The 52,146-nt window shown below is 42.3% G+C and overlaps 2 protein-coding genes and 1 pseudogene across 6 annotated transcripts; 1 reads left to right on the top strand and 2 right to left on the bottom strand.

Moving 5' to 3' along the window:
* Nucleotides 1–449: 449 nt before the first annotated feature.
* DCLRE1C (DNA cross-link repair 1C) lies at nt 450–36,407 on the bottom strand. 4 transcript variants are annotated; one of them, XM_078075172.1, is made up of 14 exons: nt 36,307–36,407; nt 27,732–27,783; nt 25,293–25,377; nt 20,547–20,606; nt 18,624–18,679; nt 17,984–18,085; nt 17,311–17,383; nt 16,981–17,121; nt 12,940–13,041; nt 10,521–10,657; nt 9,582–9,636; nt 5,341–5,429; nt 4,246–4,340; nt 450–2,186 (listed from the first exon to the last, which is right to left on the bottom strand). In XM_078075172.1, the coding sequence occupies exons 1-14, from the start codon at nt 36,368–36,370 to the stop codon at nt 1,264–1,266; spliced, it is 2,034 nt and encodes a 677-aa protein (XP_077931298.1). In that variant the 5' UTR covers nt 36,371–36,407; the 3' UTR covers nt 450–1,263. The 4 variants fall into 4 exon arrangements, with proteins under 4 accessions (XP_077931298.1, XP_035952909.2, XP_077931299.1 ...); XM_036097016.2 differs by lacking the exon at nt 36,307–36,407 and adding an exon at nt 31,191–31,366; XM_078075173.1 differs by lacking the exons at nt 9,582–9,636; nt 10,521–10,657; nt 36,307–36,407 and adding an exon at nt 31,191–31,366.
* On the bottom strand, nt 21,248–25,251 carry LOC118538797 (small nuclear ribonucleoprotein G pseudogene; annotated as a pseudogene).
* A 301-nt stretch (nt 36,408–36,708) lies between the features above and the next one.
* MEIG1 (meiosis/spermiogenesis associated 1) lies at nt 36,709–48,332 on the top strand. 2 transcript variants are annotated; one of them, XM_036097028.2, is made up of 3 exons: nt 36,709–36,855; nt 44,522–44,688; nt 48,007–48,332. In XM_036097028.2, the coding sequence occupies exons 2-3, from the start codon at nt 44,551–44,553 to the stop codon at nt 48,133–48,135; spliced, it is 267 nt and encodes an 88-aa protein (XP_035952921.1). In that variant the 5' UTR covers nt 36,709–36,855; nt 44,522–44,550; the 3' UTR covers nt 48,136–48,332. The 2 variants fall into 2 exon arrangements, 1 of the variants encoding a protein (XP_035952921.1); XR_013448505.1 differs by lacking the exon at nt 44,522–44,688 and having other exon boundaries at nt 48,007–48,134.
* Nucleotides 48,333–52,146: the final 3,814 nt, after the last annotated feature.

A 52,146-nucleotide genomic window follows, 5' to 3' on the forward strand; every position in this document is an offset into this window, starting at 1 on the left:
GATATTCAACCAATGATCTGCAATCCCTACTGGTCTCTTTAGTGGTTTTATATTCACTTTGCATTTAGGTAATGGTACTCATAGGAGAGAGCGGTAAAATGGGATGAATGTATTTTTACCCCAGTCATACTGAGTCTGTGGAATGTATTTCATCAAAAGCTGGGAGTAGCTCCTGAGCTAGAAAAAAGGGATCAGTGCGGCATGGTGATAATGTATATCATTTAGTTTAATTGATCTGCAAATTGTTTTAGACTCCACTTAAACTCTTTTTTTTCCCCCCACTTAAACTCGTTTTAAGTGAAATCTCTCCTTTTGCTTCCTTAATCTGTAAAATGCCAGCATACCTCAAAGTGTTGAATATTTGTTAACAGAACTTTATTAAACACAACTATGCAAAAACATAACCCACTGACAGACTTGAAGGAAATCAAACAACTCACAGAACACACTTATGCTTTTGCCATTTAATTATTTTCTTTTAGGTCCTAATTTTTCTTTGAAATTTGTCATATTCACACCAGCATTCTTAAGTGGTGTATCTTTTGAGATCTATAAAAGTGCCTGATTTTTTGAAGTGTTTTTATGACCCTACAGAATATGGTCGTCTCTCATGGTCAATGTGCCATGGGCACTTCTGTTGTTGGGTGGAGTGTTCTGTGTCAATTAGATCCAGTTGGTCGATGGTGCTATTCAGTTCTTCTATATCCTTGCTCACTTTCTGTACGCTAATTCTATTACTGATAGAGGAATGGTAGAGTCTCCAGCGAGAATTGTGCATTAGTTTGTCTTTCTCCTTGGTTTTTGCTTTGTATATTTTGAAGATGTTTTTAGGTACATACACATTTAGCATTGTGTCTTCTTAGTGAACTGGACCTTTTATCATTAGAAATTTGTGTGATATTAATATAGTCATTCCAGCTTACTTTTAAGTAGTATTTAGGTATCTTTTCCCATCCTTTACTTTTAACCTACCTGCATCATTCACAGTGCGTTTCTTAGAGACTGCATCTAGGAGGGATGTTTTTTCACTATGTTTTCATTGGTGTGTTTTGACCATTTTCACTTAATGTAATTATTGATGTCTGGAATTAGTTCTACCATATCTTTTCTGTTTATCACTATTTTTTGTTCTCTGCTTCCTTTACTGCCCTGTTTTAGGTTACAGGACCATTTTTAAGTACTCCACTCTGATGTGTCTGTTATGATTTGGACTCTTACCTCTTTGTGTAGGGTTTTTAGTGGTTGCTCTAGAACATAAGGTTTTTAAGTTTCTAAGAGTGAGCTTTTTCTTTCTTCAATGACTATATTCTCACCGGTTGCCAGCTTCTCATATAAATATTGTAAATGCTCTCCTTTAGGTAGCTCAGCTTCTGGTGTTGAGGGAATTTCAAAATCTGAGGAGCTCTGGGAATCTGCATTGGTGCTAAGATTTAGCAGCCTTTTCTCCTGAGGTACGTGTTTGGCACTGCTTAGAGCGGTTGGTTCTCCAACACTGGGAACTATCTTTACATTTTGATCTCTGTGTTTCAAGTCAGAGTAAGTATCCTTTGGACAAAGTATATCTTGTTCCATCTGAGTGGCAGGAATATTCTCTTTAATTCTTGGTCTGTAGCTACCTTTGTTTAAGGAGGTAATATCCCCACTCTTTCTCTCTTGGGATGTTAACAAAACAGTATCAGATTGGCTGTCCCAGCCTTGACTCCCTTGTTCAGATATGTGTGTGGACTGAGAAGAATTCTGGGAAGAGATATGAGTTGATTCCCCATCAGAGTCACTAACAAGCTTCGGTGACTGAGAGCCCCCTGCCTCTGTGGAAGAAGGGGGGTTTTCCAAACCGTCATCTGTGAGTTCATCATTTCTTTTAAAGAATACTTCCCACTGTGGTACTTCTACATCAGCCTTTTGCTGGTGGTGTGTGACAGCACCCAGGTCTTCTTGCGATGAAGCCAGGGTTTGTAATTCTTCTTCACTTTCGCTGTTAGATTCTTCACAATCTATAAAGTTGGCCCAAGGAAAGGTTTGCACACTCTCTGCTCTGAGGTAGCCTGTGCTTGGCCTCTGTTGTTCAGGCTGGTTCTGTGGTGTTGCAGTCAGTACAAATACCTCAGGGTGAAGAGTTAGCTGGTATGGAGCCTTGTGCCTTAATGGTAACGGCAAAGGATCATCAAAGAGCTCATCCTCCTCCTCTGTGGGAAAACACAGGAGATAGATATATGGGAAACACGGAATGCAAAGGGAGCCGATTTGTGCTTTTAATTTAAAATCCAATTTGTAGCATTTAGCTATGTTTTCATTTTTTTGAACAATTTAACTACTGCCTGTCTACTAATGGCAGACTTTGAGTTCCCCAAATAGGCCACAATGCCTACACCAATGGTTCTCAAACCTGGCTGTTCATCAGCCTCATTTGGAAAGCTTTTTATTTTTTATTTATTTAAGTAATCTATATCCACCATGGGGCTCAGACTCACGACCCTGAGATAAAGAGTTGCATGCTCTTCTGACTGAACCAGCCAGGAGCCCCTGGAAACCCTTCTTAAAAAATACAGCTTTCTATATCTCATTCCAGACCTACTGAATCCCTGAAGGTGGGACCCAGTAATTTGCAAACATTTTGATACCTACTTTGTGCATATTATGGGCTAAAGTGGTTGTGTCCTCAAAAGTTCCTAATTTGAAGCCCTAGCCCCAGGTGTCATGGTATTTGGAGGTGGGACCCATAAGATGGGATTAGTGTCTTTGTAAGAAGAGGAAGACAGATTTCTCACTTTCCTTCTTTATGCATGGATGGCATGTGGAAAGGCCAGGTGAGCACACACTGAGGAGGAGGCTGTCAACAACCAGGAAATGGGTCCTCTCCAAGAACCAAATATGCTGGCACCTTGACCTTGGACATCCCAGCCTCCAGAACTGTGAGAAGTAAATATCTGTTGCTAAGTCATCCAGTCTCTGGTATTTAATAGTCATAGCAGCCTGAGCCAGCCACGTGCACAAGGCTGTGATAGATACTGAGGGGAACAAATGTGCCAAATGGGGCTTAATTTGAACTGAAAACCAACGAATTTACTGATTTTTTTTTTTTTAAAGCACGTTACATTAGCAATATAATGAGCCAATCCCCTTAAATTCTTAAAAGGAGGAAACCTTACTTGGAGAATGAAATTCTCATAAACGAAGTAGGCATGTAATTTGGGGGGCGGGGGGGAAACATATTTTCCTGCCTTCTAATGACACCTTACCTAAGAAGAAAATTAAATGCTCATGAGACTACTGTCCATGGCAACTTAATTGTTCTAGTATTACCTCATAACTACCTACTTAAAAAGAAAACATTTTCTCCCAGTGATAAAGGATGTAGCTAAACACTACATTTTTAAAAGCTGCCTTTAAAAAATGGACCACAGAGATCATCCTGCTCACATTTTACCAATGTGGAGACCAGCCTAGAGAAGTGGTGTGACAAGACTCTGGGTCAAAACCCGATCAGTTTGATTCCTGGCTCTGCCTAATCCTTAAGCAACGATTTATCTCCTTTCCTGAAGGACTTAAGGTTACTAAGATGTCTAGCAACTATATTTGGAATCATTCTCAGCTCCAAGATAGGGCTTTCTTTCAAAACACGGATTATAAATTTGTTTCTGCCACAGTTACGTTTTAGGCAGTATTTCTGTATCATCTCTAAGTTGAACGGTTTCCTATTCTTCTAGATTAGTGACTATACCACTATCACGGTATGTTTCAACTGTAAAAATGTGGCAAAACATTTTTCATATTAATTCATCTGTATGTATCTAAAAAACAGTTTCTATACTACCAAGTTTATTGTGATACTATGAATTCTCTTATGACAATATAAATATAAAATTTCTCTATGAAAACGGAGAGGCATATAACAGAAAATAAGTGTTAAAACCCTTAATAGCATTTACACAAGTAATAAACACACCTAAACCCAATTTTAAAAAGGACATATTACAATTCTTAAATACTTTCCACCGTCATGTCTCTATAACCATACTGGACAACAACTGGACAACAAATCTACAATTTAACCCAATAATGAGAGGTATAAAACACACTTGAAGTTAAATGTACAAAGATGAAATACACCATTATATAGCCATAATGCAAAATCTGAGAGTGGGTCCCAGGCCCACCTCTGCCCAATGCAGCTTTCACCAGACCAGAGTGGAAAAAAGTCTTGCATGGAAACCCACACCTCTGAAACCAGGGTCATTTTCTTACCTGAGTCTAGGTGAGTTTTTCTAGCTCTCTTCAATTTTCCAAGTGGTTTATACTTTGGCTCAGTACTTTGGGAAGATCGGCATAAAGGCTTTAAGCTGAAACGAATATGAAGATTTTATTTTTACCTGTGGGGAAAGCTGCTAGAACATAAGCATCATTTACAGAGATTATAAAAACTTGGCCATGGGGAGGGGGGCACCTGGGTGGCTCAGTCGTTAAGCGTCGGCCTTCGGCTCAGGTCATGATCCCAGGGTCCTGGGATCGAGCCCCGCATCAGGCTCCCTGCCTTCTTCCTCTCCCACTCCCCCTGCTTGTGTTCCCTCTCTCGCTGTGTCTCTCTAATAAATAAAATCTTTAAAAAAAAAAAAACAAAACTTGGCCATGGGGAAAATCATGTATCTACTTTTAAAAACTGAAAAGCCATGTTTAATAATTAAAAAACCACTTCACTGTAATAAAGTGGTAACTATAAGCACTTAAATACAGCCTGTTACACAGCTATCTAATTGTAGGATTGAAGGAAGGCAAAACTCCTGTATTTGCTCTTGCACTGCAGAAAAGCAGGTCCCTATTCTACAAAACTTTTTTTTTTTTTTAATATTTTATTTATTTGACAGGGAGAAAGAGCGAGAGAGGTTCGAGAAGCAGACTTCCCGCTGAGCAGCAAAACGATTAAGTAATACAGCAACACCTGGCATTTAGGAAATACAGTATAGCCCGCTGCTTACTCTTCCCTGTTTAATGGGGTTTACTTCTGTCTCATAAAAATCTCACAAATCTGATCTCCTCATTCTAGAGGCTGAAAGCTAAGGCACGGTGATGATAAAATACAAAAGGGCATGGAAATAAGACCTGAGGATGGCCTGCCCTTTCTGAGGGCCTCACTGCCAACAGCTTCCCCGTGTCAGATTCCCAGAAGCCTTCAGGATTATATGTAACACATCCACTTGAAGACAGCCGTCAGGCTCCCAATCAGAATCGTATTTACAGCCATGCTCATCTCATTTACATCCTCGCCCCCGTTCTTAGGCCCAAAACTAGTCTCAGCATCCATCCTGTTCAACAACATAAGTTCCACAAGGAGCAACTACTCACATTTCTACAACCTTATCCATAGTCGTGCCTATTGGGATGACATTTGGATATACGTTCTCAGGACAGATGTAGCTCAAGAAATCTTTAATCTAGAGGAAGGAAAATAAAATGGGTCAATTATCTCTGCTGGAAAAATCTGGATGTTAGAGAAGCAACAAAAGGGAGGCAGGACAAAGAGCAGGAATTTCTTATGGTGTTGTTCTCAATACTAGCTGCACATGGGGATCACCTGGGGGACCTCTTAGGAAAAAGAAATACCCAACACTCAGGCCCACCCCCAAATCCCTTTGATACTGAGCTACAGTGGGGCCTGGGAATCAGGATATTTAAATGTTCTTCAGGTGATTCTGTTCCACAGCAAGGACTAGGAATTACTGATTAGTGGAATTCAAAGATTTCTTTTTTTTTAAGATTTTATTTATTTACTTGACAGCAAGAGCGCACAAGTAGGGGGGAGGGGCACAGGGAGAGGGAGAAACAAGCCCCCTGCTGAGTAGGGAACCCACCGCTGGGCTTAATCCCAGAGCCCTGGGATCATGACCTGAGCCAAAGGCAGACACTTAACTGATTGAGCCACCCAGGCACCCCTTTGTTTCTTTAAATGACATTAGTTTCCTTGTCTAAGAAAGTCACCCATAATTAACTAATTCCCCTCAAGTAAATTAGAATTAAGCTGAATATTTAATACACACAAGAAAACAAGGTCTTAGAATTGCATTTCTTCCTCCAACAAATAAAATAGGGAAATTGCATCTTCCACGATGCTTGATCTGTTCTAAATTTATTCTAATCTAGAGGACAATTGCATGCAAAAATTTCATGACTACCTTGATTTTCTGCAAAGTTCAGAATGCTAAATAGGAACTCTGTCACTATTCCTCAAAACATCTCTACAATATAGACAAGTTTCGGCTTTGTCACTTAATAGATCTTGGTGAGCATGTGACCTTGGTCAAGTTACCTGAAGTCTCTAAGTTATTAGATTCTTCATCTAAAAGTGTAAATGAGATAATGCATGTGAAGTGTTCAGCACCTGGCATATGTTTAACATTCAATGAAATTATTCATCACAAAGATGATAATGACAACACAAAGGATTTTATTCCCTTCTGCAAATGGGGAAACTGAGTTCTGAGTAATTATTAGAACCCAACTTTACCAAATCAAAAGAGGTAGGAACCCAGGAATTATCAGTAACTCCATATTAAAATAAAGTGGCTACCTTACTTAAAACAGGAGAAAAAAGAAGACCCATTCATTCTTCAGGTATTTTTCATAAATTCTTTTGTATTTTCAGAGCAGGCATGCAAACAGAAACTATTATTTACCTGCCCACAACCTATATGATTTGCATAATTAATTCAAAGTTGAGGCTGGTAGAAATCTGAGGCTACTTCTACTTAGAAACGAAGTGGCCACAGGAGACAAGAGACACCTACTACAGGGGCACCCTCTGTCCCTTGTACAAGCTGATCTCCTTACATCAGATGACTGCTTTAAAACAATTCATGAACACTGTCTATTCTCATCATCCGTAGGGGTTATGTTCCTTGAGATCACTGGGAATGGTGAATTAGCAAACAGTGAACCACTGCTCCTAAGGGGAAGATAAGGTTCCTGTGAACCTCTGGTCACTGCATTCTTGTCAACCTATCATGCATCACCTTGTTTTACATGTGTTTGTGTTTAAAGACACCAATTCGGGGAGGCCTGGGTGGCTCAGTCGGTTAAGCCTCTGGCTTCGGCTCAGGTTATGATCCCAGGGTCCTGGGATCGAGTCCCACATCTGGCTCTTTGCTCAGTGCGGAACCTGTTTCTTCCTCTGCCCCTCCCCCCCACCCTGGGCTTGTGCGTGCGCGCGGCTGACAAACAAAATCTTAAAAAAAAAAAAAGACACCTATTCAGTATGTACTATTGATTCATTACTACTGAACTCACAGTCATCAGCACCATAACTCATCCCTGAACCAAGCTTATCAAACATGGATTTTCTCCATAAGGCACATCCCACCCTCTGTGCTTAGGAACATACACAGCACCTCAGCACTGCACCTGGGGGCCATTTTAAACAGTGAAACCCCTCCAGAAAAGCACAGAAATGTGTACAACACAGCACTAAACTGACTGCAAAAGGACCCCTGTTTACCCTATGAGCTCAGCGGAGAGGGCGGAGCACCCCCTTGATCAGCCTAAATTGGGAATATGCATGGCCGGTGACTCCCATTTCTCACCACTCTGCTGGGCATGTCCGCAAACAACCATGCAGCACTGCAACTATATTAATTTGGGGGTCACAAACAAATTTTAGTGAGCAAGCAAACTTGTAAATAAGGAATCCACAAATAGAGGATCAGCTGTATTTAGGAAAAAAACTGACAGGAAATGATACTTAAATCTATTTACGGGGGGCACCTGGGTGGCTCAGTTGGTAAAGCGGCCAACTCTTGGTTTCAGTGCAAGTCATGATCTTAGGGTCATGACATCGAGCCCCACGTGGGGCTCTGCAGGGAGTGTGCTCAAGATTCTCTCTTCTCTCTCTCTGCCCCTCCCCCTGCTCGAGTGCATGCTCTAAAATAATTTTTTTAGATCTACTGTTTATGTTTTTAAATATATTTCAACATGATCTATACTTAGGATAGGCCTATTAATTAGAGCACTTTTCAGGAAAGCCTGTCTCCTTCTCACCACCCTGAGAGAAGATGACCAAGCACAGCTCATGGTGACCCTCCATGTGGGTGACCACTAGGGCTAATCCAGGGGGCGTGTGGAGGGCCGACGGCAGGGCAGGGGGGGTCATCTGCTTCATCTCTGCTCAAGCACCAGGGAATATCTCCTTCCTGGGGGGTAACTGCATAAAATCCCAGGATGGCTTATGGGCCAGAAGTAGTCCTAAGTGAAAAAGTAAGGCCTACCCTCTTCCCTGATTAGATGCCTTCCCCGTGGCTGAGACAGAAAGGATACTCAGCCACTAAGAGATCAAAAGGAAGGGACCCTGATGCTGAGCCAGATGCCAAACCAAAGACAAATCCCCAGGAGGAGACTCTGACAACAATCTGAGATTTCAAGATAAAATGAGGAAAACACAGTAAATTATACCATCACAATGAACTCCTTCCAAGCTGCTGTCGGATAACCTATTTGTACCTGAAAGTTAAGGTCAGTTATTTAATAGAGAGGTCACTGGTATTTTGATAATATGATAAAGAATCATTTACAATACTATGGCTGACTTGATAAGAATGCCACTACCTGGAGCTCTGGAAGAATCCACCTGTTCAAATTATTAACACGGCCACGGCTCACTGCTGCAGTGCTGTATCCATGTATCCCAAATACAAAAATAATAGTTATCAGGGAAATCAAGTTTTAAGTGCCGAAATGGTCAAACTAAAATTATATGTGACTTAAAGTGTCATACAAAGTCTGATTTTATATACCTTTTTCTCCTGATACGTACACGAAATTACTAAAACTCAGCACTTCTAAGATGCTAGCATTTACTTTAGAAATGCATGAGGAGTTTGCAAATACATTACACATATCAAGTTCCCACTCCAGTGAGTAGGTCAATTTCCTATATAAAAAGGATCCTAACAATGCAACTGAATTACTGAACTCTACATCTGAAACTAATGATGTTCTATATGTTGGCTAATTAAAAAAAGAGAAAAAAAAAGGATCCTAATGAAACCATTTAATAAGCCTTCTTAAACTGAGTAATTCCAATATAGTATGTCCTTCCCAAGAACAAGGTCTTTATCTCAATCACCTTTGTTTTTCCCTACTGCCAAATATTCAGGACTATTTTTTAAATAGTTTTTCAGCACAATCAAATTTTGGAAGAGGACAAAAATCTGGACAGCACCTTAAGGCTGCCCATGAGATTTTATCTGTGGTACTCCTTCACGTAAGATCTATGATCCTCTTATGACAAGTGAACAGAGCAACCGAAGTGGGGAAGTTAAAATACATGCAGGAAGCAAGACTCGAAGAAAGCCTTAATCATCAATATTCTTCAATGTTTAGGCTGAAAACAAGTGATAATAGCCAATTTCCTCTGTACTCAGTAAACACAGCTCATCTACCGACATGTTCCCTAAATGTCTTTAGAAAAGCCACAACAAATCTTAAGCAGTAGGAAAAGAGATGCCTCTGGTAGTCAAGGGGACTACTGCTGCCAACCATCAAGGGGCTGCCAAAGCAGTTGGCAACAGGGTTCTGAGTTCATGGGATCCTCTTACCTCACTGTAGGAAGAATGAAAAGAAAAACAAGCTCTGTATGAACTCTCTCCAGTCCTGAAGGGAAATGAAAACACAAAATTAAAAGGTCACGTATCAAAACTAAGCTAAGTTCTAAATTTCATGCCTTCCCACTTAGTCTATTCCAATATGAAATCACCCTACAATCAAGGGTTTCTCCCTGGGACAAGAGGGAACTCTTTCCAGAAATATTTGTAGACATTCTGAATACCCAATATTAAGGAAGTACTGCCAAAATATGATGATCGTTATGATACTCCTCTACTCCACCAAGGGCTTCTATCCCCCACGACGTCAGTTCCCCACTCCCTGACAAGCAAGGCGCAGTCACTCTCCAGCCATCTGACTGGAGTAGACCTCAGGAAACCCTGGCTAATGGTATTGGCCGTTAGGCAGGTTTGGAAATAGCACCTCTTTAAATAGCATTTAAATTTTGGAAGGTATTCTCCACAATTATAGTATATCCTCCCCTTTGGGTTAGGCTAGATTGCATTTAAACTAAAATAAATCAGGGCGACTGGGAGACTGAGTCGGTTAAGCATCTGCCTTCAGCTCAGATCAGGATCTCCAGGTCCTGTGATCGGCCTGCATCGGGCTCCCTGCTCAGCTGAGAGTTGGCTTCTCTCTCCCTCTGCCCCTCCCCTTGCTCCTTCTATAGAGAGTGCGCAAGCACAAGCAGGGGGAGCGGCAGGCAGAGGGAGAGGAAGAAGCAGACCCCCTGCCGAGCAGGGAGCCCGATGCGGGACAACCCCAGGATCCCGGGATCATGACCTGAGCCAAAGGCAGACGCTTAACCGAATAAGCCACCCAGGCGCCCCAATAAATAAAATCTTTAAAAAGAAACAAACAAAAAGCTAAAATAAATCAGGTAAGTTACCTCAAAAGCAAGGTTTCTCTCAAAAGAGAGGTTGCTTTCTTACCTCACAATTACATTTGTTTTTCTGGTTCTTTCTCCAAACCATATAGTGGATGGCTTAATGCTGATTGTGCGGAGTGGAATTCTATTTTTGGAAATAATTCCACAAGGTAATTTATTCCAATGAAAATATTCCTCTGCCTAAAAGATTTCAGAAACAGAAAAGCAGTTCAACACTTTCAACAAATTTGTTTGTAGGCACGGTCTCAAAAACAAATGTTTACAAGTTTAGGACATCAAATAAGAAAGTAGATGTAAGGAGACAATCAGATAATTCCAAATTTAGGACCACTCTGCAAAATGACTGACCTGGTCTCTTCAAAAATATCAATGTCCTGAAGAAAAGCAAAAGGCTGGAGACTTGATCTACATCAAGAGATGCAAGAGGCCACAGTGACTGCAACACACACCTGACCTTTGCTCAGGATGCCCTGCTCCCCCTCCACAGGCTAAAAAGGACACTACTACCCAACCAGGGAAGAATGAATATGGGCTACATAACCAATTTTTTGCAAAATAAAGTTGGAGGAAAAAGTAACAAAAGTGTTTTTAAAAGGCTGAAAAACAGTGGGACTATTTTCCTGAAGACGTCATGTTTAGATCGGGCTTCCTACGAAACTGTTAGCACTCCGTTCCAATCAAAGGCCATCGGGGGCCTTTTCGTGTGGATCCTGACGACGAGGGGGCCGCCGAGGAGTGCGCCGGGGCGCTGCGAGCTGTGAGCGGTATTCCTGAGGCCATGGGACCGGAGAACAAAGCCATTCGAAGGAGTGTTCCAAGGCAAGTAGCCATGTGGGAAGCGACAGGAGTGATAGTTACAAATGCAGCTACTTTGTGGGATGTAAGAAAACCCAGGGCAGGGCGCCTGGGTGGCTCAGTTCATTAAGCGACTGCCTTCGGCTCAGGTCATGATCCTGGAGTCCCTGGATCGAGTCCCGCATCGGGCTCCCTGCTCGGCGGGGAGTCTGCTTCTCCCTCTGACCCTAACCCCTCTCATGTGCTCTCTCTCATTCTCTCTCTCTCAAATAAATAAATAAAATCTTTAAAAAAAAAAAAAAGAAAACTCAGGGCAAAGAGAAATCTGCCAATTAAAAGATTTACGGGACTTGTGAGGATGAAGGGCTACAAGTCCAACAAAAAGGGGACAAAACAGTTGCTATTCTGTATCTACGTGATTTTATCCATCCGTGAATTCAGTGAGGATGTGTGTGTCTGTGTAGACACACAAAAGGATGAAAGTTCATGACTCAGGTTATGATATGCAGCTTACCAATCACCAAAATAATTTCTTACCTTATAGTTATCCTACAGTGGTCTGAAGTAGTATATTCCATGCTATAGGTAAGAATTTTTTTTTTTTAATTTATGCTTTACTTTAGGGCTGAGCAAGTCTACTTTAGGTTTTTTTGGCGATGGAGCCAATATTACTACCACAATGAGTATCTAAATATATAAATGCAGGGTGCCTGGGCGGCTCAGATGGTTAAGTGTCTGCCTTCGGCTCGGGTCATGATCCCAGGGTCCTGGGATCGAGTCCCGCATCGGGCTCCCTGCTCAGTAGGGAGCCTGCTTCTCCCTCTGCCTCTCTGTCTCTTATGAATAAATAAATAAAATCTTAAAGATAAATAAATATATATATATATATATAAAAATGCAGTGTTTACTAAAATAAAAATTACTCTGCATTTGAATGCTCAGATATTTTAAAATTTAGAGGAAAATCATGATCATGCAAAGCCCCACTTCTGAAGATCATGATTTAGTATTAGTGATGCTGAATGACTATATAAATTGAGAGGGAAAAAAATGTTAAGGGCAAATGCAAAATTTAATACCTGACCTTTAGTAAGAGAAGGGCATTTAATAAGTGAAGGGAGTTCTACAGTGGCATTCGAAAATGAATTGCAAATGAGTTGCAAAAACACTAAAAACGCTCATTTGAAACTGGACCAGCAATACATAAAACCATTTCAAAGCCTGAAGCAAAGTTATATCTAAGTATTTATCTCAAATGAGTAGAAAAAAAATAGTTTATAAACGTGCACATAGGTCATGAGTCTCAAATATAAGTAACAATGGATCATAAATGTTTTCTTAAGTTATAAGCTCTAACATATTACTAATTTCATTATAAATACATTACTCACGTAATTCATTACAAATACACATGTATCAAATACGTATGGATTTATTTCACAAAAAAACGAAGCGGGTCCATGTGTTTCCTGCCACACCGTCTACGGCAACGGAACACCGTGACGGCCAGCTGCATGGCCTGGGGTAATACTGCAGGATCTCAGCCTCGATGGTCACATTTGTAAATTGAAGGGCCTAGAAAATGGGATTTCAGAGCTTCCTTCTGGACCTAAAATTCCATTTTCCATGCATCACACCCACAATAAGAAAAACAATTTACTCCGTACCTTCGGATGGCGACAGGCATGGATCTGAGTGCTACGGTCCGTTGTGAGATGATGAAGAATGTCCGGCATGTTTCTAAACATGTCCAGTTTGTCCACATGAATCTGAGTAAAATAACACATATAGGCGTATTATTTGAATTGTATTTCCTATAAAGAAATTGTTCAAGGGTAATGATGCAGGGAAAATCATCCAGTTAGTGAACTTTCTTCTTTCTTAAAACTTAGTTTTTGGCGGGGCGCCTGGGACCCAGCCCCATGTTGGGCTCCCCGCTCAGCACCGAGTCTGCCTGCCCCCACCCCGAAATAAATAAAACCTTTATAACAAAACAAAATAAAACCCTAGTTATTGGCTATTTCAGTGCACACTGGAATTCTGCCAGGATGTCAACAGGCAAAGGACAAAGACCATATTCCCACCAGTCAGCATTAGTGCCTACTGGTGGTGGTAATAAAACATTCTGGAGACTCAGTTGGTGGATTTTATTGAATCATGCTAATACAACTGACCCTGAACAACACAGCGGTTGGGACTACCAACAAAGGGACTCAGTCAAAAATCCCCATAACTTTCTACTCCCCAAGAACTTAACTACTAATAGCCTACTGTTGACCGGAAGCCTTACCAAAACACGTATTTTGTACATGTATCACATACTGTATTCTATAATAAAGCAAGCTAAAGAAAAGCTTATTCAGAAAATCATAAGAGAAAATACACTTAGAGTACTGCACTGTATTTTTTTTTATCGAAGCACAGTTGACCCAAATTGTTACATTACTTTCAGGTGTACCACACAGTGATTAGACAACACTGTAATTCTATAGGTTCTATAGGTTATGCTGTGCTCACAAGTGTAGCCACCATCTGTCACCACACAGTACTGTGAATGATAGAATACCACATTTACGGAAGAAAATCCACGTATAAATGGACCCATGTAGTTCAAACCCATGTTCAAGGGTCAACTCTACTGTCCTTCAATCCGTCAAGAGTCATTCAACTCATATTTATTGTGCACCTACTATATGTCAAGTTTTATTCTAAATACTGGGTATCCTGCAGTGAACAATCAAGAATCACTGACTTGTAAAGACACAGCCCCAACATGCCATGTAAGTAAGGGCAGTTTTAGGGGGAACACAGCTGGAGTAGGAAGCAGACCCAGAATTCCCCCCTTACCACACGCCCCTTTACAGGATTGAAAGGGGGGCAGGCAGATGCAGAAAAACGAAACAAAAAAACCTTAGCCACCTTTAGAATTTTAAGGTTAATACATTTAAATTGTTAAACTAATGTGTCGGTTTTAAAAGATTCTCTCCTTTAAAGTAACATGTACCTAAATTAATATTAGGACTATGAAATGGCACAAAGAAGTATTCTCTCGGGACCCCTGGGTGGCTCAGTCCGTTAAGCGTCTGCCTTCAGCTCGGGTCATGATCCCAGGGTCCTGGGATCGAGTCCCTGCATCGGGCTCCCTGCTTGGCGAGGAACCTCCTTCCCCCTCTGCCACTCCCCCTGCTTGTGCTCTCTCTGACAAATAAATAAATAAAATCTTAAAAAAAAAAAAAGTATTCTCTCTCATTTTGAAATCTGATTAACAATAGATTAGAATGATGTCAAATCACCGTGGTAATTAATACCAAGACAAGCATAAAAAGAATCCAACGTAACTGCTTACTTATCCTGTGGCCTATTCCACTCACTCCCTGTTTACTAACGACTAATAGGAAGTAACAATAAATTTGCTTTTCTGGACTCTCTAAGGAGATAAAAAGGGGTAAATTTTGAGGTGTACAGAGATACAGAAACTTTTATCCTCAACGAAAATAAAGAAGCCTGAAAAAGTTGCCAGAGATCATCTCTGAGGTCCTTAGTCAAAAACCTCCCTGTTGTCCCTTTTTAAATTCCTGATCAATTTCAATTGTTTCTATCCCCTACAAAGGGACTCAGGGGCCTGAGAGAGGACTCACACCAGAGGGGCTCTGAGGTCACTGGGTTACCACCCAAGGCTGCTCTCTCCCATCCCCACCCCCTCCTCGGCCCATGGTCCCGTCCTGTAAGGCCTTCCCGGATTTCACACACGCGAACATTTTTTTTTTTTTAAGATTTTATTTATTTATCTGACAGAGACACAGCAAGAGAGGGAACACAAGCAGGGGGAGTGGGAGAGGGAGAAGCAGGCTTCCCGCTGAGCAGGGAGCCCAACACGGGGCTCGATCCCAGGACCCTGGGATCATGACCTGAGCCGAAGGCAGACGCTTAACGACTGAGCCACCCAGGCGCCCCAACGAACATTTACAGTAAACACCAATTTGGGACTGATAAGTGGCTGCTACCTTTGTATTTCATCAAGAGAGGGCAGGAGGTTAAAAAAAAAAAAAAAAAAGCGGATAATAGAGATCAGTGTACGTGTGTGCGCGCGCACATCCACGACCTGTTATCACTGTGATTTTAACACATGAAAAAGTGCTCAACATCACTCGGCATCAGGGAAATCCAAATCAAAACCTCAATGAGATACCACCTCACACCAGTCAGAATGGCTAAAATTAACAAGTCAGGAAACAAAAGATGTTGGTGGGGATGCAGAGAAAGGGGAACCCTCCTACACTGTTGGTGGGAATGCAAGCTGGCGCAGCCACTCTGGAAAACAGTATGGAGGTTCCTCAAAATTTGAAAATAGAGCTACCATATGACCCAGCAAATTGCACTACTGGGTATTTACCCCAAAGATACAAATGTAGGGAGCCAAAGGGGTACGTGCACCCCGATGTTTATAGCAGCAATGTCCACAATAGCCAAACTGTGGAAAGAGCCAAGATGTCCATCGACAGATGAGTGGATAAAGAAGAGGTGGTATATATATATATACACACACACACATACATACACAAGGGAATATTATGCAGCCATCAAAAGGAATGAACTCTTGCCATTTGCAACGACGTGTATGGAACTAGAGGGTGTTATGCTGAGCAAAATAAGTCAATCAGAGAAAGACATGTATCATATGATCTCACTGATATGAGGAACTCTTAATCTTAGGAACTGAGGGTTGCTGGAGTGGTGGGGGGTGGGAGGGATGGGGTGGCTGGGTGATGGACATTGGGGAGGGTATGTGCTATGGTGAGTGCTGTGGGGGGGAAAAAAAAGCAATTTTAACACGAAAAAACAGGAATGACAATCTCAGAATGAAAGCAAATCCTTCTCAAAATGGAGAATTCACAACTTTATACCAATGTATTTTGACAGAGGGACATACGGAAGAAAAACATTAAGAAGGACCAAGGCAGTCAAGACTTATGAAGGGAGGGAGGGAGGCATTTTTAAAATTTCATATGCAGAAAAGCTAGATCTTTTTTATTTTACTGAATGACACTATGTAGAACTAAGTTCTTGGCACAAGTTGTTGGCTGGGGGACCTATGTTAAAAGGTACAAAACAGAATGGAACTTAAATGTCCAGCTCGCTCCAGCACTTTGTTTTATTCAGGGTCATTACCAGAACCCCATCTTATCTCAGGGGTCAAGAGCAGAAGCCACAGGCTCGGCGGCCACACTCATGCCCTGGGCTCCGTGGCTCCGCCTGAGAGCCCAGCACCGAGCCACGAGGGAGGGACAGGTGAAATAAAACTCCTTCCCAGCCTGATCTGAAGCTTCCGTACTCTAGGACAGTGCTTTTCACACACCTGGACCAGGACCCACAGTAAGAAATAGGTTTCCCAGGGCAACTCAGGACACACACGCATACATGTACGTAAACATATGTGTTTGATTCTCTACCACAAGCAGGGGGAGAGGTGAAGGCACAGGGAGAAGCAGACTCCCCACTGAGCAGGGAGCAGACGTGGGGCTCGATCCCAGGAACCTGGCACCATGACCTGAGCCAAAGGCAGACGGTTAACGATTGAGCCACCCAGGCCCCCAACACATGCCCTTTCATAGGCTGCTTCCTTATTGCAGTCGGTTTTTGGGGGGTGGGAAGGGGGAGGAAAGGAGAGGATGGAAGGAGCAATAGAAAAGAAGGAGCCATCACCATACCTGGACTCCAAATTCTTCACTAAGATTGGTGAATAGGTACTCATACCCGTAAGCTGCTTTGCAGTTCAGCCACACAACATGGTATGGACTCCGAGTGATCCAGCTTCGAACCAGCTCTACTACTCCACTCAGACACTCCTCCTGGTCAGGAGTTTTAAAAGGCATTTAACACTTTTAAGAACGTCACTCACCCTTTCCACTCCCAACAGTCACAGGTACTAATGCCAATTAATTATGGGACGATTATGAACTGACATGTTATTCTAGAAACTTCCTACTAGAAATACAACCACACCCCGGTTACCACCCTGCTTCTACGGGGAGACTTACTCGACTAGGAATTTGATAAAATTTTGGATCACAGAAAGTAGTATCTAAGTATACACTTCGGATGTCTTTCACTCTAGAAAAAAAACAACAATTGGTGTTAACCATCTAATGTGAAATAAAATATATGTGAAGTTTAAATTCTCATTAATATTAGAGGGTGTTCCATTGAATTTGGAATTTTTTTGTGAAATCAATTTTGTTGGGAAATGATTTCCACACAATAAATTACACAGATTTGTAAATATGGTTCAGTGAATTTTGACAAGTTCACATAACTACTGCCCCAATCAACATACAGAAAGTTACCATCACCCCATTTCAAGAAGAAAATTTTGCTTTACTGTCACAAATATAATAAACTTCGACTTCTACCTGAAACAAAGGCTTGTATTTGGGGGGAAAGGAGCAGTAAAACTCTTTAGATGATTCAGTCCTCCAAGAATTACATGAAGTCTGGGGCGCCTGGGTGGCTCAGTCAGTTAAGCATCTGACTTCTGATTTCCTCTCAGGTCACGATCTCAGGGTCATGAGATGGAGCCCCGCGTCGGGCTCCGTGCTGGGCGTGGAGTCTGGCTGGGATTCTCTCTTTCTCCCCCTCTGCCCCTCCCCCTGCTCATGCACGCCCTCTCAAAAAAAAAAAAAAAAAAAGGGGGAATTACATAAAGGCCAATACCTGCCCCCAGAGTGCAGAAGCTCCATTCTGGAAGCTTCTCCCTTTGCCAACCTGAAGTCCCCCGTGTACAAGACTGTTCCATTATTGCCCTGAAATAAAAACCTGAGAAGGAAATATGTCTTGGTGACAACATCCTCATAAAGCAAATACACATTAAATCCACAGCAAATGTTTCCTGCCGAACATAGCCACCTGCAATACAGTATTAATGGGACTTTAACAGCTCTACACCCTACCAGGCACTCAGCTGCCACCTTTTCCGGGGGGGGGAGGGGGGGTGCGGATAACATAATGGAATGTACTATTGCCTTTGCAGTAGGCATCCCCCGAAATGTGTTAGCACTCTCAACTACAGATCACTCCTGCTCGTGGAGAGAAAAATCCATGGGAGAAGAAAATGCAAAGCCAACGGAGAAACGGCCATGGAAGGTTTCCATTATAAGAAAGCCACATTTCTAACTTGATCTTCACCTCAGTCCCCCAAGTTCAATTTGGAAACAAAGATTAAAGAAATTGCCATCTACATATTAAAGAAGTAATATCCCTACACATATTATTTTCTAGACCCTAAACATTTATTTCTACAAACACAATACATATCCACACATAATAAAATGGCAAAATAGATGAGCCCCCTTACATAACTGATCCTGGACAATGACCAGCTGGTAAGAGAGTCACAACCACCTCTTCCTTCTAAAAAGAAAATAAAGAAAAAATAATAATAATAGAAGTTATCAGCAGGACCCAGTTCTCCTCAATAGAACAGATTCAGGTATTTCTCCAGAATGTGGTATGTCATTTCCTCACGCGCCAAATCCTGGAGACACATGGAATCCTCACCCACAGAACGACAGTCAAACACAGCGAGAGTATAACCCAGCGACTCCACTCCGAGCTACACACACGAGAGAAATGAAAACAGGCATCCACACAAAAACCTGGGCGTGAATGTCCACAGCGGCACTGCTCCTACTACCCAACAAGTAGAAACAACCAAAATGTCGATCAGCTGATGAGCGAACGAACAGGATGTGGTCTCTCCACACAATGGAATGTTATTCGGGCCATGGCAAGACATGAAATCCTGACATCATACCACAACATGGATAAACCGTGAAACCATTATGCAAAGTGAAAGAAGCGAGTCACAAAAGACCACATCGGTACGATTTCATTGATATGAAATGTCCAGAACAGGCAAATCCTACAGACTTAGAGTAGTGGTTGCCATGGGCTGGGGGAGGGAGAAGTTGGGAATGACTGCTAATGGGTACAGGGTTTCTTTTTGGGTGATGAAAATACTTGAAAAATGATTGTGGTGGTGAACACACAACTCCGTGAATATACTAAAAGCCACTGAACCATACATTTTAAATGGGGTGAACTGTATGGTATATGAATGATATCTCAATAAAGCTATTATTAAACTAAAAAAAAAAAAAAAAGCCTGATGTCGTCTGGGCCCAGGTCACCATTCTACATGTACCGTCCTATCAGGGCAGAGCTCTGGACACACTCACTCGCTCCCGGTAATGGCGATTCCTCCCGGAAGTCTAACATCATTCATTCCGACGGCCCCCTTAGAGCAAGGGTCCTGTGGTTAGTGGAGACACAATGCACGGAGCCACAGTGCATGAGAATAAACAAAGGACCAGAGTGGGACGGCCAGACTCTGGTCGACGGGAGCTGCCTGCTCTCTGGAGCCCAGTTTTGAGAACACCTTTCACCAACATAAGGCAGCGAGGCAATCAGAGGAGTCTGGCATTCACTAACTGAGGTCAGGACAGCGGTTAGGGACCTTCGGGCTATCCTTTTTCCCTCCTTTTTAACCCGCCCTCAACTGGCCCTGCAGTCCTCCCTTGGTGAACAATTCGATGAGGACGACTTCACACACCTGATCTTCTCCAGAGAGGAGATGTGGAAAAGTCAGCCTGATCCTGGTTAAACAATGGACACCCTTCAGAGTTCAACGTGTCGACAAAGCAGGTTATAACCAGGCCATGGAACGAATATTAACTAGATTTACCATAAAATAGGAAAATACTTCCTGGCCCTAGGAAGAATTTGAGGTAAAAAAAAAAAAAAAAGGTCCATAATCTTGATTATTAAACCAATACATTCACAAAAGAAAAGTACCTGCTTCTAAATTTAAGGACAAAAAGTATATTGGATCCACTTGGACACTGTTTCTTAAGTAAGAAATAATTCAGAAAAAAAGAAAATCACAAATACATATATTTGGTACAAAAGCACTAAGCACCATATTATATCCTGAATATTATAATAAACATAATAAACGTGACAATGACATTATGTAATAATATCAATACCTGGAGTTCTCATCATTAGCAGGTAACATACTAAAAAGGAGCAATTCACACAGAAGTCTACCTTATAGACTACTATGTAGAAGGGAAATACAACACAAATTTTTTTTTTTCCCCTACAAACTCACCCAATTACTATAACTTTCATTTATGGTAAGATGAGCATTCAAAATCACAGAGAAAAACAATCATATTATTAAACAATAATTTTTAAAAATTATATTTTTACTTACCTCGCCTGACGCTTCATCGACTAAAGGTATCTGAGTAGGAGTTTCAATTTCAATGGATATCTATTAAAATAAGAGATCATATGTACATCATACCAAGTGTTTTCAGTTTTTCATGGATTTACAAACCTTTGCCATCTCAAACACAAAAAAGGGACTTAGAAGAAGTTACTAAGACTCTCTGTGTAACAATTTCTGATTTCGCGATACTGAACATTTTAGCAGCTTGAAGACATGATAGAGCTAAAGGAGTGCCTTTCCTGTGGCTGACGTGGCAACGTGGATTAAATGCCTCCTAAACTTACATATCCCTTGACACAGCAATTCTATTTCCATGAATTCAATTTTTCTCCCTTCACCTCCCCATCCCTGTCCTCCCACTGCCCTCTCCCCTCTCAACTTGAGTCTCAGTAACACACATGGCCATGTGCTCTGCATGCTTAGGCTTCGTGCTGCAAAATGCAGCCTGGATCCATCCCTGAGGTGCTGGCCTAATTCACAGATTCGGGCTGCGGCAGAGGGCTCCGAGGTGGCCTGACCCATTTTACTACGACAGCAACTCACACAAGAGGCATTCGGTAAGTAGCTGATGAATAAATTAACGTAATTGTTCATCTATTCAGTCCACTGATATCCTAAAACTTACAGTGACTGAGACTTGGGTGTTAAAAATATCCTTGCATTCTGGGGGCGCCTGGGTGGCTCGGTGTGGTTAAGCGTCTGCCTTTGGCTCAGGTCCCACGTCCAGCTCCCTGCTCATTGGGGGTCTGCTTCTCTCCCCCACTCATGCTCTAATAAATAAAATCTTAAAAAAAAAAAAAATCCTTGCATTCTGGAATAAACACATTGTATTGTATTCACAAAGCACTTATTTATTACTGTGAGATTCAGTTAGCTACCACCTTAATCAGGATGTTCACGTGGTCGTACATGAAATGGCTTTTCTCCCTGTTGCACTATCATTATCAATTCTGCCAACAAGGCTGAGCAGCTCATCTCTTTACTATATCCCACAAAAACTCATCCAGTACGGGGATTATTTGTCCTTTGAACATTTGGCAAAATGCACCTATAAAACCATGTGGACTTGGGGCTTTATTGAAGAAGAGATCTTTGTTAAGTTGTTTTAATTTCTTCAATGTTTACTTATTCAAGTTTTCCACTTTTCTTGCCTCAATTTGATATCTTCCTACTTATCCAGATACTTATCCACTTCAACTAAATTATCAAATATACGGTCATTAATTTTCCAATAAATGCACTGCTATTAATAGTTATTTTCCTTTTATCATTCTGTATTTTTATATGCATCTTCTTTTTTTTGACTATTATAAAAGTTTACTTAACAAAAAAGTTCAATATGAAAATGCACATGACCTGGTTTTTATATTGTAGTGAAACAGGTACTATGGAGAGGGGACATGTGGAAGCAGTTGATTTCGTCTGATGAACACACCCATTGTTTATACTTGGTCCAAGGCTTCTAACATGATGAGACTATTTCCTCGTATTACCACCATTCCAATATTGTTCTGTTGCCTACTATTGTTCATTGCCATCTCCACACATTCATCTATCACAAGATTCATAAACGGATCGAACACCCACAATATTCCTTGGACATGTCTGCCACCATTTAATTTCAATGATAATTTCTTGTCCATAAATTTTTTCAACTCGGGAGGGTGAGCTTTGCTCATGGTGTCTACCTGGAGAGCTCAAAGGTGCCTCCAGACGGAATTCGTGGCGTCCCTCACCCTCCCGCAGTAGGCCCGGCATCTTCTTTTTCTAATCTTGGCAGAAATCTCTCTCTATTCCTCTAAAGATGAGCTTTTACTTTTGTTAATCTTCCCTTTTATTTTCTGTGGTAGTTGTCAGCCTCTGTATTGCTACCTTGTCCTTTTACCTTTATTATTCCTTCTTCCACATAACCTTAGATTTGCTTTGTTGCTCCTTTTCCTTCTTACTAAGACTCAATCCATGTAATTCTGGTCTTTGTTTTCGAAGAAATGTACTTAATGCTGTCAATTTCCCTTCAAGTGCTAATTTAGCTGTGTCACACACATTTTGATGTGTCGTGTTCTCACTGTCCATCAGTTCTAAGTACTGCATGTTTTTCTTTACAACTTCCTCTTTAACCTAATGGTTATTACATGCATTGAGTTCCTACATATGTGGATGATTTTAGCTCTCCTTTTATTTGTGACTTCTAGCATCATTGCATTGTACTCAGAGAAAAGATCACTAGGATTTCCAACTTCTTTTGTGCCACAGTACATGGTCAATTGTTGTAAATGTTCCATGTATACCAAAGATCTTTTCCCTTTGGGTGCCTTGGATTGCTATTAGCTCACATTTATTAATCATGCCCTTCAAATCTATCTTATTTCCTGCCTCCTTCCTCTTTCAGTTTTTTTTTTTTTTTTAAGATTTTATTTGACAGAGAGAGAGAGAGAGAGAGAGAGAGAGAGAGAGCACAAGCAGGGAGAGTGGCAGAGGGAGAAGCAGACTCCCCACTGAGCAGGGAGCCCAATGCAGGGCTCGATCCCAGGACCCTGGGATCATGACCTGAGCCAAAGGCAGACGCTTAACCGACTGAGCCCCCCAGGCGGGCCCCTCTTTCAGTTTCTGAGAGTGGTTTGGAAAGTGCTCTGGCTACGACTGCTGAGCTGCCTAGTGTCCCTTAGACTGTGAGGTGGCCTTGTACCCCATCAACTTAGCTGAGCTGGAACTGTCCCACAAGTCCTTTCCACATACACCTCCAGGTGGGCGCTGGCCCCAAGAAACATCCGTGGGAGATCTGGAAGGCCAAAGTGAACCAGTAGCCATGTCGTAATGCTTGCACGGGCACCAGGAGTGCTAACAGCTCACGGACGCGCACCTGCTGGCTCAGCCGCAGACAGGGCAGGACTGCAGCAAGCCCACCTTCGGCTGTGTCTCCTCCTTCAGCTTCTCGAAGGCCTGGGCCAGGAGTGTGAAACTCAGTGGCAACGGGGGGCTGCAGCACTAGCCAGCCTGGGAGGAGTGAGACACAGACAGGGGTCCCAGGTTGTCCTTGTGGGTTCCAGCCCACCTCTACCCTTCTCCGCTTCTCTCTCAGCTCAGCTCATCTCTCTCCACTGGCCGGCAGGTCCACAGCAACTTCAGGCCTAAGAGCAGGCCAAGGTTACAGCCTCAGTGACGGCTCACTCTGGGGAGTGGGGATGGACCCCAGCCCAGGCTGACTGTGCCACACGTGCACCGACAGGGGGCGCAAGCACCGTATGCCCCACACTGGCACGTTCTGCGGCGAGAGCGGTGCCGCAGCTGGGAGGAAGTGGCTCTTCCGGCCCGACAGAGGGTGGCAGTGACTGGCCCTGGTTTTTATTGTGGTTGTGAGGTGGGGTGCCTGGGCTTGCGTGGTTCAAACTTCAGGTCAGGGCCAAGGGAGGGGTAGGCTTTTTTTTTTTTTAATAAGATTTTTTAAATTTATTTGACAGAGAAAGAGAGAGCGAGCGAGCACAAGCGGGGAGGAGGGTCAGAGGGAGAGGGAAAAGAAGGCTCCCCACTGAGCAAGGAGCCCGATGCGGGACTCAATCCCAGGACCCTGGGATCATGACCTGGGCTGAAGGCAGACGCTCAACCAGCTGAGCCACCCAGGTGCCCCAGGGCTTTTTTTTTTTTTAATCAGCTTGCTGTGGGGCAGAAGTGGAAAGAGGATGTGAGAACTGAAAGCTGGTAGCAGGCAAACATCAAACAGACTCTGACACTTCTCAGACTTCTCTGCCAGTTCCCACGATGACCTAAAGTTTAATCCACAGAGTGCACCCTAACTGCATTCCCCCCCAGTGGTTCTCTTTCTCTGATCAAGCACTGGGGGATCAGTGATGACTGTATCCCGTTTGAGGCTACTCTGTCAATTGCATGTTAAGTTCCTATCTTCTGGATCCATGGTTCCTTCTGACAGTAAATAACATCCTCTTTGAAACAAGATCTCCTTTTGCCTTCAATTCTATTTTGTATGACATAAAAACTGCCACTCTGGCATTTTTAGCTTCTAATTGTTTAGTACATCTTTTCCTTTTTTTGTTTTTTATTTCCATTTCAACCTGCATTTATCCTTTTGTTTTATCTAAGTCTCTTGTAGACTAAGACTGGTGGAACTTTTTTTTTTAACCTAAACTGAGAAAGTTATATTTTGAGCAGGAGTTGAATTAAAGCCATATTTATAGTAATTACTGTTATAATAGGACTTTTCCTGGCATCTTTACATTTTCCATATGCCATTCTTTTGTTTCTCCCCTTTACTATCTGCTTTCCATTGGACAGCTCCATTTTATTCTGTCAGATTCAAAGTTGTCCACTCTCTTTATTCCAGTTGTTATCCCTTTATCATAACCCATAAGATGTGTTCATTTTTCCTAAACTATGTCATGACCTAAATAAAAGGATTTATCAATTGGGTTAAACATTTTACACTCTGAAGTATTAAAATGCAACTTAGCAAGAGTTAATGAGATTAAACCAACAAAACCAAGACCCAAGATCAAACTGCTGAGGGAGGAGAAGAACAAATCTGCAACAATAAAATGTTGGCCTCTTCTAAACTGATGAATTACAAAGACTAAACATCAACACTGTAACTAATGTAGACAAATGTAGTGTAGGAGGAACTGGGCTTTGAATAATTCCAATGCTTTCTTTAATCGACCTCGAAAAATATTTCCCCTTGAGAAAAAGAATTAGTGTCATTCAAAAAATAAAACTTACGATTCGTTTCTCCCAAAATTTGTACTTCGGGCTAGTTAACAACAACTCTTTAGTAACAGGTGAACAGTATAAGCAAACCTTCAAGCTGAAAGGAAGAAATTTAGAAAAGCTGTGTCAGTACAATCCACAGCGAGCCACTGGGTGACCAGAAAATACATTTCATTACGTATCAGTTATCTCAAGTCATTCAGACACTGAGCTGGCTGAACAACTGGTAGAGCAGTTCCCAACATGCCACCACCTGTGACTAGGTCCCATCAAGACCGCAAAGAGGGGGGTGCCTGGCTGGCTCAGTCGGTAGAGCGTGCGACTCTGGATCTTGGGGCTGTAAGTTAGAGCCCCACATTTGGTGTAGAGATTACTTAAAAATAAAAAATGTTTTTAAAGATTTATTTATTTATTTTGAGAGAGAAGAGGGGGAGAGCGTGTGAGCAAGGAGGAGCAGAGGGAGAGGCAGAGGATCCCAGGCAGACTCCCCACTGAGCACAGAGCCCACATAGGGCTCAATCCCACAACCCTGGGATCATGACCCTGGGATCATGACCTGAGCTGAAATCAAGAGCCAGTCGCTTAACAGACTACGCCACCCAGGAGTCCCCCCTTAAAAATAAAATCTTAAAAAAAAAAAAGGGCAAAAGGACAAAGGGGAAGAAGCAGATGAGAGAAAATACTGTGCCCTCTGACCTCCTCAAAAGGGTGTCCCCCATCACTCTTAAAGATACATGTTTGCACATGATCAGGTATGTCTGGAAAGATACCACCAAATGAAGCTATCTCTCAAGAACGAAAGAAGTGGGGAACAGAAGACTTCTGGGTTTTATTTCATATAAACCTCTTCTGTTTTTTAGTGAGGAAAAATCAATTTCATAATAAACTTTAAAAATTCAAAAGCAAAGCTTAGAGGTTAAGAATATAGTCTGTGGTGGACCATATTTTCTACAGATGGCCACACTAATATATATCCCAACCACACACGCTCTGTTTACAAAACAGATATGGAAATCCCTCCATTGACATAAGGGGTCTATTTTAACCTCCCCTTCAACCCATCTTTGTAACTGCCTTAGCCAACAGAACGTGGCGAAGGAAGGTCGCAGGACTTTGGAGGCTATGTCTCCTGGGCAACATGGCTACCTGTTAGCCCTCCCTGGGGACAGACACTTTCTAAGCCTTGAGTCTCCATTTCAGAAGTTCGGCTACCTTGAAGTCACCATGCTGAAGAGTTTGTAGCAACAGAGATGCCCAAAAGCCCCAGCTGCCTGATTCTTCTCAGCCTCGGTGTCAAACACTGAATGAATGGGCCTCCAGATAATGGCAGCCCCAGAGGACACCCAGCCAGGCAGAAACCAGCACCCCCCCCCCCCACTGTGCCCTGTCAGCGTTCCCGACCCACAGAAACTGAGAAAGAGAACACACGATTAACGGATTTAAGTCACTAAGTTTGGGGGTGATTTGTTACGCAGTAACAGATAACTAATACACAGGCTCCAAAATCAGACAGACCTGGTTGAAATCCTGGTCCTGCCACTTACTGGCTGTGTGACCTTGGGCAACTAATTTAACCTCTCTGGTTCCTCAGTTTCCTCATCTGCAAAATAGAAATAATAACGGTATCTATTCAAAAACTTATCAAGAGGATCTAAAGAGGATGTTCGCTCCGAGAAGACAGGGATTTTCATCTGTGTTGTCACTATTATATCCTCACCGTCCAGGACAGTGCCTGACTCGTCACAAGCACGCAAAGAAACTGTGGAACTCATCAGTACATAGTGCCTGGCATGTACCCAAGGATTCAATGAATACCGGCTCCCATTTATCACGAACACTGACTAGTGACAGCACTTTGCAGAGAAGACTGACATCCACTGGGTCAGAAGTTAAAGAGTCAACAGGGCCCTTTCATACAAGCTTGAGATTTTGGAATGGACATTTAGGCAAAAGCGGGCTGTAGCAAAAGGATGCAGTCGTTTGGCTTAAAGATCCAAAAACATACGATTGTCTTCACAACTACACACACACACACACACACACACACAGAAATGAAAATGAACACACTACCGCTACACCCAACAGCATGATGAGTCCTGTTACAATCAGAATTTAAGTGAAAGAAAACAAATAGAAGGGTCTATTCGGTATGATTCTACTTATACAAAGTTCACAACCAGCCAAAGCTAAACCATGACGACAAAAAGTCAGGATACAGGTTGCCTCTGGGAGACAAGCGCTGACTGGGAAGGATGGGGATGGGGCTCTGTTCAGGGACACTGGTCCTATTCTATTTCTCTGTCTGGGTGGAAGCTTCATAGATGTGCTCGCCTGTAAAAGTTCATCTGTGTCCCGTTACGATGTATGTACTTTCCCGTGTGTAAGTCATAGCTCAATTAAAATGTTTACTTAAAAAACACACACACACAAATAAGTAGCAAAATAAATTACCTGCACTCCAACCTTCTTTTCAAGGTAGGGGCTCTTAATCCTTTCATATGATCTAAAAACAAAAGAACCAAAAATCATAAGCACATTTTTTTTTAAGATTTTATTTATTTATATATTTGACAGAGAGAGACACAGCGAGAGAGGGAACAAGTGGGAGTGAGAGAGGGAGAAGCAGGCTTCCCGCTGAGCAAGGAGCCTGATGTGGGGCTCGATCCCAGGACCCTGGGATCATGACCTGAGCCGAAGGCAGAAGCTTAACGACTGAGCCACCCAGGTGCCCCAGGACATTTTTTTTTTTTTTTTTGAGAGGATTCCTTAGGCCAAACAGTTAGTTATCTGTTCTTTTCAAGCTTCCTTTTAAGAGAAAATATATGAGAGGTTCACTTTTCTTTAAAGATTTATTTATTTGAGAGAGAGAGCATGCACGCTCATGTGGGAGCGGGGCGGGGGGGGGGGGGATCTTGAAGCCAACTCCCCACTGAGCAGGGAGTCCAACACGGGGCTGGATCCCATGACCCCGACATCATGACCTGAGCCGAAATCAAGAGTTGGATGCTCAACCGAGCCCCCAGGCACCCCAAGAGGTTCACTTTTATAAAAGAACTGATTCCTGTGGGCTATTGGCTCTTTCTTCTGCAGGTGACATGCATCTGAAAACAGGCCAGGAACCATGGAAAGCTGACCATCTCTGGTCATCATTTAAAAGGAGAACAATCCCCTCCATCTCAGGACAGTCTAAATAACTCTGAGTAGCCACAGAAGAATGAGCGACCAGATACTCATTTCAGAACTGCTTCCAGCACTTTCCTTATGTTCTTCTTTAATTTTAATCCAACCATCCCTCGTGCCCCCCTCTATGTGACCCATTCAGTTCCAGGCACTGGAACTCGTTCAGGCTTAGGCCAGCATAAGAAGAGTTTCATTCTCTTCTCAGCCTGCTCTGCCTGCTGGGTTGAAGGTATTTCTATCCACACTGGCCTGCTTCTCAGCCCTGCAAATTAACAGATACAGAAACACGGCCTTTAAACATATGGTGCATTCTAATTCGTTCTGAATCTCCAGCATGGGAAGAACTAGATAGCAGTGACCGCACCTTCTCAGTTTAGATGAATCAAACCAATCCTAATTATTCGAATTACCACCAACACACACACACACACACACACACACACACACACACACACACACACCCGCGTGCGCGACCTCAACTTACCTGTGGTAATCCTTCCTTAACTTCAGAGAAAACAACGCAGTCACCACACCCCCCCGCGGCGGACCTTGACCAGACATGTGCGTGCCCCCGCGGAGGGTGAATCTCCTCAGATCACTCCTGGTCCAGGCTTGTAGGGCCTATGGGGGCATCCCTGGGCAGGACTTTCAGTTGGGATTTCCAAAGAATTTGTGCCACGGCAAAAAGAGGCTGCATCAGGACTCGGCTCCATGCTCCCAAACTAAATCAGCAGGCAGCACTCTATGGCTGCTTTAATCAAGACAGCCCAGGACCCCAGCCACCCCCAAGACTGCCAGCCAAGAGAACGTGGGTCAGTTTACTTGGTGCTGCAAGGACTGCACCCAGAGTCTCCTTCCCAGGGCCTTTTTCCTTTCGCTGAACCAGATTAGGTCACTGTAAATTGTCCCCTAAAGGGGTCTCCTCCAACCCTGGGCCACTATCTCAGGCCACGGGTCTCCTCTTGTCCTCCAGGCCTCACTGATGCTTAGCAAAGGCTGCCCTGAGCATAGCCCTGGGTTCCAGATGGTCCATAAACAGGACTGAGTGGGCCGTGGGATGAGATGTTCTATCAAAGTGTGATGTAAAGGCATTTATGTGATTTTTTTTCTACCAAAAGAGTCCACAAAGATCTTGTCAGATATTCTGTATCAGTTGGTTCAGACTAACATAAAATACCACAGACAAGGTGGCTTAAACCACAAAATTTCTTACAGTTCTGGAGGCTAAATTCCAAGATCAAGGTGCCAGGGGTGGTTTCTGGTGAGACGTCTCCTCCTGGCTTGCACATGGCCCTTCTTCAGTGTGTGTGTGTGGAGAGAGAAAAATCTCTATTCCTCTTTTTATAAGGCCATCAATCCTAACGAGTTAGGACCACGCCCTTATAAGCTCATTTAAATTTTGCCTCCTAAAAACCCAATCACCAAATACAGTCACATAGAGGGTTTGAGCTTCAACATATAAATGGGGGGGGGGGCACAATTCAGTCCACAAGTCCACAGCACATCAAAGAAATATGTTTCTCACAGGTTAAAAACTACCAGTAAGCAGTGTGGGAAATTTCTGAAAGCAGAAGTTGAGTTCTTGCCCTTGATGAGTTTATATTCTGGTTGCATAAACAGACTTACATATCATGAGAGAACAGGAACAGTTATTATAAACTGCTCAATAATAGGGAGTCAGTTTCTGGCTTAACTTACAAACTAATGATCATGATTTTAGATTCCTTTAGATGGATTCCTTCTCCAAACTCACTACTTGTAAACATAAAGGGCAAGCCCCTACGCCACACTTCCGATCATGGCTAGCACATTCTGAATTCTGAAACTCCAGTGAGGCTCAAGACAAAAGGTAAAACAGAGGTATCCTCGCCCAAGAGGAGATTCACAATGAAAAACATTCTGGAGACTAAGTAGAAAGACCCTCAAAGAGGCTCACAGTGCTATTCAGCACATCGAGAGAGGAAGTCCAGATTTATCCCCATTGAGAGAAAATTCGTAGGTCACAGCAAAAAAGCAGAGGCATTTCCCAAAAGCAGGAACTTCGGCGTACTAGATGTTACGCATGGCCAACGGTTGCAAAATGAGTGCTCCTCCAGCTCTGGAGACTGGCTAGAACGTTTTAGAGACACTCCAGCCTCACCTGGAGCCTCTAGCCTCCAGGCCTTATCAGGGCCTAACCCCTAACTGTGCGCAGCTGTGAAATCTTAGTATTCTGGTTGCCTCACAAACTAAACTTTTATACTGGATATGGGCAGAACACCTAAAAGGAGGGGGAGCTTGCACTTCATAGAGCTTTCAGACAGGATGTTTGAGTGTGTGTGCATGCGCTTGCTTGATAATAAATGTTGGGGAGGTGGGGTAGGGCGGACTTTCATCTGAAACTTGCCTTCTTTATAACATGGAAGCGAAGATGTGGTGGAAGAAATAAGTAATAATCCTCGCTGACCTCTGACTATTCGCAGCTAGGCGAGCTACCAAAAGAACCTAAGTTACGCCTGGTCAAACTGGCCCGGGTGGTTGCGCCAAGTTTCGGTTCCGTCCGACGTACACAAGAAATAAAGCCTCAGAGACGCTGAAGAGTCAGGCTGGGACAAGGTGCACCTGCTAGTCTCGGCCCCGGCCTCCCGAAGCCTGCACTCAGCCGCTCGAGGCCCCCGGGCGGCTTCCCTGCGGGGCCAGAACCCGCGCAGCCCGCGTCCCTGGGGCGGGCGGCGCGCCGCGTTCACTCACCCTTGTGGCAGTGCGACAGGAAGTAGGCGCGGGCTTTCAGGTTCTCCCTGTCGAAGCGGTCTATGGAGATGGTTGGGTACTCGGCCATCTGCCCCATGAAGCAACTCATAGCGCCGGCTCAGCTCGGCGGACCGGTCCCCACGCCGCCTGCGGAAGCTGAGGTCTTCCGCCGGCGCGCCGCCACTTCCGGGAACCTCCCGCCCCCGCGCCATTGGCCCGCCGGACGCAGCCACGTCCAATCAGAGGAGCCCTGCGGCGGCGGGGCGGTGCCGAGGAGCGTCCCGGGAGAGTCCGCGGCCGGCGAACCGCGTGGTTAATTTGTCAGAACGGCGGGATGCTGGGCTGGGGCAGCCGGCTAGGATCTAGGACGTGGCGCGACGAGGGTGCCTCCTGCCGGCAACCTTGACTGAACACGGGTGGCGTTCTGGTGCAGAGTGCCCGTTGTCTGTGCAGGAACAGTATCGCGAAGGGAAACTGAACACCCGTAGCAGGTGCTCCACCCAAGGATGCAAAGAAGGGAAGGGGGACGCAAAGCTTCGCTTTGAAATCAGACTGCGTTCCACCTCCTGCTTGTCTACTGAGAGCTTGAAAGCCCAGCTCAGTTTCCCTTCTCTCCTTTTCTTCCCAGTTTCTACCTTAGGGAATAACCATAAGGATTGTATGAGAAAAAAATTGTATGTGACTCATGGTAGATTCAATAACTGTTAGTTCCCGCTTCCACTTATTTATTTATTCATTTATTTATTTTAAAAGATTTTTATTTATTTATTTGACAGCGAGCACAAGCGGGGGAACAGCAGGCAGAGGGAAAAAGCAGGCTCCCAGCCTGCTGAGCAAGAAGCCCACTGTGGGACTGGATCCCAGGACCCGGGGATCATGACCTGAGCTGAAGGGAGACGCTTAACAGACTGAGCCACCCAGGTGTCCCTCACTGGAGGGTATTTATTGGACCCCTTCCTAGCAAGTCTCCTTAAACACCACAATATTAATAATCAGAAACAAACACTCTTGAGGTGTTGCTTTGTGCATACCATTATAATAAGCCTCGTAGTTATTACATAGATGACTAAGATGTGCCTTCAGGTAGGTTTTCAATCCATTTGGAGACAACACATTTGCAGAATATGGTAAACAAATGCTTCCACAAAGACACAAAGTAATGTGGGGGAAAAATCCAAGAACAATGACTTTTAAGCGGTGGAATCAAGAATCAGAGTGCCACCCTCACAGAACATCAGCATTTTCCTGCAGCTACGGTACTCAGAATTCTATTCAAATACAGACTTCTCATAAGGTGAAGAAAAAGCAAGGGAGGAGGACGAGGGAGAATGGGAGCGGTATAGACATCATAATCATTTGAGTAGAGCATTCTGCCAGTATACGATTGCCAACAGCTTTGATTTCGTATAAGATGGTTTGTCTTAGAATAAAGGAGGGCTCAGCTGTCTATACCTAACAACAAATTCTGCAGTGAGACTGCGATCTGGAGAATCTGGTGTGTCTACCTCTGACAGGATCTGGAACTCCTGGCAAGGCAGGTCAAGATAATATTCATATGCTTATCTATCCACTTATTTATCCTCTCTTCTTTCCACAATGGATACAGTATGACAGAGTAAAGGGAAATAGGATAAGGGGGAAAAGATAGGTCAGAAAACAGTGAAGATGGGTAGGCACAGCCCACAGACGTGCACACACTGTTGAAAGACGTGAGCCAATTATTTGGCTCTTCTAGAGGAAGCCACAATCCCTTACTAGCCTTACGCATCCTCAAGACACAAATAGTACAGATTTTCAGGAGAAGTCAAATTTTCTGGATACTGAATCCCAAGAGAAATTCCTCCTGTGACCGCTAATAAAGAAAACGGAAATGTAGTCAACAACATCAGCTATGATCTGCTTCCTCATCCCGCACTCGGCAATCTTTCTGCAACTCTAAGCTCTTCGGACTTCTAAGTCCCTGATGTGTTCTGTCTCAAAGGCACTGAAAACTGCTACCAAGGGTATGTTAAATACCAAAAAATTCGTTATTGAGGTAGGTATAAGTCTGTTGGGAAATCACTACAGGATATATTTTTCTTCGCTTATAAACTGTTGTCAATCTAAATTAACTTATGTTATAAATTTACTATATTCTATGCTATTCCTTCAGAATAACGGACATAAAATGTCATACGAGGAAGTATACAAGGAGATAACATGTTTTTTAAAAAGTGTATTGTGTGCTAGAACTGCTGTAACAAGCACCACAGACTGGGAGACTTACACAACAGAAATTTAATTGTCTCAGAGTTCTGGAAGCTGGAAGTCTGAGATCATATTGTATGATTCCACTTATATAAAATTATGGAAAGTGTGAACTGATCCAAAGTCACAGAAAGCAAGTCAGTAGTTGGTTGGGGGCACAGGAAACAAGTTCATTAACTTGATTGTGGTGATGATTTCACAGGTGTATGCATTATGTCAAAACTTATCAAATTATAGGCTGTTGGGGTGCCTGCGTGGCTCAGCCATTAACTTTCTGCTGTCAGCTCAGGTCATGATCCCAGGGTTCTGGGATTGAGCCCCACATCGGGCTCCCTGCTCGGCGGGAAGCCTGCTTCTCCCTCTCACACTCTCCCTGCTTGTGTTCCTTCTCTCGCTCTCTCTCTGTCAAATAAATGAATAAAATCTTCAAAAAAAATTATAGGCTGTTAAGTATGTGCTAGTTATTGCATTTCAATTATTGCTCAATGGATTTGTTTTCAAAATGTTTGGAGAGGGTATGGGAGAATGTGGACAAAGTGAACAAGATTGGCAAGGATATCCCTTCTCTAGAGGAGTGAAGAAGACACTGCATGGCTAACTCACATAACAGAAGCTGGCTTTGAAAAATCAAAATGTATGTTTATTTTGCATTAGTTTCATATACATCTCCATCACCAATATCTCTTCTTCACACCTCCTACCCTCAACCCTCTGATGGATTAAAGTGTAATTATTCAACTAAGAAAAACTAAAGTCTACCCAAAGTCCCAGAAAATGGTAAGTGTTCAATATATATTAGCTTTTATTATTATTTACTGGGCATCCACTAAGTGCCAGACACTGTGCTTGAACCCGGATGTACATAAAGGAATCAGCCTTGGAACAAGACCTGCAGTCTGACAGAAGTAGAAACTCGTGGAAATAAATAAATGCAAGACATTTTACAGTGCTTTATGGGAAGCCTGCTCAGAACACAGTGGAGACCAAGCAGAAGAGCTCAATTCTGCAAGGAGAAAGAAAAACTTAGCAGAGAAGGTAAACTCGAGTTCAGCTTCCGGGCCCAGGAACAGCTTAAGTCCCAGGAATGAGCGTTTATTCAGTCTGCACACTGCAAATAGTTCCTTTTAACCAAAGCACTGCGATCAAAAGGAATGAAATAATAGGGACTTACCAGGGGAAGTCAAGGCTAAACCAGCTAAGGGACTAGACACCAAGCCAAATAGTTCAAACTTTAACTTGAGTGACAGCAAGAAGCCTGGGTGGTTTGAAACAAAAGAGTGACAAGTGAGATCAGAACAGTGTTTCTCAACGTGTGGGCCCTGGAAGAGCATCACTAACAGTATTTAGGAACCTGTTAGAAATGCAAAATCTCTCCCGCAACCCAGACCTACTAAATCAGAACTCTCCAGCAATCTGTTTTAACACACTCTCCAGGGGACTCTGATTGATGCTTAAGTTTGCAAGCCCCTGGATTTAAGTTTGAAAGAGCACTTAGGCAGTTCTGAGGCAGGACGTCTGGATAGGAAGCTGCCACAATATTCCAAAAAATGTGATGGTGTGGATTCATTTATTCACTCAACAAATAGTCCCTGACCATCTACTATGTGCCGCACACTGTTCTAGACATTAAAGATTCAGCAGCGAGCAAAGCAGAGAAAAACCTATGTGGCAATGGAATGTACATTCTAGTGGAAGTCATGTCTATCATTTATATAGTTCTAGGTGCTCTCCTATATGGTTTATATTTGTTATTTCATCCTCACAACTACCCCATCAGATAGGTACACTTTTTGTCTTTACAGTTAAGAAAAGTAAGGTTCAGTAACTTGCACGAAGTCATGTGACAACTAAGTAGTAGAAACCAGATCCAAATCCAAGGTCATGCTTTAGACGCGATGCTATACTGCTTCCTAGTGGCCATGGTGGTGAAAGATATTAATTCGAAATACATTGCTTTGGCACCTACTGTGCGCTAGGTACTGTTCTAGAAATTTGGTCAACAAAACCTGTCTTTATGGAAATTATGTTCTTGCAGAAGAGAAACAATAGAATTAAGAAAGAAGCTATTTAAGTAGTATAATAGATGATGGTAAGTGCTGTGGACAGAAGAAACACTAGAACATAGTAAGGGGGATAGAGAGCATGATGCAGTAGCCATAACAAAGGCCTCGATGTGGAAGCTGGGCCAGGAACAGCCAGATCAGTGTGGCTGGAGCAGAGTGATCCAGGGCACCAGAGCAAGGGAAGAAGAATTGTATGCAACCCTTGTAGGGTTTTGTTGGTTTTTACTCTGTAAGATGGGAGCCATTGCAAGACTGTGAGCAAAGAAATGATACAGTCCAAGTTATGTTTTAAACGGATTGCACAGATTGTTGTGTTGAGAATAGACTAGCGGGGAACCAGAGATACCTGTTGGGGATTATTGCAATAACCAGAGTGGGGTAAAATGATGGTGGCTTGACCTCGCTGGAACAGAAAAGCCAACAGTGACGGATAAGGAGGGCAAGACAAAGAGTGGACTCTAGGAGCCATTTACTGACGGGGGAAGATTGTGGAAGGAGCAGGCTGGGGAGGGGACGTTTGGAAGGGGGTTGTTGGGACAACTAGGTGGATGTTGAATATAGGTTGCATATACAAGTCTGGAATTCAGAGAGAGATCTGAGCTGAGGAAATAAATTTGGGCGTTATAAGTAAATCGATAGTATTTTAAATATACGGATAAAGGTAATGATAGAGAAAGGTCATTTAAGTTATGGAAGTTGTTTATTGTAAGTTCACTAATTGTCAGGCACTAAGCTCTAACCTGTGAATTGCCTGGTTCACTTAATTTCAACAAAATGAGAAATGGGGTGGGACAGATAGGAGGTACCTTCTCCCAGGAACCAAAATCGCCAACGGAATTCTGTCTGGTACTGAAGAAGCAAATTACACATTCTGCCCGATTCCTCTGCCTAATAATCAGCCCCCGCGAGCTTCCCATCCTGGCTTCAGCTTTGACGCTCCAAACTGGGCAGGCTGCCCAGCCCAGCCCTCGCACCTGCGCACAAGGGCCCGCTCGCAGGGGGCGGGGCCGGAGCTGGGCGCTCCGCCGCGCCACGCGTTGCTAGGAGACGCGAGGGTCGCCGAGGCGCGACAGTTGGCCTCTCGCTGCCCAGCCCACGGATTCCTGAGTGGAGAACTCGAGCACCGCCGCGCTCTCCTGGGAGCTCCCGGGCGGGGTGCCTCGGCCTCTCCAGATCGGCCAGCGAGGGTAACCACGGAGAGCTGGACCCAGGGGCGGGGAGGGGGGAAGGGGCGGTGGGTGGACTCGTCCCGAGGGACCTGAACAGTCCGCCCCCTCCGCTGAGCCTGCCCGGGCCCCGCCCCGGAAGCCTCGGCTCCGCCCCTTCCGCTCCGGAACGCCTTTGTGATTTCTGAGGTTTGATTTTCTTGCTTGTTTATTTTCCGGGTTAGTTACGGTCTTTATTTGCTAACCCCTGAGTTTCAGAATCTGATTTTCCAGTAGCTTCCAGGCCGAGCCGCTCCCCCTGCGGCTTGATGTATTCTGGGGTCTCCTTTCAGAGTTCTCCTGTGGACCCCCAGTTTTCAAAACTCTTTCTCCGGCTCAGCCTTCTGTGGCAGATCCACATACAGAATTGGTGATTTCTGTCAGAAGAAAGGCTTGAGGGACTGGAGAAGGCATGGAGTGGCTTTACGCTGCACAGATGCAGATTAGCATACCTAGACCATGGACTACAAAGGCATATTTGGGAAACCAGTTTTGTTTTTCAACTGACCCCCCAAAAACTTTGGGAAGGGAAGTGTGCGGACAAAAGAGACCTTATAATGAGACCTTTTCGCTGTTCGGGAAACAAGCCCAGGGATGTTAGCTGATTGGCTCCTTTGCCATATCCTGATGCGTCTAGGAACAGAATAAAATAGGTACAGAAATGGAAGGAATACTAATGCTCTTGGGGTTTTAATACGACTAAAGGTAAAAAGCACTTTTCAGAGCGAACAAGGAAGTGAAAAGGACTTTTGCATAGAAGGGAGTTTGAGATGACTGGTACATCAAAGGCTTCTACTGTCAGTTTAAAACCTTAGATTGTCAAGGGTTTGATATTGCTGGGTTTAGAATACCTATATAAACCTAATACTGTTTAATAAAATTAGATTTTCACAAAACTAGAAAGTCAGGCCATTACCATTTCCTGTTTCTGTAGCTACAACTTAGTATTATAAAAATCAGATGTGTTTTATAGTAATTATTTTTTGCCACAACTCTCAGCAAAGTAAACCACTAAATTTCAAAGTGCTGAATGTTACTAGTGGGATTAATATTGCCACTGAATTTCCCAGGATTACTGAAATATTTCATCGAAAAGTTATAAGTTGATCTTTCCCAATTTTAGTTTCATTCTGTTTTTAATAAGTAGAAAGTAAGTTAAAAGAGAGACAAAAAAGTTGGGGGGTGGGATTTGCACCACTGCTATATAGTATAGTTACAGTAACCGCAGGGCTTCCTATTATGATGAAAATGCATTTAAGTTCCCTTTAGCTATTGTGGGAAAACAAAGTTTTGAAATGCATAGTATGTCTAGAGGATACATATTTCTACTGAGAAAAAAATGGTTTTTTTTCTCCAGTAGTTCAGCTCTTCTATTGAACAGTTCTTCTGTTGAAAGCATTTTTTAAAAAATTTTTAAAGATTTTATTTATTTGAGAGAGAGAGCACGAGGCAGGGAGGGGTAAAGGGAGAAGCAGACTCCCCACTGAGCAGGGAGCCCACACAGGACTCAATCCCAGGACCCATGAGATCATGACCTGAGCTGAAGGCAGATGCTTAACCAACTGAGCCTCCTAGGCGCCCTTGTTGAAAGCATTTTTGTATTTATAGTTGACATGATTGTTTTGTTTGAAAGTGGCAAAAGATTACATAGACGACATTCAGGAAAATACTTTTTGAATGAATATGAGTATATAAAAGTATTTTGTTATGTATCAAAAAGCCAAGCCTGAAGCAAAAATGGCTTGGGTAAAACAAAAAGTATGATTGTGCCACTACTTTTAGAAAATGTGCCTCATCTATAAAGGCAATATAATACAGCCAAAATTCATATAACAAGCATAACTAATTCTGAAAGTCTTTTTATACAGCAAGTTTGCACCTTTTTTCCTCTCATGTTTCTTAGTGTCATTTTTCTATGAAAAAATAGGTCATATATAGTTGTGTATGTTACTGGATTGTCAGGCTCTACCACACATGTCCAGCTCACTGTTGGTCGTATCTAGTGTGCAGCAACAAAGCAGTGAGCCTCCCATTGAAATGAATGGAAATGAAATAGAAACCAAAAGAATAGTAGGATAAATCAACAAAACTAGGAGCTAGTTCTTTGAAAGAATTAATAAGATCGATAAACCCCTGGCCAGACTTATCAAAAAGAAGAGAAAGGACCCAAATAAATGAAATCATCAATGAAAGAGGAGAGCTCACAACCAACACCAAAGAAATACAAACAATTATAAGAACATATTATTAGCAACTATATGCCAACAAATTAGGCAATCTGGAAGAAATGGATGCATTCCTAGAGATGTATAAACTACCAAAACTGAACCAGGAAGAAATAAAAAACCTGAACAGACCCATAACCAGCAAGGAAATTGAATTAGTAATCAAAAGTCTCCCAACAAACAAGAGTCCAAGGCTGGATGGCTTCCCAGGGGAATTCTACCAACCATTTAAAGAATTAATACCTATTCTTCTGAAGCTGTTTCAAAAAACAGAAATGGAAGGAAAACTTCCAAACTCTTTCTATGAGGCCAGCATTACCTTGATCCTAAAACCAAAGACCCCACCAAAAAGAATTACAGACTAATATCCCTGATGAACGTGGATGCCAAAATTCTCACCAAGATACTAGCCAATAGGATCCAACAGCACATTAAAAGGATTATTCACCATGACCAAGTGGGATTTATTCCTGGGCTGCAAGGGTGATTCAACATCCACAAATCAATCAATATGATACACTACATCAATAAAAGAAAGGACAAGAACCATATGACCCTCTCAGTAGATGCAGAAAAAGCCTTTGCCAAACTACATTATCCTTTCTTGATTAAAACTCTTCACAGTGTAGGAATACAGGGAACATACCTCAATATCATAAGAGTCATACTCAAAAAGCCCACAGGGAATATCATTCTCAATGGGGAAAAACAGAGCTTTTCCTCTAAGGTCAAGAACACAACAGGGATGTCCACTCTCACCACTGTTGTTCAACATAGTACTGCAAGCCCTAGCCTCAGCCATCAGACAACAAAAAGAAATAAAAGGCATCTGAATTGGCAAAGAAGTCAAACTCTCATTCTTTACAGATATTATACTCTATGTTGAAAACCCAAAAGAATCCACCCCAAATTGCTAGAACTTCATACAGGAATTCAGCACCATTGCAGGATATAAAATCAATGCACAGAAATCAGTTGCATTTCTATACACTAAGGAGACAGAAGAAAGAGAAATTAAGGAGTCAATCCCATTTATAATTGCACCCAAAATCATAAGACACCTAAGAATAAACCTAACCAAAGAGGCAAAGGATCTGTTCTCAGAAAACTATAGAACACTCATGAAAGAAATTGAGGAAGACACAAAGAAATGGAAAAATGTTCCATGCTCATGGATTGGAAAAAAAATTTTGTTAAAATGTCTATGCTACCTAGAGCAATCTACACATTCAATGATCTCACTATCAAAATACCATCAACTTTTTTCACAGAGCTGGAACAAATAATCCTAAAATTTGTATGGAACCAGAAAAGACCCTGAATAGCCAAAGGAATATTGAAAAAGAAAACTAAAGTTGATGGCATCACAATTCCGGACTTCCAGCTCTATTACAAAGCTGTCATCATCAAGACAGTATGGTACTGGCACAAAAACAGACACATAGATCAATGGAACAGAATAGAGAGCCCAGAAATGGACCCTTAACTCTATGGTCAGCTAATCTTCGACAAAGCAGGAAAGACTATCTAATGGAAAAAAGACAGTCTCTTCAACAAATGGTGTTGGGAAAATTGGACAGTCACATGCAGGGGAATGAAACTGGACCATTTTCTTACACCACACACAAAAATAGACTCCAAATGGTTGAAAGACCTCAATGTGAGACAGGAATCCATCAAAATCCTAGAGAGAACAGGCAGCAACCTCTTCAACCTAGGCCACAGCAACTTCTTGCTAGACACATCTCAAAAGGCATTGGAAACAAAGGCAAAAATGAACTATTGGGACTTCATCAAGATAAAAAGTTTTGGGGGCGCCTGGGTGGCTCAGTCCTTAAGCGTCTGCCTTCGGCTCGGGTCATGATCCCAGGGTCCTGGGATCGAGCCCCACATCGGGCTCCCCACTCAGCGGTAAACCTGCTTCTCCCTCTCCCACTCCCCCTGCTTGTGTTCCCTCTCTCACTGTGTCTCTCTCTGTCAAATAAATAAAATAAAATCTTTAAAAAAAAAAAAAACTTGAAAATAGACCTACCCTATGACCCAGCAATTGCACTACTAGGGATTTACCCCAAAGATACAAATGTAGTGACCCGAAGGGGCACCTGCACCCCAATGTTTAGAGCAGCAATGTCTACAACAGCCAAACTATGAAAAGAACCCACATGTTCATTAACAGATGAACAGATAAAGAAAATGTGTTATATATATACAATGGAATATTACTCAGCCATCCAAAAAAAAGAAATCTTGCCATTTGCAATGACATGGATGGAACTAGAGGGTATTATGCTAAGCGAAATAACTCAATCAGAGAAAGACAATTATCATATGATTTCATCATATGTGAGATTTATGAAACAAAACAAAGGATCATAGGGGAAGGGAGTGAAAAACAAAACAAGATGAAATCAGAGAGGGAGACAAATCACAAGAAACTCTTAATCATTGGAAACAAACTGAGGGGTGTTGGGAGGGAGTGTGGGGGAATGGGGTAGCTGGGTGACAGACATTAAGGAGGGTACATGATGTAATGAGCACTGGGTGTTATATAAGACTGATGAATCACCGAACTCTACCTCTGAAACTAATTAAACACTATATGTTAATTCATTGTATTTAAAACTAAAAAAAAGAAACCATAAATAAAAAATAAATATTTTAAAAATAACAAAAAATAAAAATAAATAAAATGAATGGAAATGAAGGGCAGGGGTTCCACTGAAATATGGCTCACTTATTGTTTTGTCAGGTAATCCAAATTTTACATAAATTCACAATAACATAACAACATATTGCCTTAAAATACAACATGAGCCTAAACCTAAATTAATAAATAAGGGTCAAAAGTTTTTAAAAAGTCAAATATTAACAATACCTTAATTTTCTTTGGTCTAGTCAATATACATATTGGTATGCACGATGAAAAAAATGCAAACAATATTAATGATATATCCATTGGGTAGTTGCTACTTTCATCAGAGTGAACTGTGTAACTCAAATGGCTTCATTTTAATTCATTTAAATCAGGAGCTAAACCCAAACAACTGTGAGAATTTTGGTTTCAGGACGGAATGTAAATACCGCAACCTTTAAAATGTTAAGTAAGAATGTGACAAAAATATACAGGAGGTAGGGGGGAGCACAGGACCGTTTCCCTTATTTTTCATAGAAGAGCCAATTGGTATTTGTGCATGACTTATAACATAAAATTCAAACAAATGACTCTTAGCCTCCTAACAGTCTCCATTAATCTATTTTTATTAACTATGAGGGAAATATTAGGCCACATCTTTCACACCGAAGAAATATTTATCTGAAATTTAGCAATTCCATCAATTTTATTTCCATTTCCTACTTCCCACCCTGTTAAATCCAGGCTGAGATAAATTTGTTATACTTGTGAAAGTATTTATTATAAGATTCCTTTTTTTATATTATGTTATGTTAATAACCATAAATTACATCATTAGTTTTTGATGTAGTGTTCCATGATTCATTGTTTGTGTGTAACACCCAGTGCTCCATGTCCTCTTTAATACCCATCACCAGGCTAACCCATCCTCCCACCCCCCTGCCCTCTAGAACCCTCAGTTTGTTTTTCAGAGTCCATAGTATAAGATTCCTTTTTATAAAACTTTTAAAGTCTGTCCTTCTAACTCATCTTATGTTTAGGATGATATTCACCTGATGTTAAGGATTGATACTTCTAATTGGTGTGATTATTTTGACTTTTCTTTTTTTGTACTTTAATGTATTTCTTGACCTTTTCAACACACATTAATTCCCCCTTATCCATGGGGGATACATTCCAAGACCCCCCCCCCCCAACTGGCTGCCTCAAACCACGGATAGTACCAAACCCTATATATTCTGTTTTTTCCTATATACATGTCTATGATAAAGTTTAAAACAACAATAATAAAATAGAACAATTGTAACAATATATTTTGAAAAGTTATGTGAATGTGGCCTGTCCAAATATATTTTCCTGCACTCACTATTTTTGTGATAATGTAAGATAAAATGCCTGTATGATGAGATGAAGTGAGGTGAATGACATAGGCATTGGGATGTAGCGTTAGGCTACCATTGACCTTCTGACAATAGGTCAGAATGAGAGTCATCTGCTTCCAGACTGCAGTCGAGGTAGAAAGTGAAACTGCAGGTGAGGGGGTAGTACTGTAATGAGTATTTGTCATTGTAATTGAAAAAAATTTAAAAACAAGAATTCATTTATAAGACCTACTCATGAAGTCTGTACTTAATGTATTTCAGCCAATAGAAACGTATTTTAATAGAAGAATGGATTCAAGGGGGCGCCTGGGTGGCACAGTCATTAAGCATCTGCCTTCGGCTTGGGTCATGATCCCAGTGTCCTGGGATCGAGCCCCGCATCGGGCTCCCTGCTCCGCGGGAAGCCTGCTTCTCCCTCTCCCTCTGTCCCTGCTTGTGTTCCCTCTCTCGCTGTATTTCTCTGTCAAATAAATAAATAAATAATCTTAAAAAAAAAAAAAAGAAAGAAAGAAAAGAAGAATGGATTCAAGGAATCATGGTGAAAATTCTGGGCACTTTATTTCAGTTAACTGATACATATTTTGGTAAAATAAGATGACTCTGAGAAAACAACTGTAAGATATGTCTTTGAAAAACTGACTCTAGAAGTTTGGTGAATAGACAATTACGTGTACTTCAGTTGAATATTTGAACTTCGAAAGCTACTGGTGACTGCTTACATTGTTTTAAAATCAATGATCTCAGTATCATACAGTCTTACAGCTTTCATGGACTTTGTGTTCGTCTGTCTTTTCACATCGGGCTGTCACAGGAGCAGGGTCCCAGTGACCTCCTGAGTGAATGAACTGCAATGATTGGATGCCTCCAAGTAGTTAAGATATGGAAAGAGAGGAAACATGGCTCCTCAGCAAGAAGAATAAGAAGACAGTGAGAAGACTGATCTTACATTTCCTTTTTAGGAAAAAAAAAGTGGGGGATGCAGTTTTTAATATAATCAAATGGAACGGTGGTGAGATATTTTGACAATCTACTGAGTAGTTAAAAATGAGTGTGACTTCAGAAAAGTGTATGCTATTGCCTAGGACACCAGAATTAGGACATCACTCTCTGAATACAATTTTATTTGATGAAGAAATAAACAGTTCCCTATGTATCTTTCAGGGTTTATTTTATTTTGTTTCCAAAGTAGAGCATGAATCCTTCTCAATCTTGAAATTGAATGTTTAAAATTTAATATACGTAACAGGATTCTCAACTCTCTGAGTTTTTTTTTTTTTTTTAAATTCCACTTGTGTTCATTTTTTTTTTTTTTTTAAGATTTTATTTATTTATTTGAGAGAGAGAGAATGAGAGAGAGAGCATGAGAGGGGGGAGGGTCAGAGGGAGAAGCAGACACCCTGCCGAGCAGGGAGCCCGATGCGGGACTCGATCCAGGGACTCCAGGATCATGACCTGAGCCGAAGGCAGTCGCCTAACCAACTGAGCCACCCAGGCGCCCCACTTGTGTTCATTTTTAAAGGGACTTTCAAAATTGTCACTATTATGCTATCTATTAATGTTGTTTTAACATCTTTCAGAAATAATTGGCAATAAGACCTCTGTAGCCATGGCTAGTTCTGACATGAAACCAAAATCAATAAGTCGTGCCAAAAAATGGTCAGAAGAGATAGAAAATCTGTACAGATTTCAGCAAGCAGGATATCGGGATGAAATTGAATATAAGCAAGTGAAACAAGTTTCTATGGTAAGATGTCTCTACAGACCTGAACTCAAAATATTCAGTGAAAAGTATCAAAATCAAACAAAGAACCAGAGAATAACTAAATGGAAACTCTACTCCATTTCTCTTATTTTATTGATGAGGAGACTGAGGTCCAGAGGAGAGGTTTTCAGGTAGACTGGAGGGAGAGGTGGTCCCTCAGCATGGAAAGATTAAGAACTTTCTAGCTTTTATTGAACAACCATGCTCTGCCAGATAAAGCTTTGATGATAACCACAGAAGCAGAGTCTTTTTCCCTTACCCAGGTAATTCTATTGCCAGATATTCAGTTTATTGTGTAACTATTACTTCTTTCCAGTTTCTTTTTTTATCCCGAATTATATAGGGGTTAGATTCTGTTTATTATGGAGATTATAAGTGACAGAAAACTATTAGAGAGCAACTCCTGATTGTTTGTGCATTACACTCCCATGCCCAATAATGTGATTGAGATAAAATCCGATTTAAGAGAACACAAAGAACCTCCTTGAAGGGGAAGTCCCACAAAGTGAGAGGAGTGTGTGTGTGTGATGTAGGGAAGAACAAGCCTATTCACTGTATGACTTGGCAATTTTGAAGAGGTCTTGCATTTCATTTCAGTATAACTAATTGGATATAAACTGTTGGGAAGGAGAAAATTTTCCCTGTTCTTTTGGCTGGTCTAATAATTAAATTGACCCACGACAGATTAACAGGAGAAAAGACAAATTTCATCTAATCTCATATATACAGGAGCCCCAAAGATATAAGACCCAAGAAGTGACCAAAGCAGGCCATTTATATACCTTTTAGACAAAGAAATGATAAATGTATGAAGAACTGACAAGACAAAGTAACTTGGGCTTGAGTACTAATTAGTGGGGAAATGAAGCAGAATTTATTTACACAGCCCTCTTGGCTCTGAATTCTCTGTCTGTGGTGATAAGGATGTCTGTTTACCTCCAGGTGCAGGGAGGGTGCCTTTCACGTGTGAGATTTATTTCCTGCTTTCAGAGGTACAGAGAGGAGGGTCAGTGTCCTTCATGCACCGGTTTCTCAAGTAACTTTAACTTGAAACCATCAGTATGCCAAAGTGGCATATTCTGGGGCAGCATGCCCTCAACCCTGTCACTTCCACGTGCAAATTTCTGTGCCAAGTGCTTTAGGAGATAAAAATATGAGTACCTGACCTCAAGAAATTGATTGGGCCAGTAGGAAGAGAACCAGATTTGGAACCTATCCAGGGTCTGCATCCTGGCTCCTCTTTCTCATTAGCTGAGCAATCCTGAACAATGTTCTTAACTTGGTTGAGCTCAACAGTTGAATTGTGATGACAGTGTCTGCTTTAGAAAATAGTTACAGGAATTAAATGAAATCATGTGTTTGAAGTGCCTGACATTGTAGTGCTTAATAATTTGTTGAGTGAATGAAAGATAAGTGTTAATGATTGATAGCTTTTATTATTCTTATTATCTTGGAGTAGAAGATTAATAATGACATGAACAGTAAAAATTTACGCAAGTCAAAATATGTGTGCCTTTAAAAAAGACGCAGGAATTTAGAGGAAGACAAAATCTCTTCCTTTGGGGGATAATCCCCCAAAAGGGCTTCATGCCCCCAGAGACATTTGCAGAGGGCCTTGAAGATTGGCCAGGATGGTAACTGAATGCTTGCCTTGATTGGTATGTCTCTACCAGTGTACAGAGGTGGGAAGGGTTTGAGCAAACTTCTCTTTCCTCACCTGAAGCATATGTCCTTTTGGGACACATAAACTATTAGAGCTTACTGACCTCCCCAGCTGGTCTTAAGGACCATACCACTCCACTCTGTTCTACTCAAAGGAGTGATGCTTTCTTCCATCGACTGGGAGTCCTCAAGTGAAAGGCCAAGAAGAAAAAATTATAAAATACAAGGGATATTTAAAATGACTAAGGGTTGATGAGCACAGAACCAATACAGCTGCTTGGAGGCTCATCCCATATACAGAGGCTATTTCTTCACTGGATGAGATGCTTTTTAGGACCCTAGTAAATGAAAGAGAGCCTGATCCTGGCCCCAAGAGGAAGAGAGTTATAATGGTATCTTGAGAACACCCTCCTTTCTCTGCTGGGGGCAATGGAAGCTATGAAAGGCAAGCTTGACCTAAGTGATAGGAAGCATTGATTTTTTTCCTATACTATAAATGTCAGAGAGCCTGCCAAGGTTCATCCGATATGCTGCTACCTATTTTCATTAATTCTTAAATAAAGGAGACAACACAAGAAAAAGAAAATGTCCTGTTAGAAAACAAAGGCCATGCATTCCTTTGTATTCATGATGTATTCCTATCCCAGTGGAAAGTTATGATTTATGGATGGGGCATATGAGAAGTGACAAACTGCCTGGAGAGATGGTGGTGAAGAGCATTCGATTATCTAGACCATGACACCTGAGTGATCAGGTTTTGACAATGATAGAGTAGATCTTAAAGAATCCAGAAGAAATATACCAAACAACAAGAGAAATGTATTGATCTGATCATGATCAAGAAAGTAGAACATGAATTTGGAGAGGAAGGGGAGAAAAATGCCCAAACTAGGTCAAGCCAAATGATAAAGTAAGCAAACCAATATGACATATGAGAAAGATGGGGAGAAGGTAAGAAAAGATAGTGGAGGATTAAATTCATGACCTTAAATTTCTATTAAAAATTAGGTTTCAAGGGGCATCTGGCTGGCTCAGTTGGTGGATCATGAGACTCTTGATCTCAGGATTATAAGGACCAGCTCCACACTGGGTGTAGAGATTTCTTAAAAAAATAAAATAAAATCTTTTAAAAATTTGGTTTTCAAGCTGAACTTGTGATATGGATTTGAGGAATGCATATGCACCTTTAGGTATCTTGAGTCTAGCTGGTCCCATTTGTCACTGGTGTGACATCAATGCTCAGCACCCAAGTGCTTTCAGAGGGGGGCCTGAGCCTAATTTCCTCAGGCATTACTTTTAGAAATTAGGAAGTAATAATGTTTGAAATAATTTGTAAACATAAGAAAAAGTTTTGAGTGTTTTGAATGTTTCCCCTATCTTGGCCACTGAGTAGAAATTTAAATCTAGAGATTGGGATCTAGAGACAAGCACCAAATTAGCTATTTTGCAGTATAAGGATATAACTTAGGATGTGTTTGAGGTATGTATAATACTCTCTTGAGAGCACAAGTATTTTTAGATTTAATTTTATGCTTTAATTTTTGGATGTGAGATATACTGTTAACTATTTGTTAGTAAATTATTATATAAAAATAAAACCAGCATCATAGTATTTGTATTCTGGTTTCTGATGTGCAGGTAGATCGTTGGCCAGAGACGGGATACGTGAAGAAACTCCAGAGAAGGGACAATACTTTCTATTACTACAACAAACAGAGGGAGTGTGATGACAAGGAAGTCCACAAAGTAAAAATTTATGCTTACTAGCCTTTGTTCTTTGTGTTATTTGTCATTACTTAAGACTTCATTGCTTCATTCTACATCATGTAAATGTCCTTTTACAAAATAATTCAAAATGCAGACTTCAGCTGAATACTATGAAACACAAAAGCCATGAAACCATGAAACCATCCTGTTCTGTTCTAAAATATAATTGCAGAAGCATTAAAGGTGTATCCATCTTGGTCCTGTTCTTCTGATTATTTTAACTGAGGTAGACTAACCATGATGCACAGAAAGAGACAGCCCCATCTGAAACCATTCCAGTGGTGAGGCTAGTTATGTATAGGTTAGTGCTCCATACTCCCTACCCCCACCCCCAGCCTTTACCACTTTCCAAGACCACCATTTTGAACTGTCAGATCTGCCTCTTGTGGCCCGAGGGCTTTCTCTTGTCCCTGGAGTCCTTTGCCTCTTGCTGAGTAGATTGGAAATGCCAAGGGCTTCTGGCCCCTGGGAGCAGCCCTCAACCAATGACTGATGGGGAGGAGGTGTTCAAAAGCTCCAGCCGCCTGGTACCTCAGAGGAATCCATCAGAGGTGTGTGCTTTACACTGGCGCCCAGTTTCCCAGCAGGATGAAGCTTCAGTCACCGGCAGAGGGTGTCTGGCTGGATCACAGAGTCTATTGGCTGTGTCCCTCCATTGCCACTCCCCCCACTCCCTGCCAGGCGTTCCCTTCCTCCTGAATCAGCTCCTTGTACGTGGAGCCTTGTCCCAGGATTGGCTTCTGGGTTCCCAATCTAAACAATTCCTGTTCCAGTCCTGCTTGGAATCACTGCAGAAACAGCCTGAGTGCTAATGAGCAAGGCAATAATTAACCTGTAAGACCTGTAAGACATAGGAAGTCCCCAAAATTTGTGAGTCTTGAGTGCTTTGAGGTTAAATAGATGAAAGACACCCTTTCTATTTTAACTACGTTTTCACTAGATTTTTTGTCACCATTTGTAAACCCTGACCTTTAAATAGATTTTTGGATACGGGGATCATAACCATCAATTCATCCAAGTTCAGCTCCCATTTTCCAGTGCACCGTGAAGCTCCATTAGTTTTCCTAAATCAATGTTGTGCTTCTTCAGCATTTTTTCTTTTTGAGCGAAAACATCACAGGAAGGATAGATTGGCAAACTTCTTTTATGCCTTTCCCAGCGTTGCTTGAGATCATCTCACCGCTTTGAACCCATTTATCTGTACCCCTCTGCTCATGCTTTTTATCATCCTCTTTCAGATTTGGCAAACCCCTCAGTACTGATCATAAGGGATCTTCTGAATCTGATAATGCTTTTTTTTTTTAACCTACTGTGATAGAAGACATCCCCTGACATCCGCATTGCCTCCAAATACACCCTTATCCCTGGAACCTGTGCATATGGTACCTTACACAGCAAAAGACAGTTTGCAGATGTGATTAAGTTAAAGATCTTGAGATGGGAAATCATCCTAGAATATCTGGGTTGGCCCAATGCATCACTTGGGCCCTTAGGGCAGCAGGCTGGTCAGAGTTAGAGAAAGAGGTGTGACAATGGAAGCAGAGGTCTGAGGGATGCAAGGAAGGAACCAAAGTCCAATGAATGCAGAAAGCCTCTAGAAGCTGGAAAAAGCCAGTGAATGGCTAGTCTCCAGAAGAAACACAATCTCGCCAACACCTTGGTTTTACCAAATAAGACTTATTTCAGACTTCTGGCCTCCAAAACTATAAGAAAATAAACTAGTATTGTTTTACACCACTTCGTTTGTGGTAATTTTTATAGCAGCAAGAGGAAACATACCCCTACATAGAATGGATGAAGGAAATACCCATCCATAGCCATGGAGTCTACATGAGCTTCAACCACAGGCTGCCATTTTTGACCAGGGAGCACAGATAATGTTACAAATAATATCCATTCCAAGGAAGTTGGCCAGGGCCTTTTTGCCTGGAACCTTCTCACTAATTAGCGCAAATGGTCTAAATGCCACTTTATCCTCCTGCAGCAAGACCCTCTTAAGATATATGGCCCTTGGGGAAATACAAATCAAAACCTCAATGAGATACCACCTCACACCAGTCAGAATGGCTAAAATTAACAAATCAGGAAATGACAGATGTTGGCAAGGATGCGGAGAAAGGGGAACCCTTCTATGTTGTTGGTGGGAATGCAAGCTGGTGCAGCCACTCTGGAAAACAGTATGGAGGCTTCTCAGAAAGTTGAAAATAGAGCTACCCTACGACCCATCAAGTGCACTACTGGGTATTTACCCAAAAGATACAGGAAGTGATTTCTGAAGTGGTTTTCAGAAGACACGAAAGTCAACACGTTCTTAAGTTCAGAGAAGCGGGAACCAAATCTAGCCCTACATTCTTCTTTCTCATGAGAAACAGCTTCCCTCATTCTGATACTTACGAGGCAGGAACATATTGAACTCATTTAGCAATTTCACGGACTATGGATTTTATATTCAGCAGGAATAATGGCTAGAAATCACTGGTTCTCTAATTTTATGGTTCAAGAATTAGGATTTCTGAACATATGTCATCAAGATAATGCGTGACAGAAAAGATCAAATCCTTCTATGATTTAAAATCTAGGCATTTAAGCATGACTGACCCCTTTCTTTACCATGATTAGTGTGCACATAGTAAGAAAGAGGGGGGCACCTGGGTGGCTTAGTCAGTGAACTGTACTTCTTGATTTTGGCTCAGGTCCTGAGATCAAGCCTCGAGTTGGACTCTGCACTCAGCACAGAGTCTGCTTTAATTTCTCTCCCTCCCTCTCCCTCTGCCCCAACCCCCTTGCTCTCTCTCTCTCAAATAAATAAATACATCTTTTAAAAAAAGAGGGAGGGAGGGGGAAGAAGAGAAGGAGGAAGAAAAGTGGGGGAGAGAAGGAAAAGGGGAGGGGGACGGGTAGATAGGAAAGGAGACAGAGACAGAGACACAGGTATGATGGGACTCTAGGAAAAGTTGCTGGGGATGGGAGTCTGTTGGCTGTTGAGGAAGAACATAATGGCCTCTCCCTCTTAGGTAAGTCCATCAGAGGCAGATAGACACCCTTGGTCATAAGAAGAGTATAGACCTTTTATAACCCAAGGAAGGCTACCTCTCCCAATAATCTTTAGCATGTACAACTACTAGTTTTAGAGAAAGAGGTAGAGAAATTTCTATAGGATCCAAGGACCATCCCAGGAAGAAAGAGAAGACTCCATCCTTTTTGAAGTTCAACATTATTAGAACTTCTCTGATGGGCAAGAAAGGACACCAAGAAACCTCAAAAGGAAATACAGTGATGGGGGGAGGGAGAGTCCGTACTGGAGTCTAATGGTGGTGAAGCAAGATGAGCCATGGTGGAGTGTGCAGAGGCAGGAAGGAGCCTGTGGTCCTGCCATCTTGGTCCTGCAGGTGTGCTCCATGAGGGACTAATGAGTTACCATCTTGGGAGCCCATGCTGGGCACCATTGAGGTCTTTACTAAAATCATAGGGTGTCTCAGATTGTAGGGTCAGTTTTCCAAAGTGAAGCACTGAGAGTTGAAAAGCTGGGGTCATTCATTGAACTTCTAGAAGTAGGAGTCAAGTGGGAGCTGGGAGAGAATGCAGTGGGGGAGGGCCCTTCCAGGAACGTGGAGAAGCAAAACCAGAAAAGGAAGCTACAGACCACAGAGGGGATGGCCTGTTGGAGCAGTGACGGTCCAAATCCTAGGAATGGTGCAAACACCATCGCTTTCTGTGTCCTAGTTCTTCTTCCCAGTCAAAAGCATCTCGTACTTTCTTTTTGCCATACTGCATGGGGACCCTAGGAGAAGGTACGGAGTATAACTGACCCCATGGCGGGGAAAGGGGAGAAAGGCACAGAGCATACCATTTTCCAACGTGGAAAGTCAAAAAATCAAAGTGTATTAGAACTAAAACAAGCCTCAGAGGACCGGTGGCCCAACAGTTGAGGAAATCCAGGCCCACAGAGGGGTGAGGTATGCCCGAGGCTTCACCGTGGCTGAGATTCTAGGCTTAGCCCAGACCCCTTCT

This window comes from Halichoerus grypus, chromosome 6 (genome assembly GCF_964656455.1).
Source record: "Halichoerus grypus chromosome 6, mHalGry1.hap1.1, whole genome shotgun sequence".
NCBI classification, from domain to species: Eukaryota; Metazoa; Chordata; class Mammalia; order Carnivora; family Phocidae; genus Halichoerus; species Halichoerus grypus.

Bases quoted from the DNA above. Each gene is read 5' to 3' on its own strand.
- DCLRE1C (XM_036097016.2), bottom strand. From the start codon at position 31,299: ATGAGTTGCTTCATGGGGCAGATGGCCGAGTACCCAACCATCTCCATA. The intron at 27,784-31,190 runs GTGAGTGAACGC...TTTTGTTTTTAG, and splicing joins CCTGTCGCACTGCCACAAGG to ATCATATGAAAGGATTAAGA. The intron at 9,637-10,520 runs GTAAGAAAGCAA...ATTTCCCTTCAG, and splicing joins AAAACAAATGTAATTGTGAG to GACTGGAGAGAGTTCATACA.
- MEIG1 (XM_036097028.2), top strand. From the start codon at position 44,551: ATGGCTAGTTCTGACATGAAACCAAAATCAATAAGTCGTGCCAAAAAA. The intron at 44,689-48,006 runs GTAAGATGTCTC...TCTGATGTGCAG, and splicing joins AAGTGAAACAAGTTTCTATG to GTAGATCGTTGGCCAGAGAC.